A 72,089-nucleotide genomic window follows, 5' to 3' on the forward strand; every position below is an offset into this window, starting at 1 on the left:
GTGATGTTATGCCAAGGACCACCTCCTGGCCTTGCCGGCAAAAAAATCATTAGTGATTATTTGTTTAGGTTACAGTATTTGCAGGGAACAGGCATATAAGCATATAAACACAAATTTTGAACCACAACTATAAGGAGGAGTAGCAGAATGTAGCAGAAGTGCTGATAACCTGTGTTACACTAAATATTTGCATATACATAAATCAGTGTGATAATCTATCAAAAATTCTTTTTCAGGATGAATTTGTTCCCTTTCATAAAATAATCTCATCACAAAAGTAAAAAATTATGAAGATTTGGTTTGTTTCCCAAAATGATGTTCTAGTCAGAGTGAATACTAAAATGATTTCACCTCAATTAAAATCATAGATTATAGGAAAAACCTTTTAGTAAATGTGGCGAAGGATTATTTTATAACAGAAAAACATATTTGCTGATGAGTTAATGAAGTAAACAACAATTCAAACAAAGAAAGATAAAAGCCACATATTAATAGTAAATACTGCTACAAATTAGACTAAAGAGTGAATGCTTATTTATTCATTAAACATTTTTAAATTAGTCTTTATTCATATTCTGCTATCTATAGTTAATCTGAGAAGGGAAAGCTTGAGGGAAAAGAAAAGAGGAAAAGTAAACTATTTTCAGAATGAATTCTAATCTGCCAGCTTTCATCACCAGAACCAGACGGGATAAACCTAAAAAGAAGCCAGTCAGACATGGCTGTTTACTTTTTTGGAACCAACAAGCCTTTTTGCTCTAGTGTTTCACCAGCTTCCTCTCTCTTTCTGCTGGAGCTCCAACACTATTCAGTCTGCTGCAGGTCACTTGGAAAAGGCAATGGGTACTACTTTCTTTTGGCGCTGGCTTTTTAATGGCGGCAGGGACTGGGTGACAATGCTTAACAAAAGTTACTGAGAGAAACTGAACCAAGGCATGGAACAGATACCAGAAAACTATAAAATTACACAAAGTTTGATAGATGTGGGAAAATTGGTGATGTGAAAATATTTATCAAAGGATAAACAGGAATAAGTTTTATTCTCTAAACATTTTTCAACACACTACAAGGAGACCAAAAATGTCTACAAGCCATTACCGTAGTAAGAATTTGATTTCATGGTTATTTTCACACCTAAGGCTTATTTTTTTCTTTTGAAATAAAACAACAAACAAATAAATAAATAAACTAGCAATTAATAATTTGTATTAGTTTGATAAATAGGTTGAACTTAGCATTTTAGTCAAACTGACCACTTAGCACAGATTACACATTCAGCCATCCACTCTGAAATGCAAAAAGATTCATATACAGATAAATAGACCAGTATGTGAATTTCTAAGCTCGCAAAATAAATGTGCTGGTAGATACTCAGAGAAGACCCTTTTAGGCATGAGACATTAGCATAAATCAAATATATTCCTTTTCTTGAGAACTAACATTTAAAGATTTTTTTTTTATCCCTTTTTCATACAGGTTAGGGAACAGCAAGCTGTAATACAGCACAAATGTACTAACCAATGCTTTTCTTTATATGCCATTTTTTCTGAATGTACAACTCTTTGTGAAGCCTAGTTTATTTTAAAGTGCTTTATAAATAATGGGGCATGACTCTCATTTCACTTTGTTCACACACAGCGTTAGGATCAGCAAGCGGTAAGACACCACAAATGTGCTAACAATGCCCGAAACAAATACTGCAACCTAAAATATGTGACGTGAACTGAAACAATGTGTCTTTTGGAGATTTTATATCCACAATATGGATTTCTGCCATCAAAAATGTTAGCTTATATTTATAGTGATGGAGTGGAAACAATTTTTATACCAGTGAAGCAATCTTTGCCCAAGTATATAACGGCTCTTTACTGGCAAGTTTCTAGACAAAACAACTCCCAAAGAATAAGTTGGGGTTAATATATTGTATTGATGCTACATTAATATCAAAATATGTGATTTTGTTTCATTGTATTGAAACAAACAAAATGTCAAATTTTTGTGCAGGTTGTAAATGTACTTAAAAAAATAAATAGACTAAAGATCTCAATAAAGCAACACTAATCTAAAGAAATTCTTAAACAATCACTAGCATCTATCAGTCTGAAAGGACTTATAATGCCTGAGGTCTTTAGTGAAGCAGACAATTGTAAGGTATTATTGAGAAGCTACTTTTCACTTTGGGGGAGGTTGGTTTTCATAATCTTTTTCCAATAATAAATTAAATTGTGATTAGAAAACTGTAATTTGTATTTTGTTAGCTTATCTTTGCCTGTTGGTACAATAATGATGATCTAAAATGTTTGCCTATGAAAAAAATCCCTCAAGATATGTGTTAGGGCACAAGTTCTTTTTGCAGCACTGTTAATTTGCTTATAGTTTACATGGAGCATAACAATGTCTCCCTCTGTTTCTTCCCCATCTTTCATCTGTTTCATCCATGTAACTAAAAACACTTTTCACCAGTCAAGATACCCACACTTTTAAACTCCTATGGTCTCTCCATTTATTTCAACCACTCACAACTTCCAACTCTAAATCTGCATGCTGCTGACACAGACGGGTGATCTGCTAGTTTATTCATGTTAACTCGCCGCCGCACTGGAAGTTTCTGTTTGCAAACACTTGGAATAGTATTAGAATTGCTATGAAGGAACAGGAGATCTGGCAGGTGAACAAGCATATTACACAGCTGACCTTAAAGTGGGACACTTCAAATCACAGACGTGGACTGACTGAGATGTGTTCTAATGCAAAGCAAAGTTTAGTGGTGTTACTTTGGATTATTATTCTGAATAAAAGTAATGTCGTGATCATGACTTTGAATGGTAATTTCAAATTAAATTAAACAGTGCTTATTTAGCAAATTTATCCAAGACACAAAATGATACTGCTGCCAATTTAGTCACAGAGCTATAATAATTATTAAAATATATAATTAATTTTAGTGCATAGTAATTAAGATAAAATTAATGAAGGTAAAACTAATTAAGAGATGATGAATTGACATGTCTGTTGCACCAATTAACATATAATCTACTGCCTTATCTGCTTTTACAGAATGTTGACTGATAATAAGGTATTTAAGAATCATCAGAGCATTTTATTTCAGACTGACTAAACAGTTCGGTGAATTTGATGCTTTCTTTCACAGTCCCCTGTGTACTGCTGCATACAAGCTTTACTGCTCATATGGATTGCTTATGTTCATCAGTATTTGCAATAGATTCTATAAAAGGACACTTACAAACATTTATAAATGTTTTTAAAAAAAAGTTATCTTTGATACCCACAATCCATCTATCCATCCATCTATCCTTTCACTAAAATTAAACATTGGGATAAAATGGTCATTTTTCAAGTTTATATTTCAGTAACTACAGGAGATTTCTTCCAAAACAGATCACTCAACTCTCACTGGACTGCAGCCCTGTGCCCTGTCTCATTTAAATTGAATGTACCTAAACATTTTATGCTGGAGCTCAGTGAAACAAGACAGTTGAACCAGTCGGGTTCCTTTGGGAAAAAAAAAAAAAAAAAAAAATTGAAACAAACCCCAATTAACAATAATTTAATCATGCTGCAGAAAAAAATCCCTGATTGACTCAGTCTGCGAAAATGCAATACCCTAAACAGTGTATCTCAGTTGGATGAATACATAAAAGAAACACTTTGTTTTGTTTGTTTGATGGCAAGTTGCATGCTCTTTATTCTAATTACTGACAGTATGGGTCAGTTGACATGGAGACCAACTGGGCAAAAGCTAAACAAAAGTCCTCTGGATAGGAAGATTGGTTTTATATCTGTGAGCTTGTATGAAGTCAATATTTTTACAAAATATGTGTTTGTGTTTTTTAGGAGTCACTTAAGGTTCTACATATCTGTGAACTATTAGGATTCACCCAACCAGAATAGCAGAAGCCTTGGATGAGAAACAGGGATAGGGGGTAGAAAGGGAAGGGTGAATAGACTAGAATTTAGACTTGGAAAGCAGTTGATGTGTTGTTGTCTTTGATGCCTTGGCAGGGCCTGGTGCCCGACTAATGTGGCGTGATACATTGGCTACTGAAAGCAGGGCCAAGGGTTCCTTCCTTGGCATGTGTATTTGGGTTGGGGCTTAATTGGACAGCTGGACCCATTTCCTCACATATTTTCACTAAAAGGGATGCTCTAAGCTTCTCTTTTCTCCTGCTTTTTCTCTTTTAGTAGTACTGAATGCTTTTTTGATTCTCTCACAGCATTGACTTGGCATCCGTGCAAAGAGAGTACTTACTATCACTGCTGTAATCAGAGATTGAAAGATGGATATGTGTTGCTTCTCTGTTCTCCTCAGGAAATAGCCTTTCTCACTGAACTGTGACAAGCTCAGTAGTATTGATATCTTACCAAGGGGGTTCACACAACAATATCCCCCTTTTCTTTCTGCAAGACATATATGTAAGAGGATGTCTTTACACAAAGGGTAGCAGAGCCTGCGGTCAGTGAGTACTCTATATAAACTTACATGCAGGCTTTTTCCTTAAAAGTGAAACCAAGCACATTATTCTTTAATGACATGCGAGTATGCCTGCAGGTTTATCATTTTTATATATTACACTGTGTCATAAGAACTATGATCATATAAAAACTTTTTGTGTAATCCAATTTGGCAGACGTAAGTATAACAGGGGTAATTGTGGTGAGAGGGCATCCAAAAATAAGATCAAATTACTCAATTATCTCAGAATTTAAAAGTTACCATTAAAACTCTTATTAGCAAGATATTAAAAAGTTACATTGTTACATTGTTTTGTCATGTAAAGCTCAGTTGGGAAGTTGTTTTCAACAACATTCACGTAAGGTAGAGTAATGGCTGAAGAACAAATTAAAACATTTCGTTTTATATTTTAGTTATGAACAGTTTGTGAATTGGTAACAGCAGACAGAGGCCATACAAAAACAGAAGTTTCAGAAACAAAGTGAAATACACTTCAATAAAGCTAATTAATAGTCACACTGGAACCTGTGACATTTATGATCTTCACCATTGTTTTGTCATGGAGCCTAGGCGAAAATTCAAGCTGGGAGACAATACACAGCTTATCCACATCATCCACTCACCACGCCCCCGCCACAGCCAATCAGGACCGGTGCGCCGTGCCGCTCCAGCCAATCGTCGTTCACGGCTCCCTTCAAAAGGACAAGCTACCTTAGGTCTACCTGCTCATCAGCCGCGCTTCGACCCGCCTCCTCTCCATCTCCACCTCCATCCCGACGGACACCTTCCTGGCTCCCTCTGCGCTCCTTAATCTCCAGGGTCCAGTATTCGGACCCGGGGGAAGACTACCCTGAGCTTCGCCCGATCCGATCACCTGCCCTTGATGATCCTCAGCTCACTGGTCTTCTGCCGGGTTCGAGCACCAAAGAACTTTGTACTAACAAATCTTCTAACTGCTATTTTTTCTCTGTGTGAATCTATCCAGATTGAAATGTTGTTTCTGTAGTTCCTCTGTATCTGGTGTTCATGGTCTTTCCTCTGAAATTGATTTTTTCCAATGTGTTTTGACTTACACAGTGAATTACCATTTCTGCCATTGTTAAATATTTATTTAAAAAGCTAACATATTTTCTGACCCATGAGCATTTTAACTTGCAGATTTCGGCAGGGGGAAAGAGTTTGGACAGTTACTTCACATTTCTATAAGCAAACCTGACAAATCACGTTTGCAAGGTAATTTTTATTTATTTAGCACATTTTCAGCAACAAGGCAATTCAAAGTGTAAGCAACAAAATATATCTAATATGAGAACTGAACAATCCCACCATTCAATGTAAAGTCTAGAAATGATTTAAAAAATACAGTTTGATTAATTTGGTTCCCTATGAAGTTTATAAACCTTTCAATCTACTCACTTTGGTTTTGTCAGATATTTCCACACTCCAAACCAGAAAGTTAGAGCTCCACGTTGACCTCCTTTATTTGAGATCAAAGCGTTCTCAGAAGTTTAATCCTTGGCTTTCACTATTAGTTTTAATGAATTCTGACCTCTCACCCCCCCGTAAGCTTTAGCACATTCTGACAATGGTAGATAAAAAATGCAACTACTTTTTAGTAAAATCATATAGGATATAGATCTAAAAGTTAAGGGCCATTTTCATAAAGGAGAAAAACCAGAAGAAAAGTGATGAATGAATCAATGGTTTTAGTGTGAGTTAGAAGAGCAGAGTAAGTGGGTCAAGAGATTCTGAATGACGGAAACAGTATCAGGAAGATGAAATTGGGAAAAATGCCCTTGTTTGTTTCATAAACTACCCTGCTGTTGGCTTAACCAGTAATGTTTTGAAAAAGTGCTTTTAAAATGTCACAAGAATGTGATGCCTTGACAGGATTATTCTAATGTCTCCGTAATTCTCTGTTTAATTATTTCTCCCCACCTATTTCATAAGGTAAGCTACCCAGAAGACTTTAATTTATAAAGAAGGACTGAAACTTTACAATAAAATCTGATATAACAGTTCATAGTTTAAAAGAAAAGAACTTTGTGATTTATTAAAAGTTCTTATTTATACCATCAACATCACTTCCTTTAGCACAATTGTTCCCATAATCTGCATATTTATTTTTTGTCCACTTCACCTAGATCTTTTTTTCTTGATAGTTTGGCAAAATAGCAAATGAAACTTTCTTTAAAAGTATACTTTTCATCCAATTTTGTATTAGTTTGGCCTTTACCTTCCTATGCAATTCTAGATCCTCATCTCCCTTCAGAGCGCTATATGGGATTTCTCCCATTGTGCTTGATTTCTGCAGTCGAATTTCAACCAGGCCAATCAGCGAACAGAAGGAGTTGTGAACCAATTATCTCTGCTGTTTTGGAATTGTAGTCATCCTATCCAAGATTGTTTCCCAATAGCAGTGAAGAGGTGAACAAAGTCATTCAGTTCATGTTGGTCACACCTAAGTATTGAACAATTAAAGTTGGATCAAGAGGAATGTTGTCAAAGATGTTGTTTAAAGAAAAAAAAATACAACTAGGTAATAATTCAGTGAACATGGGAACCAGAGAGAAACTATGTTTATCTTTTCTTTGTGCAGATGAGATGCAGGTAGCCCGGAAGGCTTACCGGGTTACTTTAAATATTGATGGATGATGATAAATTCATGTTGCTGGAGAATTGCTGAAGCAGATCCAAACAGACACTTATCCACCGGCGCAAATTCCCACCTGTCCAATAAGTAAATAACTGTGTTTCAGATAATGGTAGAAACAAAAGAAGTTTGTGTAATCTGTATGATTTTTTTTGTTTTACATTAAACTGATTTCTGAGTGTGGAGGAGTGCAGCTGTTTAAGCGTTAGTGCCACACTGCTCCCACTAATTTATTCATAGTTTTAAGTTTTCTGCTCTATTTTTCATAAAATGTTCAACAAGCAAGAGTAATTTACCAACGATTGTGCTTTCCTGAGTCATAAATAATTCATTACATGCGTTTTTTATTTGTGCCCTTCAATCAATGGTTTTCTTTCAAACCCTTCTTCTTCCAATATAAAAATATGTTTAGTTACTGTATGTGGTCAAAGATATTCCCAAATATGAATGTACTGTTAGTTGAAGATTATTGTAAAATTGCTTAACATTGTTTAGATTAATCGATTAATCAAGTTTATTTGCTTGAGCTTCAAAAACTACCATTGACTGTGTCTGTCATATTTTTTTTCCCCATACATAAGTTTTGTTTCTAGCAGCTGTGGCTTCAGTGTGAATCATTCATTTTACTGTTATCAATTGGAAAATTAAAGGGCCATTTCTAAATGGGGAGATCCAGAGGTAACGGTGATTTTGTAAAGGGCAGGTGGGTGGAAAACAAACTGAATTTCCTTGTCTTTAGCTTGTGGTTCATTTTGCTGAGGCAAATTGTCTCATTTGGGAGACTGTATTCACAGGTTTGAAGAGAGTAGGTGGAGGTCAGAGAGGATGAAACAGAGAAAAGGAATGGTGGGTGCAGGGTCGGACTGAGGAGCAAAACAAAGTGATGAAATAGTTATTATACTGGAGAGGATATGGATAAAGAGAAGTACAAATGGGCTTTTATGTTACCACTACCTTGTAAACAACGTGAGGTTCAAAAAAAGGAGAAAAGAAAAACAGATTGTGCGTGAAAGGATGGGAGGGCTTTGGTGGTTTACTTCGCAGGCAGGGATTGAAGTGAGGTGGTTAGGGGGGATTATGTGGTGAGCTGAGTGAACTCTGAAGGTGGGGGTGCAGCTTTCAAAGGGGTATCGATAGATCTGGTGTTGTCTCCACTTCACAGCCCTCATCAACCCCACTTGCAAACATACCACACCTCTTCACAAGCTGAAGAAGTCCCCTCTTTCATGGTGTACTCGCACAAATAAGCTGATGAACTCTGAGATGGTCAGAGTACTCTAGGCTCTCTGCCTACTGAATAGAAGAGTTTAGACACTACTGAATTGGCCCTTCAGAAAGGGGCATTCTCCTTTAAGTACACAACTTCTTTGGGCTCTGTAAAAACCCATACATAGCCAAGGATTTGGGCCTCTTTTCTATGGATTGGTGGTGTATTTGTATGAACTGAAGTTTGGCAAAGTTGAAGTCACATTTACAGAAACATATGCAACCGCAAAAACAATACTCTCTATTGTTCAAAAAAGATGTCTGAGGAGCAACGTTAGATCAACAGCCAACACAAAATGTCACTGGGAATTATAAAACTTAACTTGTTAAAGTAAACATTTAATTTGAAATGCTTTGAAGGAAAGAAAAAAGTGATACCAACTTTTCATTGACACTGGACTATTAAATGAACAAAAAGTACATTACTATACTTATCGATATTCACAAAGAATGATCAGAAGAAATGTAGGATGAAATTCCCAGTTCACTTTTACTGACAAATGCATTTGTCTGACAATTAGTTATTGTGCATTAATTAACAATTTTGTCCTCAGAGAAACTGCTCACCAACAAACTAATTGACTGACTGACTAACAAGATTTTTTGTATGACATGTCAACTCTTTGCTTTTACTGAAGCCTCTAAGCTCCACATAGCATACATTAGCATAACCACGAGGCCCATCCCATTTCTACAGGATTAGTTCAGCTCTCCTCCCACTGTCTGATGGCTCTTTATCTAGATCGACACAGCCTGTTAGAGGTCCTCACTATACCATTACTACTAGAGTCATTATCATTCACCACGAGAAGGAATCAGCTCATAGAGACTTGCCTGTTTAGCATGAGACTGACATCTCATTTGTAACGGTTTAAAAAGGGTCTCCCCTTCAGATAACAACAGACTAACTGGTAAATTCCCAGCTGATCCATCTTTGTGGCAAAGATTAATTGGTGATCCAATATTAAGATATTTTTAGGACACTATTGTTTACATGCTTTCATACATTTATTATCATTTCAAAACTTCCTTTATCTCTTTTATAAAGATTACTGTTGCTGACTGAGCATGGTGTTTTTAAGCATTCCTACATTTACTTTATATGACCCCCTTGATAATTGATTAGTACTTGTCTTAACTTATTTCCAAGGATGGTTTTATGTATTTTTGAGGCATATAGTGTAATTTATGGCACAATCAGATAACTATGCAACATTCAGTTATTATAAAAATCCTTTTAAGTTGTCAAGCAACTTAAAAGAAAGTTGACTTAACAATTTGATGCATTGAAATCGCCCTCTGTCTCTTTAAGGAGCTCCTGCTCTTTATGACAATCTGCCTGCTGTTATCACAACAATCCTCCATTAAACCATTTACAAGCCATTCTTAGGAGCGCTGGTCTGAGAAGTAGTTGATCATATGAGCTCAGCAGATGCACCATTCCAACTTGCTTATTGCTGCTGCCATTAATCTGGTGGAGCTGAGTGAGGCTGGAGTCTGCATCTCCAAGGAGGAGCTATGTGGAAATAGGCAGTGCTTTGTGAGAGCAAGACTTTAGGCAGCCCTGAATGGATGCACGCGAAGATTCAAGGTGTCAAACACACATGAAAGAATCTTAGCAACACTCCAGGTATGTTTTGATGAGAAAATAACATCGTAACTCCCATTCCTTAAACTGATTGTTGAAAGTGAACTGGGTCATCACCACATCAAAATGAATCTGACATATTTTGCCTATTATTTAGATAGTCCCATTTAAATCGCTGACAAAGTCGTTATATTTCTATTAATGACATTTCAAGTAAAATTAATTTTTAACTGAATCATTGAAATAGCAATGATAGTAGGACTTTGTCCTGTAACTAGACGGTTGCCGGTTAAAACCCCACTCCAACTGCAAGACATTTCATTCGCCTTGCTTCCTGTTGGGGGTCAGAAAGACTCACTTATGTCAGACTGCCCCAAGGCAGCTGTGGCTACAATGTAGCTTGTAACCACCAGCATGTAAATGACTGAATAAGTGTGAAGCCCTTTAAGGATCAGTCGACACATGATTTAGATAAAAATCCTTAAGGAAAGGGACTTTGCAGTCTAGTTTTAAATCAGGTCATTAAATTTCACAGATGAAAATTTAGGATTAAACAAAAGAAGGGAGAGAAATAAAAAAAATTAAACATACTTTGGGTCTCCCAATGTAGAAATGCAATGTTGAAATCAACCTTGCTGTTCAGTCACATTGCAAATTTAGATCAGTGCACAATTGGAAAGTCATGTCAATAAACATTAAAAATGAAAGAAAAGAAAGAAAAAAAACTTTAAACTCAGAGAAAATCCAGGAATGTAAACAAAATATTCTTGTAAATAAAGCCATTGTATGTAAAAAAAAAAAAAAAACAGTAATTTGTTTGCAATTTAACATATCTTAAAATATTAACAAAAACTGTTATGTCCACAGAGTGTTGATGACGAAGTATCTTGTGACAGATGTAGGATGTCAAGCAGCAGGTGGATTTCTCTTCAATAATAATGTTTGTCCACCAGCCTGGTTGTAGTCTTGAGATAACATCCTTTTAATTAGCCAATGAGTGGACTGAAGGATGTTAGCTGCCAGGCCTTGCTGGTATGACTAGTTGATTTTAGAGATACTGAGCATATGGAGCCAGTCAAAACTAACAACACAGCTATCTCTTAGGAGTTTCATGCCCCACAGCCTCTATCTGTCATAGAACATAGAGCTAAAATAAACATATCTCATGGAGCTAGAATGATGGTTTTAGACTTGTGCAGTGCTGATTTTACATGTTTAATAGCATAATAATTACACAATAACAAATTATAAATAAAACTGTACAAAGCAAGGTAAAAAATATATCCTTGTAAAATCACTGCACAAACTAAATAATCTTCGAATTTTCAAAACTGGTTTAATTTTTTTTTCCACTCTTTTTGACCTTTTTTCTTGCACTCACCCTTTGTTTCCAACACAACTAACAGTTTTCCTTTCACTCGCGCTATCTTTGCTTGCTCTTACTCCTCTGCCGCCTACACTACACTTGCTGTACTTCTCAGTCCCCCGCCACCACCCGTCTCTCTCTCTCTCTTCCTCTCTCTCTCTCCCTCTCCTTTTCTCCCACACTCTCTCTACACTCTGACTGGGGTGTTTGCCTCAGCTGTTCTCAGTTGCACTGGGTGCCTTGTGGTGTTGTGACAGAGCTGTGCTGCATTGAGTGAGACTAAACTATCTCAAAGGAGCGCTAAGTAGAGTGAGAGACAAAAAAGAAGCCAAACCATTGAGGACTCACCAGGCAGATGGGATGAACAGCTGAAACAATTTGGACCAGTTTTACTTCTTGTGGTTAAAGGTGCGGCCAAGTAAAATCATGGATAGGTTATACACCTACATTCTGCTCAGATGCCAAAAGTGAAAGGTAGTTAAAGCATAATTAGATTCTCTTAGTGTTCAATGTGTGACCAGCTCTAATTTATTCTCCTTTTCTGATACATCACAGTTTGTTCTGTTAAGTTTGCAGCAAGGAGTCAAGAAATCACAGTTCCAGAGGCAGCAGTCCATAAACTTAACTCCCCTGTGCTGGATTCTATTCTTCTTTAGTTGGACTCTAATTTTGGCTTTGACCTGTGGAACAGGAAAAGTTTTTTTTGTTCTTTTTTGCTCTGGCAGGACTTGTTATGAGGCAACCTGGACTGACTCACCAGCATTTCATTGTACTTACTGGACAACAGGACTGTTTCTTGCACTGCCACCGTTTCCTGCCAAACCTGGTCTGAGATTGCCTGGTCAGGGGTTGTTTATTTAAAGGACTTATCTGGAGTTTTTTGCCTCAGGACCATGGGGATTCTCTGGGGTGCCATAACACTTCTGTGTGGGGTAGCTGTGCTTAGAACGGAGGGCAGCGGACCCACACAAACCAAAAATAACGTGCCCCGGCTAAAACTCTCCTATAAAGGTATGTCTGAGATTTCTATTATCATTTCCCTGTTTCTGTTGTTTTCTGCTTTGTAAAACTTATGAACATATCTCTTTAGCTTTACCAAGTTCACGTTTCAATGTGCTTCAAATACTGTGTAAAAGGGAGTGAGATTGTTAAACTCTTCTGAAAAATAAAATTACAAATTATAAATTCTTTATTGAGTAAGTGAATAATTTCTTTATGATCAAGACATTTACTAATATGGGCAATAAATGTGCATCAGTTCTATTGTAAAAAACATAAGGCAGGTTGTTTTGAATTTGTATAAGTGAATATTGTTTAAACCTTTTCTGTAATCTAGAAATAATCTAGTTTCTAGATTATAACTAGAAATAATCTAGTTATTTCGCTTGAAATAACTAGATTCATCTCACCTTATTCCAATGACGAGCTTCTTGCCATGTTAAAAATGTTTACATTATGACACAGCAATTATCAGAAGCTAATTAATTTCACATGTTGATAATTAATTATTTAGACCTGTCACTCCAATAATTGATCAACTGCTGTTGTCTATTTTGCAATGGAGAAAAGGCAGATTCCCAGGCTGCATCATTTGTCTTCTCACATTTTTTTTATTTTTTATTTTCCTGAATGTCATTTTTTCTGCTCCATTCTCTCCTGCATGGTAATTGTACTCAGATGAATGGTGAACGGTCTGTTTCAGCAGATGGCTGTACCAAAGTGAAATGTTTTTCGCTTAGCGCTGGGGGATCCATAATTATAGACACGAGTGTGCCCGTACGCAGACACACTTGCATGCATAAATACGTTGCCATCTGCAGAAAGCAAATGATACCTGCAAGGGTATCAGTCATTTGAAACCACATGCTGTCAGTTTGGTGAAACACGCCCATACACTGAAATCTCTATTGAAAGCCCCCCAGGTAGCAATTTGGCCAGCTTGCTTATTTGGGCTGCAGTCTCTATTTTTAATATTTGATTCTGCCTTAATTTGAATTTTGGCTGCAGGGGGCAACACTTTGCTTCCCTGTGCTGACTGGGAAGTTTTAATCTAAGTGTAGTCAGCAGGTACTTACTGTGCTGTGAAAAAGTATTTGCCCCTTATAGATCTCTCATATTATTGCTTTTTCTCTCATTTAAATGCTGCAGGACATAAAACAAATGTTAATATCAGATAGTATATAAATAAATGATTACATTCAGCTACAGAGTGTATGGTTTTTGAGTTTGAGTCTATTTAAGTACATTCTAGAACATCTTAGAGTCCAAAATTTAACTTGTTTTTTTTTATGTTTCAAAGAGGTGGGCTTCATGGTAATTTCAGGTAATTGTCCTACTGAATTACTCAAGTTTGCTTCAGCTTAAGGTCAGAAACTAGTGGCTTGACAAAGACAATAAGGATTTTTGGGTAGAGAAGAGAAATTGTGGTTCCAACAATTACATATCATTCAGTACCTGAAGCAACAAAGCTTCTGAGACCATTTCCCTTTGCTGTGGCACATTCCAGCTACTGTAATGTCTGAAAGTTCAATTAATGACAAAAACTGGACTGCCTGGTTAAATAACAGTCATCAAATAGAATATAATATATCAAAGTATATTGAATAAAAATATGTCTCCTGGTAATTACCAGTTGAACTGAAGGGCTTGGTGTATCTGAAAAAAACTGCAGGCATCCGATCAAAGATGTGGCGTCCCTTTATTATCATTCAACTTACAATTCTTGATGCAGCAAAACAAACCAGTAATCAGAAAATATCGAACTTAGAACTCCTTTCTGATAATACAGTTGCTACAACTACTGAACTACTGCAAAAACTATATGAAAAACGTGTTCTGCCCCCTTCTAGAACATTCCCACCCATTAAGGCTCTGATAGGTTGTTGTCGACCATGATTGACAGGCAGACCAGCCAATCACGGTTCAGACAAGCCTACAAGGCGAAGTCCAGCGAAGCTGTGGTATTTTCCACAGCCGCCCCCAAATTGTCTGTGATAATTTGCAGCTTGGGAAATATTAACTGAAGATCAGCCCTTCATTCTGGAATTTCTGGAAGTTTTACTAGACGTACTACAGGGCGAATATAGTTGCGCTCTTTGACCTGCACTTCAGCTGTGCGGATTCTCCCGTCTGCTCCAGGGAAAACCGTTTTTATCAAACCAACAGGCCAAAGAGCTCGTGGTAACTGTGGGTCTGCTATCATCACAACGGTTCCAACTTGCAGGTCTTCAGAGTGCTCTTGCCACTTATTCCGAGCCTGGAGTCCTGGCAGATAGAACTTTAGGAAATGTTTCCAAAAGTGGTCAGCTAACACTTGACTATATCTCCATCTCCTCCGACCAGCAATCTCTACTTCTGGGTATTTAACTTGAGGAAGAGATGGGTCTAGCCGCCCCATCAACAAGATGTTAGGAGTGATAGGATCTGGGTCAGCTACATCTGCTGAAACATAACCAAGTGGTTTGGAATTAAGTATTCCTTCAACTTCCACCAAAAGTGTGCGCAGCACCTCCTCTGTCACAATTTGGGCACCCAAGGTTGTCGTGAGGGCCGATTTCAGGGATTTAATTTCCCTTTCCCAACACCCACCGAAGTGCGGTGCTCCTGGAGGGTTGAATCTGAAGTCTATTTGTTGACCAGCCAGTTGCTCCTGGATTTGTGGCTGAAGGCTCCTGAATGCCTCGGTCAGTTCCCGTTCTCCAGCTTTAAAATTGGTGCCTTGATCACAAAGTACTTCATAGGGCTTTCCTCTCCGTGCTATCATACGTCTCAGTGCCAACAAGAACGAGTCGGCATCAAGGCTGGACAGCAGATCTACATGCACAGCCCTTGTGGTCATACATTTGAATATGATGCCCCACCGCTTCTCATGTCTTCTGCCAACTTTGATAATGTAAGGTCCAAAGCAGTCTACTCCAGTAGAGTAGAAAGGTGGTTTGAATAGTCTGAGTCTGGATGGTGGCAAATCAGCCATTTGGGGAGCAACAGGTCTTCCTCTCCATCGTTTGCAGCCAACACAATGTCGCTGATAGCGCCGAACAGCCTCCCTGCCCCGTAGAATCCAGAATCTTCTCCTTATTTCAGCAAATACCCTCTCGGGTCCTGGGTGGTGAAGCTCTGCATCAATATCCTTAATGATTAATTCTGTCACAGGATGACGAGAATCGAGTACGAATGGGTGGATAGAATCCTCTTCAAGTTCAGAGGCACGTCTCAAACGGCCTCCCACACGAATGAGTTCCATGGATTGGTCAAACTGTGGATCCAAAGGATACAACCGACTACTAGGTCCAACCGTTTGGCCTGATTTGAGCTTAGGAAACTCAGTAGGAAAGCTGTCCATTTGGGTTTGTCGCAATATTTCGATTTCAGCTTTTCGATAATCATCTGCTGTGGAGCTGCCAGAGGTGTGAGCCGCCCCATGAGCACGTTTCACTGTCGCTTCTACAAGATCCCTGAAAGTTTGGTACTGTGTGACCTCAGGGATGGTGGAGTTTGGAATGTTAGAAATGGTTCCACAAAATGATGAATGTTTGAGCTCCTCTTCGCCATCCATGATGGAAATTGAGGGCATGAGCGGCCATTGATCGATAGGATCTTGAAGAAAGAGAGGCCCATGTGTCCATCTGGAGACAACGGCTAGTTCGGTCAGAGTTTTTCCCCTGGTTATGTCATCAGCAGGATTCTCCTTTGATGGCACAAAGTGCCAATCCTGGGCTGAAGTCAGCTCCTGAATCTCTGCCACCCGGGTCCCAACAAACACCTTAAAGTGGCATGACTCAGACTTTAGCCAAGTTAAAACAGTGGTGGAGTCTGACCACAGATAAACCTTCTGTATAGGTATGCTGAGTTCAGTCTTTAGCACATGAGCTAACTGTGCACCTGTGAGAGCTGCACACAATTCCAATCTTGGAATGGACAGCTGCTTTCGTGGGGCTACTCGTGACCTGGCTGCTAGAAAAGCAATTTCCTGGATTCCATCTGGAGATTCTGTGACCATATAGGCAACTGAGCCGTATGCCCGCTCTGACGCGTCACAAAATATATGGATGTCTCTTTTGCTGTCCGGTAGATCTAACTTTTCCGTGGTGTAACATCGAGGTAAAGAGATCTTCTCTAGGTCGGGCAGCTCTGCCTGCCAGGTTTTCCATGTCTGTAGCAGGTCCTCGGGAAGTCTTGGATCATCCCACTCTCTTTTTTTATCCCAGAGACGTTGAATGACAATCTTAGCTCTGGTGGTAAAGGGGATAATATAACCAAGGGGGTCATACAGGCTAGCCAGAGTTCTGTAAATGCTTCGCATCGTCACTGAGAGGTCACCAGTAGGAAGATGTTTGTAATGCAGCAGATCTGTAGGACAATGCCAGTGGAGTCCGAGTGTGGATTCAAATGTATCAAGCTGATTCTGATTTATCCACAAATTGCTGCTAGTTGATCTGGCATCTTCTGGGAGATGACTGATTACGGATGGCACGTTGCTCGCCCATTGTCTTAGATCGAATCCTCCCTCAGCCAGGACATCTCGAAGTTTATCAACTAACATCTTTGCCTCCATTTCTGAACTGAAACTGTGGAGACAATTGTCCACATAGAAACCCCTTTCAACTGCCTCTCGGATGTCCTCTTCAGGCAGACTGTGATCTTGAACATGCTTTTGCAGTGCATAAGTGGCACAGCATGGACTGCAGGTGGTCCCAAAGGGGAGCACCTGCCACTCATATACACTTGGCGGTTCCTCCCTTTTTAAGTCCCTCCAAAGGAACCGCAACAGTGGTTTGTCCTCAGGGAGAAGTCTCACCTGGTGAAACATTGCTTTAATATCACTAGAAATGGCCACTGTATGTTCGCGAAAGCGAAGAAGCACTGCCAGCAAAGATGGGCCTAAAGTAGGACCTGGTAGGAGTAGTTTGTTTAAGTTTCTGCCTTGATATTGGAATGAACAGTTAAAAACTACTCTGCTTTTATTGTTGTGCTGTACCAAGTGATGTGGGATGTACCAGGCTTCATCAGATTTCTCCACTTCTTCAAGCTGTAACTTCAGTATGTAACCAGCATCCTCCAGTTTCTTCATTTCAGCCTTATATATTTCTGCCTGATCAGGATTTTTAGTAAGTCTCCTTTCTATGCTTCTGAGGAGTGGAAGAGTTGCTTCAGGAGTAGCATGCAGAGGTTCTGTGCCTTTAATGCGGAGCATTGGGGTAGCATATCTGAGTACTCCACCAACTTGAGTTCTGACAGTCTTTTCTTGAAGGGTGCACAAAGCCTCACTATCTTGTCGGGACCTGGTCACTTCCTTTGTGCTCCGATATGGAAGAACATCAAGTTGCCAGAGCTTCTCAACTTGTTGATGCAACTCAATGGTGGGAGACTGAAATGAGATGAAATTACATTGTTGTGTGTCTGATCCCGGTTTCACTCCTTCCGCAGGGCCCTGTAATGTCCAACCTAAGCGAGTTCTGACTGCTGCTGGGCCACCTTTACTCCCCAAGAGGACCGGTTCCATGGGAGTGATTAAATATGGGAAGTCAGATCCAATCAGGAGAAGTGGCTGAACCGTGTTTATCGGTTGAAGTGGTAAATCTTGCAGATGTTTGTATTTTCTCTGAAGAGCAACAGTGGGTTGACTGTGTTCTGCAAGGTTTAAAGATTTAGCTGTGAAAGCCCGGTTAATCCAAAATGTCTTTGCTGGTTGAGCTACAGGGGAGACAGAGAATGAAACTGCATGGCCATGGATGACCCTTGAGTCCTTTTTCACTGTGTGGAGAACAAGAGCTTCAGCTTCCCCTTCCAAACCAAGCTCACGTGCTGCACTGTGGAGCAAAATGGATCTCTCCGAACCATCATCCAGAACAGCGAAGGCTTCCATACTTTTGCTCCCGTTACTCAATCGGACCTTGACTATTTTTAGAAGAACTTTACGCTTGGTTAGAGAACGTCCAACATAAAGTTTGTCATCCACACTGCTTGTTAGACATGCACCCACAATGGTTCCCTGGTCTGGGGGTTTCCCCCTCTCTGCCGTCTCCTCTTTTTCCTGCCACTTCTCGTTTACATCATGTAGTATCAGCAAGTGCCTACGTCCACAGGTTTTACACGTTGCCTTGAGAGTACATTTGGCAGACAGATGTCCTCTCCCACAACGCCAGCAGCGGTTATTTGTTTTGATCCACAGCACTTTCTGTTCCTTTGTAAGCTGCTGAAAGTTCTGACAACCGTTCAAAAAATGACTGGAATGGTCACAGTAGGGACAATATGGTTTATTCTTGACCTTCTCAGTAGTAATGGCATTTTGTGTCAGCTCAGAAACCTTGGTCTCTCCTGATTTCCCAGAACTGAGCAGTAATGCTGTAGTTCTTGACACCACCCTTTTGTCCTTTTCTGTGCCTCTTTTCCTTTGGCTATCTCTGACAGGAGTACAGAATCTGGTACTATCTTCATAAACCTGCATTTCAAAATCCAGCCATTCTCCTAGATCATACAGAGTTGGAATTGGAACCTTACTTGGATGCACTCTTCTTCTAAAACTGCTTCTAAGCTCGTGTGGAAGCTTGCTTAGCAATCTGGAAACATGAGACCCACAATGGAGTTCAATACTACCTTCTCTTCCTAGTTGCTCTAACATGCCCAACAGAGAACGTATCCGTAGTGCAAACATGCGAAATGCTTCCCCATCCCCGCTGCGTATGTCTGGTCCATCCATCAGTTCTGCTATTCGTGCTAAGGCAAGTATTAAGGAGGAAAGTTATTAGGTTAGCTTAAGTTTTGGAAACAGCATGGCTCTCCTTTTCCTCCTGGATGCCCGGGTCCCGAGTGGATGTCGTCACGGCCGGCAAGGAAACGGCAAGGCACGATGACGTCACAGAAATACAAAGTTTAATTCAATAGAAAACACCGTATGAATTTAACAAGAAACTTCAGAGTACACAGAAGTACATTTCTTTACCTGAGACAAAAGAATTAAAAGAATAAGAACAAAAGGCGCCTTTTGGAGACAGCTGATGCATAAAAGCAAAACAGGGCAGTTGTCTGAATTCTTATTATTGAGCATTCCCTTTTCTAGTGAAGGCGTTTCTCTTTGCTAATATATGCAAATAGGGCGTACCTCTGTTTTTGACCAACCAAGAGCTACCTTGGAAAATACTTAGACCTTCCCCTGAGTTTTAATGACAAATATCAAGAGTCATTCTAGTTATTAAAGTTATAAGTTATTTTCACAAAACCTATCTTGCTCCTCTGCAGTCAGCTTCTCCAAAGATTTGAATCTTTACCTTATCACAAACAATAATGAGATAGAAGTCTTTTTCAACCTGTAAAACATAACATTCAAACCATTCCCTTTTGGGTTCCAATATTGTCATAGTTAGTACATTTTCAAATACATTTCCATTTACTAGATTAGTATTTGTATCTTGGGTAATATACTTTTATCTAACACACTATTGCTATTAATATTAAAAGGTGTATCAGAAATTAAACCTCAGTGTTTCCAAGATTCCTAAGTTGATCCACTCCAGATGCAACTCTGAACTCCTGAGACACCCCCGACCTCTGACCTGCGAGCCGGGGAAGATATTCTTTATGGCCTCCTAATTTAAAACCTTTCAAGAGCTTTGTGTTTTATGGCTGGTCTAAATTACAGCCTTGCCAAAAGAATGTTTATCTGTGAACTCCTGCTTGCATCTGCTTTTGTCCAAAGGAATGTTGGTCTACTTAAACACACATGGCATTAGCTTAACTTATATTAAACCATCAAAAATAGCCATGATTCCTTAACAATTCCCCCTGTTGAGGTCTGAGTATTATATACATCAGACCTCACAAACAAATCGATTATGCATTCTAATAGAGGAACTAAAACTACGTACTATACTAAATGAAATAACAATTCAAATAACAATTCCCCCTGTTCAAATAGAACCGCCCAGCTCCACAACCCCCCCATCAGCAGCTCCCCGAAACAGCATCTGATAGGGCGGTGGAGGCGGTGGGCCGCTGCTTCCCTTCTCAATTGAAACTGCAATAAGCCTAATGATAAGCGAGCGTATACACGGAACACAGCAGCATCCGCATGTGACTATTATGGCCACAAACGTAGCCACCGAAACTAACAATGACATAACAATCCCTTTCCATTTACCAAACATAGTAGAGAACCACCTGTCCAAGCCGCCATCAATACCTGAATGTTCATGCATAGTGTTACTCAAAATTCTCAAACCTTCCAACGCTCGAGTGACAGATCCATCAGGGGCCGTATTGTTCGGAATGAAAGTACAGCAGCTCTCCTGGAACATAAAACAGACTCCACCCTTTTCGGCCAACAGCATGTCCAACGCCATCCGATTTTGAATTGTCATTAAAGAAGTAGGAGCTAACTGCTCCTTCAAACCCCCAACAGCATCCCTGGTCAGATTCGCTAGCCTCAAAAGATTATAATGGACATAATTTATCCTATCAACATTTTTATTCGGCGTGATAGGAAAAAGAGCTGACAACACCGGTATATTTTCAAAACCTGCTGCAATTTGATCCGCCAATTTATATTGATCCGGGACCCCTCTCGGCACGCCGATGGCATCTACATAAGTGGGAGAATTAGTAGTCAAATCAAATGCAGTATCAAAACGTGTATTACGCACCTGTCTCTTGTGCCCCTGAGCCTGTAAGGTGAGCACCTGCTCCGGTCCTACAGGATCAAGTCTTTCTCCTACAACCATAAGCGGCACAGCCAGACGAGTCATGGCACATACTCCAACAGTCTTAGGAGGAATACGCACATATAATCTATCACCCCCACAAAAATAATACAGACCAGCTCTTGCCCAACTCCCGATTCCGGCCGCTGTTAAAGTAACATTACACCAATCACTAGAAATCTGTCCTAGATCGAAATCGGGCTTAAGATGAGTAAAATTAAAACACACATACAACCCTTCACCCTTATACGGAAGAAAAGTTCCCGTCTGAGTATAGTTATTAATAGGTGGATATATTTTGGCAAGCGCATCACAATTTACGGGATCTGCCTCAGTTGTTAGTCTCAGCATGCAATTAAAACCCCAACTATCTCCCAAGTGTAATGGGGCAGGTTCAGTATACAAATGGGGTCTAGCTGTAGCACATGCAATGCAGTTCCCAATATTAGTTTCTTTAGCCGTTTGAACCATCCAATTCAGCCATAAATTTTTCTCCCTATACCCAGTCGCTGTTTGAATGATGTCCAATGGTGAAACGGCTGTGTAATCAATCTTAGCCGCATGCTGATCCGGAATTTCCATATCCCTGTCTTCCTCCCCCTCAGGTCTGACCATATTAATTTTAATAATCCCAAGTGGATCTTTATCGTCAATTGAAGCACCTAGAGTCAAATAAACAGCTGAATCTGCCGGATACTGTTTAAAGAAAACATCATGCATCGAGGAAATGGTTAGCACTAAAGGATTTTTACCCGTCGCTGGAGAATGTCTTAAAGTCCCTCGTCTTATGGTAACCTTGTCATATTCAGTGACAGATTTATGAGCATACGGTGGACTCCAACTTGATCCCACCCATCTGAAAGCCGATTTCCAAGTGGGACACAAGTGTCGAACCCCATTTTCCTGAGTAATACAATGTCGCTGGAAGGTCAGATCACCACACAAATACACAGAAGTCTTCTGCCAGGAGTGAGGGGTCGACCAGCAGCGACGAATTACCTCACACAGATCAATTTGGTAATTAGTTACAGTACCCAGAGTATAATTCAACTCAATTCCACGATATTTAGTGAGGCACTTATCAACAGGAGGACTCAAAGAACGCTCCACACGAACAGTCGCATTTCCGCAAGACACTCCGCACTCGACAAGACTCGGTCGGAGATTAGGTGTCTGTGAGGAAATGTGTCCACTCGTGGCTCCTCCGAAAACCCACATTCCCAGCAAATTGAGTTCAAGAAACACACCTAGCAAAAACTTCCACTCCCAGTTCCTGTATCTTAAGCTGAACCCCATCGTGCGAACCTGTCAATTATAATCCTGCGTTATTCAACAATTTTTAAACACTCACCTTTTAACCGCAAAGTCACACCGGTAAAATTTAAGCGTGAAAGGCACTTATCATTCTACAAATATGAGAGAAAAAATCAGAAACTCAATTATCATAATACAACCCAGAAAACACAGTACACAGAACAGCCCCAAATATAATAAAAAAAATGCAAAAATAAGACTAAGACATGTATATAACAATAGCTAAAAATTATTCTGGAAACTTAAAAAATACACTCCACCAATCAAAAACATGCAGACATAAAGAATTACACAATAGTTTTCTCTTTTTTTTTTTTTTTTTTTTTCAAATGTTCTTTAAAAGTCTGTAAAAAACAAAATATGAAATCTTCTTCAAAAAATGATAAAAAATTACGCGCAAAGACGAAAGTTCTTTTATAGTTCGCAAAAACGAAACTCGCAATAAAAATGAGTTTATGTGGATCTTCTCGTAGCCTGATCCTCCTCGGTCGGAAACCTCAAGTTTCCACCTTCGCAGCCGTTGCTCACTGAAAATTGGATTATTATGCCAATATAACAGTGGTTTTTTTTTTAAAGGAGAGTATGAAATCTCCTTCTTCCTCAATGGAAGGACAGCGGAACAGGATTATTATGCCTGTCCGAGCCTTTTAAACTTTGAATTTCAGGAACCTGAAGTGGTTGTGGCAGGAATTCCTGCTACACTCCCTCCTGGAAGCGCCTGACGTTGCTCCTCGTCCGAAGATTGAAGTCGAAGCTCTTCCTGTACATCACGGAGCGCACGCTGTGGCTCCTCAGCTGCTGTGCACTGACTCCAATGAAACCAGGTGTCTCCTTTCCCTTGTAGACGAACAGCATGAGACGTCCTCTCCACTACTCGGTGTGGTCCGGTGAAACGAGGTTCAGACCACTTCCGTTTGATGACCTTCAGGCGCACCCAGTCGATTCCTGGAACTGGTCCTGAAGCTGGACGCTCCTGTGCCGTCTGGTATTTTGCAAATTCCGCAGCCAGACTCTGTAACTCAGTAAAGAAATCTTTATGAGATAAATGTGCAAGTTCACCTTTCCATCCAGGCACACGACTTCCAGGTCCTGGAAAAATCCGTCCGGTCTGGAGCTCGAATGGAGAAAACCCTGTTGTTTGATTAATAGACATTCGAACAGACATCAAAGCAATAGGCAAAGCATCTACCCAATTTAATTTGGTATGTGCACATACTTTGGCCAATTTTTGTTTGATAGTTTGGTTTAACCTCTCAACCTTGCCTTGTGACTGAGGATGGTATACTGTACCGAAAAAATGTTTCAATCCAAGCAGCTGCTCCACTTTCTGCAGATCTTGATTCTTAAAATGAGTGCCGTTATCTGATCTCACCTTCTCTGGAAATCCATGGGTGGGAATGTAATGATTGATCAGACACTTTATGACAGTTTTGCTGTCCTCCTTTTTTGCTGGCCACGCCTCTGGCCAGCCCGAGTATGCATCCACACACATTAATACATACCTGTATCCTCTAACGGGTGTTATCATGTCTGTGAAATCAATAATTATTTCCTTACCCGGTTGTGTAGTACAAGGGAAATGTCCCACTGGTGGCCTAATAGTTGGTTTTGCGTTATGTTGTCCACAAATTTCACATGTTTTCACATATTCCTTGACCATGTCTCTCAAAAATGGATGCCACCAGTGCTCTAGATTTTTTAGCATCTGTGCAATACCCACATGTCCGAGTCCGTGAGCTTCCTGGAAAACCTGGAATCTCATATTTGGAGGAAGAATTACTTTACCATTTGGTCCCCGCCAGAGTCCTTCATTGCAGACGGCCCCTCTTGCTCTCCAGACTGATCGTTCCTCAGGTGACACGGTTTTCTGATGAGAAATAATTTTTTCAAGGTGATTTTGTTCGACCTGTTCAAGTTCAGTACTCACCATCACCAAAGATGTCAGGTATCCCGCTGCCCTTTTAGCGGCTTCATCTGCGGCTGCATTTCCTGCTGCAACTCTGGTCTTGCTCTGATCATGTCCCTTGCATTTAATCACAGCCACAGACTGAGGCAACAGTAATGCCTCCGCCAATTCCTTCATTTCAGTTTCATGTTTTATAGGCTTTTGTGTTGCAGTTATAAATCCTGCTCTGAGCCACTGAGGTAGTTCCACATGTACAGCGCTAGCCACATAAGCTGAATCACTGTAAAGATTCACCCTCATTCCCTCAGCTAGTTTCAGTGCTTCGACCATTGCTTTTACTTCTGCCCTCTGTGCTGATTGGGCACCCTGCAGCTTTTCTGCCTTTAAAACATGAAACTCACTGCCCAGGTCTTCCACTATCGCATATGCTGCTCTCAAACCGTCTGTGTCATGTTTAAAACAGCAACCGTCTGTATAAAAGTTTTTCACATCTTCACCTTCTAGAGGAGAAGCTTGTAGGTCCGGTCTTATCTTTTCTTCCTTCAGTACTAATTCGTCACAGTTGTGTGGCTGTCCATCTTGCATCCTGTCAGCCATATTCGCTCCGTCATGTACAAAAGTTATATTAGGTGATTCCAGAATTTTGCTCAGTTTTTGTTGTCTCAATGTAGTTAATGTGAAATGTTGTGAATTCACATATGCCACCACACTGTGTGATGTCATAACCTGTAATGGATGACCCATCACAATGTGTGCTGTCTTTTGAATCATTTTTCCCACACCTGCTGCATGTCTTGTACATGTCGGATGTCTTTTCTCCATCGGATCCAACATTGCGCTGACATATTGGAGGATTCTCCTGTCTCCCCCTTTTTTCTGAAACAGAACTGCATTAATCGTCAGTTCTGTAACAGAAACATCCAAATAAAAGGGCGAAGCATAATCTGGGACAGCCAACTGGGCAGCAGCAGCCAATTGCTGTTTCAGAGAGATAAAAGCATCTTCCGCCTCCACATTCCAAGTCAAAGCCTGGTTGAGCTTACGAGTCCCATGCTCCCTGACTAATGCCCGTAAAGGGTCTGTCAAACCAGTATAGTTAGGAACATAGTTCCTACTATATCCAGTCAAACCAAGAAAGGACAGCATGTCTTTCACCGTGTGTGGTTTAGGGTGATCGAGGATAGCAGATTTGTGACTGGCAGACATCTGAGTGCCAGTCGCAGTGATAGTCCGCCCCAAGAAAGAAACCTGCTTTCTCGCAATTTGCAATTTAGACCTGCTCACTTTAAAACCTCTGTCAGCAAGGTGTGACAGCAAACGTCGCGTGGCCTCAGTGCAGGACTCCAACGACTGTGCTGCCAGCATGAGATCATCCACATACTGAATCAGAGTCACACCGTCCGGTAACGAGCAGTCTGCTAACTGCTGTTTCAAAACCTGATTAAAGAGCCCTGGGGAGAGAGCAAAACCCTGAGGCAAACGCGTATATCTCAGCTGCTGACCCCCGTAGGTGAAAGAAAACACATCTCTACATTCCTCAGCCAATGGGAGACAAAAGAAAGCGTTAGCAAGGTCCACACAAGAAAACCAAGTCTGAGAGGGATCAAGGTTCGTTAATGCAACATGAGGATTAGGGACTGGCACCGTAGGGGTCAATAAAACGGAATTAATTGTCCGGAGATCATGTGCCATGCGGTATTTACCCGTCCCTTTCTTCTCGACTGGTAAAATAGGAGTGTTCCAGGAAGAGGTGGAAGATTCTAACACACCAGCCTCCAGAAGACCCCCAATAGTTTCCGCTAGTCCCTCTTCTGCCGCCTGCTTATGAGGATACTGAGACCTCCAAATAGGAGGGCCCGGTCGCAAATCAAAAGTGACAGGTGTGACATCAACGAGCCCCACATCCGTAGGACCCGTTGCCCACAGACATTCAGGCAGAGAAGCCAACATTGCAGCTGCAGTTGGATGATCAGTCAACTCCCTGCCATGATGCCTAGGAAGTTGAAGATGTTCCAAAACTACAGAGTCTACAGCAGAACACTTTATTCTGTAGGTGTTTGTAGAAGGAGAGAAAAAGAGGTCTGTATTAACAGTTGCCTGCCAGTCTAAGACTGCCAGGGAGCGCTTTACGACGCCCCCTAATTCCATGGCCTGATGGCCAGGATGGAGAGCCAAAGAAATATGTGGAACAGCTTCATCTTGCATTTTATACCAAAACGACTGATCTTGTGTCAGATCAACAGCCGCAGCCACCCCCTCCGGTGCCACATAAATGTCCTGTGAAAATACAGTCCAGTCACCACCGGCTAAATGTGTCTCAAACTGCTCCTGGAACCATTCAGTCTGGTCTCGGTCATAAAATAAAGTAACATGGGGCAGATCAGGGGTAGGACCATACGGAGCCAGCGCTTGAATCCAGGGCTTCCAAAGCAGAAAACAAGACAGAATTCCAGCATGATCAGTCTTTTCCGGCTGTAAACGCCCCCAGTATATGTCAGCCAGTTGCTCCTCAGCTTGTTGCAGCAAAAACTGTCCATGGGTATAAACCGGAGAACAGGCGTGAGACGATCCATCAGGAAAAGTGACAAGTAATCCATCAGGTCCACACAAAATAGTTGCCCCCAAAGCAATCAACAAATCCCTCCCTAGTAAATTAACGGGAGATGAGGGGGAGCACACAAAAGGATGCGTCACTTTCTGTCTGCCCACAACCGTGTGCAGAGGCGTGGAGATTGGCAGAGTCTGTTTCACCCCAGAAAAACCAACCACTGATATTGTCTGATCAGAAAGTTTATGTGAAGGCATGACAGCATTCATGGTGGAATATGTTGCCCCTGTATCCACCAAAAATGATAATGATTGTCCATCAACTGTCACATCAATCAGGGGATCTGCCAAAGCCCCCTGACTTGGGTTCTTCACCGGGGTGTGTCAATACTGCCCAGCCTGTGAAAACTGTCCTGGACGTTGCGGAAGCAATGCAGCATTCGGAGTTTGTTGTGATGTCAAGTCTGGCAACGCACCATCTGATATATAGTGAGGGCACTGTTGAACCCAGTGACCCTCCTCCCCACAATAAAAACACCTGTCTCTGCCGCGTCCACCCCTTCCTCGCGCGACCGACACTGCAGGCCTTCCCCGTCTGCCCCCACGCCACCCCGGAGGACCAGACCGAAAACGAGGAGCTGACACGCCAGGACCAGAATGAAACACCGGAAGAGGAGCGCGTGCAACAGCCGCCAACATAGCTCTAACCTCCTGTCTTTCCTGTCTTGCAAGATTAAATTTCTGTTTAGCTTCTCCTATTTGAAGTTTCAATAATTGATTCTTAAGATCTTCTTGTTCTCTCTCCTTCTCTTTCTCCTTATCCTGAAAAACCTGCATATTATGCAACAAATGCAATTCCCACTTCGCATGGTCACAAGATCTCAACTCCGGGTTTGTCCCCATTGAAGCAGCGACAGAAGTAGGGACACCATTTAAAACAGCTTGACGAAAATGTTCCCTCATTAATGTAGCAACAGCTGGATGAACCCCAGACTGTCGCCTCCAAATATCTATGGCTTTGTCTAAAAATACCTTTGGGTGTTCTTTGGAATCCCAGAAAAACTTTGGAATAAGTGACAGCGACACAGGAGGAAATATATCCCTCAAGGCCGCACCCACAGGAGTCAGAACAGCTGTAAGAGGCGTCTCATCAGGGAAGTTCACAGTTCCCGCAGACAGCTCGACATCACGGCAATTTGTTGTCGTTGTTGAACGATTCAAAATTGCCCTGAAATCCCCCAATGCTAAGGTCAACCCCCCTGTCAGTGAATCTAATGCATGTAACCAAGGAATAGCACCGTCCACCAAAGATGGTAATTTTTCAATAAGGGTCTGTAAATCTCCAAAAGAAAACGGCTTGTATCTGTGTCCTTGGCGTGAAACTATTAAAGGCATAGCATATGGAGAAGAACTGTCAGAACGTACTGACAGGTCCTCAGAATGAATTGATCCATTTGAAAGGTCTGAGTCCCAATCATCCATACCCCCCTGTGATTTCCTGCCTAAACTTGAAAGTCGTTCCCGAAAAGTGACAGCATTAGAGGTGGCACCGCCCCTCCGTGGTGTGCTCACCCCACGAGGGGAGGGACTAACATCCCTTCTCTGCATGTCATACAGTGTACGTCCACTCCGAAGCTGCATCGGAGCGGAGGTAAACTTCACATGGTCTTTCAAAATATGAGGAGAAGACACTGAATTTCCCCGAATGGGTGGGGGCTCCTCAACCAGACGGCCAACCAGTGACACATCTACATTCAACTGAACCTCCCCCTGCTCCCCCTCTTGTGAGGAAGAGTCTAAGGAAGGTGCAGGGCTGCTCAACTGACGTGAAACCTGAGCCACACCTGAAGAAGTCGCCAATGGATATCTAGAAAAACAAAGTTTTTCACGTAGAACCCGATCCGCCATAGGAAGACTATCAGAAACAGAGCGAACAGCAAGAGGTGACGCCGGGCATGGCGTCATTAAATCGGGATCCTCCCGCGCCGGTGGAGCAGAAGAACTCTGAGGAGGAACCCTCAGGAGATCCCATTCAGCGGTGCCCCTGCGAACATCCAACACTGGATACAACCCCGTGCAAGAGGGATTAGTGTCATTATATGGGGGTGGGGGTGAAGCAACAGATGGATTAAACTTCTGTTTCGGCCGGTCAGAGGAAACCCCCGAAAGATCAACCGGGGCGTGTAATGAGTCCGAAGCCTTCGTAACCAAACCCTTTCCATAAAGGTGATCCGTCCCTTGCCAAGCCACCAGAAGTTTAGCCCAGAATTGCCTATCCTGTTCCGCATTCTCCAGCTTTTTAATTAGTTTCTTTCTGCGAAACAGAGTAGCCCCATCCTTTTCACCACGCACCGCATCCCTATCAGCTGAAGCCTGACTTAGACAAGCATTCAGAATCAGTCCTAACGGCTTTTCAGCACTTAGGAGTTCATTGTTTTTGCTGACCGCATTTTCCAACCTGACTTTCAATTCCTCCGCCGTCACATCAAGCGAATTCAGACCAAGTTGTTTCTCATAAATACAAATGAAGTCCGCAATCTGGTCCCGCAGAGTTTTCCACGGAGCCAGACTATATGAATGGCCTATAACATCATTTGTCAACCCAGTATCCATAATAACTGTACAATAAATGTAGCAAAAACCACGCAAATTCACACACGCAGCGCTTTTTAAAACACAGCGTTCCGCTCAAGGCAATTAGCATACACACACACACACACACACGCAGATACGCACACAGATTCAAACAGCCTCGTGTCTCAGCAACAAGCACAGATCTCCACACAGAGAAACACAAAGAAACACAGAGAAACACAGAGACACAAAACACAGTTTCGGACAAACGTACAAGACAGAGGGGAGAAAGAGAAAAAAAAAAAAATAAAAATAAAAATAAAAAATCAAAATAAAATGCCGGCAAAAAACTGCAGTTATTTCCAAACTTATAAACTTAGTCCTCCGAGTGATACAACTCAAATCTCAGTCCTTAATCGGTGATTCAACCTGCTTTCAGTCCTTAATCGGTGATTCAACCTGCTTTCAGTCCTCCGAGTGATACAACTCAAATCTCAGTCCTTAATCCTGCCACAGAAAGGTGATTCAACCTAGACACAAACTTTCCCAATTTTTTCGAAGGGACAGAATTAAGCCTTCAGGAAAAATTCACTTAAAACCTAGCCTTATAACAGCGGTAACGTTAAGCCGACTGCTTGGACCTGCCACGATCCTCTGTACCCGTGTCTATTCAAAGCTATTAACAACAAAATCTTTTAGAAGCATCTACATACATCTGCAGCTTCCAGCCCTGTAGTCACACACCAAAACAGCCAGCACCGATCGCCCACGTGTCGCAGACACGGAAACAAATCAAAGAGTCTTACCCGACTGTAGCGTCCGAGCCGAACCGGGCCAGCGCGTGACAGAGCCACCCGCTCAGAATCCGTAACCGGCGAGCCCCCAAATATTAAGGAGGAAAGTTATTAGGTTAGCTTAAGTTTTGGAAACAGCATGGCTCTCCTTTTCCTCCTGGATGCCCGGGTCCCGAGTGGATGTCGTCACGGCCGGCAAGGAAACGGCAAGGCACGATGACGTCACAGAAATACAAAGTTTAATTCAATAGAAAACACCGTATGAATTTAACAAGAAACTTCAGAGTACACAGAAGTACATTTCTTTACCTGAGACAAAAGAATTAAAAGAATAAGAACAAAAGGCGCCTTTTGGAGACAGCTGATGCATAAAAGCAAAACAGGGCAGTTGTCTGAATTCTTATTATTGAGCATTCCCTTTTCTAGTGAAGGCGTTTCTCTTTGCTAATATATGCAAATAGGGCGTACCTCTGTTTTTGACCAACCAAGAGCTACCTTGGAAAATACTTAGACCTTCCCCTGAGTTTTAATGACAAATATCAAGAGTCATTCTAGTTATTAAAGTTATAAGTTATTTTCACAAAACCTATCTTGCTCCTCTGCAGTCAGCTTCTCCAAAGATTTGAATCTTTACCTTATCACAAACAATAATGAGATAGAAGTCTTTTTCAACCTGTAAAACATAACATTCAAACCATTCCCTTTTGGGTTCCAATATTGTCATAGTTAGTACATTTTCAAATACATTTCCATTTACTAGATTAGTATTTGTATCTTGGGTAATATACTTTTATCTAACACACTATTGCTATTAATATTAAAAGGTGTATCAGAAATTAAACCTCAGTGTTTCCAAGATTCCTAAGTTGATCCACTCCAGATGCAACTCTGAACTCCTGAGACACCCCCGACCTCTGACCTGCGAGCCGGGGAAGATATTCTTTATGGCCTCCTAATTTAAAACCTTTCAAGAGCTTTGTGTTTTATGGCTGGTCTAAATTACAGCCTTGCCAAAAGAATGTTTATCTGTGAACTCCTGCTTGCATCTGCTTTTGTCCAAAGGAATGTTGGTCTACTTAAACACACATGGCATTAGCTTAACTTATATTAAACCATCAAAAATAGCCATGATTCCTTAACACAAGCTGATGTGGCTGGCCAAACTGCATGAACAGGGCATCCATTGTGTCGGTGAAAGGATGTGGAGAGTTGCAAAATGAATCTGCTATCAGGAGAGCTTCTTCTAACTTGAGATGATCTGTTAGGACCTGATATTTAAAATGTTCAGAAGCACCTGCTGGCAGAATGTTATCAAGAGCAATCCTAAGCCTGGAGAACTCACGTGGGTCTGGATGCACAAAATAGGGTATAGTTGGAGCAGGACCATTATATGTACTTCCGTGTTTAGGTGCTGAATGTGAGCTTTGGATCCTTCTAGAATCATAATGATCTTCTCTTTCAAACAGAGCAGAAGCAGAAGAATCTGGGTGCTCTAATCTGGAGATTCGGGATGTGACTGACCTTCTCGGAGCTGGCACTGGAGGTGTAAAGGTTCTCATTTTCGCTGAACTTCGTGGCGAAGGAACTGGAGCTGCTGATAGGCTTTCCGACACACTCTCTTCGCATATTTTATTTCCATACCTGTAGCCTCGATCTGAATGATGCACACGCTTCTCTTCGTGAGGGCCAGTCTCTTCGTGAGGGCCAGTAGACTCGTCTCTTATACTTGCTGAAAGTGAATAATGCTCTACGTCTTCCCTCTCTTTCTGTAGTGTGCGAATCCTTGGCTTTGGGACAGGAAATGCTGTGGTGTATACATTATGGGCTGCGGGTGCAAAAGAGTTATCTTCAGCCTCGCTTGCTGTGAGTTTCTCCATTTTGTGTTCCATCACCTTCAACGTCTCCAGGACTGTGGACAGCTGTGCTGCTGTTTGTCGCAACTCCTGCAATTCCCTCCTCATCTCATTGTTACTGTGATATAGATCGTCTCTATCTCTTGTGAGCTCCAAAATAGCTTCACGTTGGCACTGATTTTCTTTCTGTAAACACTCCTTTTCTCTCTCAGCTTCATCAGCATCCTCCCACTGATCCATCATTCTCCAATGGTTAGGACTAGGTTGCTGGCTAATGGGTGCACTGCAATGATCTTCCGCATCTGAATCGCTGATATCAGATAAGAGCATCTGTGCTCCAGAAGCAGGCTGATGCACAGGCTGATCCAGTGTATAATCTGCCGTATAGCTTCGTGGACGTGCAGTTCGTCTGGGTCTTACCACGGGCTGCATTTTGGGTTCTTCTTCTCTAACTGGAGTGCTTGTCGCCATGTCCTGCAGCATTTCCCAAATCCGGCTCGAAGGACCACAATTGAACTGAAGGGCTTGGTGTATCTGAAAAAAACTGCAGGCATCCGATCAAAGATGTGGCGTCCCTTTATTATCATTCAACTTACAATTCTTGATGCAGCAAAACAAACCAGTAATCAGAAAATATCGAACTTAGAACTCCTTTCTGATAATACAGTTGCTACAACTACTGAACTACTGCAAAAACTATATGAAAAACGTGTTCTGCCCCCTTCTAGAACATTCCCACCCATTAAGGCTCTGATAGGTTGTTGTCGACCATGATTGACAGGCAGACCAGCCAATCACGGTTCAGACAAGCCTACAAGGCGAAGTCCAGCGAAGCTGTGGTATTTTCCACACCAGTATGTAAAATTAAATTAATTGTCCAACACAAAAATGAATTTCTCTTAGTCTTCTCTTGCATCTTGACAAAACTGACAGACACCAAACTGTTTATTGATTTATATCAAGGGAGATTACACATTTTACGTATCAAAGTATTGGCAATTTTTTCCAGTTTAATTTAAGCCATATTTTATAGAAGTTGGACAAGAAATAAAGGCTCTACAATGTTTGTGACAATTTGATGCTCATTCTGAAGCAGACCAGTTATTACTAAATACATCTGCTGGTGTGCGTAGCAAGAAATAGCAGGTAACAAGTGATTTTCTATCCAGTACTATTCATCAGTGGTGCTCACCATGCATAGCTTGACTCGTTGTGGTTGTTAAATTCATGAGAAGTGTAGACTGCCTAGAACAGTTGGTGCTCATGAAATTTTGTAGCCAGTTACGCTTCTCCTTAGTTCTTTTTTTTGTTTGTTTTTTACTCTGGGCATGTCTTACTTATGAAATCCTGTAATCAGCTTCATGTGATCAGGTTTGATTCAACACTTAATGTGAGGTAATCACATTTTTATTTAAATTAAGGCTGGTTTGGGCAGCTTTTTTTCCCAAAATAAATGAAATAATCAGTGAAGACCAGCATATAGTATTTACTTAGATTATCTTTGTTAGATATTCAAATATGCTTGATCAGAAAATTTTCATTGTAACAATAAAACAAAACCAGAAGAAATATGGATGGACAAATACTACTTCATGCTTTTTCCTTCCTTTCTATAATGTTCATGTGTCCAATCTGGTGCAAATCTGGTTTGAATGGTAGTCTAGTATTTCGATTAATCTGGTAATCACATTAAAAATCACATGAAGTCAGTTGATCACAAGTTGTTCATATCATGCTTATAATTTTTGTTCCATCAGTGAGAAGCAAATCAACATTACTCATACAAAAGTCAGAGTATTCACCTGGGTGAGAGGATGTCAAGTTCTTAGGGAGCAGCATTTGATCAGTCACACATGGGATGGAAAGGTGAAGGAGCTCTGACCTCTACAGGTCATGGAGAATACCGGGAACATATTTGAAGTTGAGACTATGTGTGTGCTTGAGTGCTGTGTGTGAGAGAGAGTAAAAATCTGCAAATTTCTCACTTCCAGAGTCTTCGCTCCTCTGAACACAACATAGAAGTGAACCCTACCAACAGCAATCTACATACAATTGTACCATCCCCTGCTGCGAGACATGTAATTGTTGAGTTCATGGATTACAACTGATCTTTAGAAATAAGGGGTCTAATATGCAGGATGAGAAATAATGGTACTACATGAATACAACATAAAGTCCAACTGTATCAACAACTGGTGATAATGAGGATGTGTAAGTAGGGAGCTGGGGACTAAAAGTGAACTGCAGAATCAAACAGGTTTAATGTATTGTATGTTATGCTTGGGCATATATTACTTCTGAGGTGTACTCACACCCTGCAGATGAATTGGTCCTTTGAGGGGAGCAAAGAGGGATTTATAGTTTTGAGGTTTGTGGGTCACAAGAACGAAAGCACATGTTGTTAGCTGTCAAGAGCGACACTTGAGTTTGTAGGTTGTGGTTGTTCTGCCAAAAGAGCACTTTTCTTCTTTCCCCTCCATCACTTAAACATCTTTAGTCAAGCAGAGCTCAGAACTTGCATCAAAAAGCACACAGTCTTGCTCTTAAATACCAGAGGGCAAAAAGAGCAATGAACTGAGAATGAAAACCACATTCCTCTGCAACAGTAAGGCATTTTTTGTTCTTTGTTTTCACTGAAGTATAAAATAACCCTTGACCAGAACTGGGGAATGTAGAAGTTTTCCAAAAATACCCTAAATGCGCATTGGAAATACCATAGCAGAGTTGGGTTTCTCTAGGTGTGTACAGTAGTCTGAGAGATAAAACAATACTCTTCTTGAGATTTGTGAGGTGTACTCACTCTCTTGTGTTCCCCAGATGTTGCCCTAATAATCTGAAAACATGGTGAGCATTTGCTTCACAGTATCCTGGTTTTTGCTTTAGAGTTACGGCCGGAGACTTTCAGATCAGTCTTTATGCCAGTTCTGATTAAAATCATGAATACTGTACAGTGAGAAGATAGTTTCAGCCTGTTTAAGAATGCTTACACAATCATGACTGCCAAAGGATATTGGCTCAGAAGTGAATGTATAATGTGAGACATGTAAAAAAGGACGAAGAAAAAATAGCAACACTTAACTAAAAAAATCATTTTATGGTTTATGATGTAAAAGTAAGCTATTATACATTATTAATAATTCAGTTAATAGTATTACACAGCTTAAAAGATGGTTTCAAAACATGTAGAAATCTTTACAAGAATTTAATTGAAAGCATTATGATACTAAATTACTGTTGAATATTGCTGTTGGGATGTTGGATAACATTTGAAAAATGTGCAATAAAGCAAGAGCGGTTTGCATTGTTTCAGAAAAGAAGTTTGTTTGCTTTCTTAGCTGACAAGGATTAAATGACCTCACTGACGCTTTGTGGTGTTTTCCCTGAGGTATTAGGGAATCTGTGGCTGCAGAGTCTGTAAAATAACTCAATGAAATGTTTTTTATTTTTGCTCTTTATCATGTTGTAGTGCGCTTGGACACCTTTGATTTGAGCTGAAACTGGCAATAACTGCTTATATCCAAGATCCTCCAAAATGTCTAAAGGTTTAATCAAAATCATTTCTTACTCCATGTGTTGCCCCAAGGCCATGGCTTTGTAGATGGCTTAGTCAGTTATTATGTTGAATAATTTTGTCTGAAGGCCTGCTAATGCATATTAATGTACTTATGGATAACTTTATACGTATAAATAACCTTCCTGTCAAAAAAAAGTCTTAGAAAAATAATGAAATTTATTTCTTATTACTTCATCCTTTACAAATCTTAATGTACTAAATTTACAATGTATGCAAATAGTGTTAAAAAGAGTGCTTATTTTACATTATAGCTCAGGAATTATATTCAAAACTACATTGTCTGTGTCTTACAAAGCACTTAGATAACATTCCCTGTGCCCTCCAGAGAAAGCAGAATAGAGAAAGACAGGAAGAATGTAGGGTAAAAGATTTTATTTATACCAGTCTCTCAAGGGAATGTTGGTTCTTTGCATCCATTCCATCTGCCCCCTTATTGTGCTTTCTCTTTGTCTCTTGCTTTCTATTTCTGACTCCTCTTTGTCTCACTCTGAATAAAAGAGGAATGTTGATTAAATATTGGTTTTACTATTTACTAATAACTTTATGTTTCTTCCTTGAGAAAAAAGTATTAAGAGACACAATATGTGCAGTTGCATGAATAGTTGCACATGTTTTTTATTTCAATTATGGGGTGTAACAGAACAGTTTGCAGGAGTGCACTGGACACATTTTAGAAGCCACTCATTTACACATCCACCTGCTTGAAATGTCATTTCTTCCTATTTGGTATTGTGAAACTGTTGAAACAAAAACTCAACCAAAACAAGTTTTGTGTAGGATCATAAATTCAGGCTCTTGGTTTTGAAGTTGCAGCTTAAACAGCAGCTAAATAAATGCTTCTTTATGCATGAATACCCATCTGATACATTTATCCAGAGGGGACACTGGTTGAGACATGTATAGGCCACTACCTGTAGAGCGACATGGGAACATCCTATTTTTTTTTTCCTGTAACACACAACCAGTCAACTTGATAAACATACATTACACACTTCCACACACAATTCCCAAAGTGTATCTGTCTCTGGCTGATTGGGTTCTAATAACTTAGCTGTAGTCTCTGTTGAATGGTTTGTTGCCATGGACACTTCTCCCTTGGATAATTTTGCAAAAAACCAGTGAGGTGTGTAAAGAGAGTGGAAATGATGATGTGGTCCTCTGCTCTTTTATACAAGAACTTGATAAGCACAACCATTGTGTGAAAATTTTTTCCTTACATCAATCAATGTGTTGTTTAATTTGAATATGTGTTTTCAGGTGTTCTCTGTCTTTTCTTAGTCAAAGTTGCAGAAAGGCTACTGTAAAATCAACATTACTCCTTCAGAGTACCATAAAATGGGAGCAGTTATATAAAAAGAAGAGATTTGTTTATGTAAACCAAAATAACTAATGAAACTGTTTCCCTCCCCACCCGTAGAGCTATTTAAAAAGGATTTACATGCAAGTAGAAAAGAAATATGTCTTGAAGAAATCAGCAATTAGACTACAACAAACTGTATACTGGTCACAAAAGAATGGAAAACTAAGTTAATCTACACATACACAGTGATTAGGATACACCACATTTCTTGGACTTTCTATCTAAAGCCCAAATCTAGCCACTACTTGCTGCTTTGAAATGAGATTTTTAAATATGAGATACAGTATTAGCTTTTCGCAATGATTATTCTGTGACACCCATTTCTACACTGATGATGAATAGATGGATGTATGGATTGTTTTTGGTTAGATATTTAGGTTTTCTTCTATGTTTCCTTTTTGGAAACAGTTGCCCTGCTGCTGATTTTTTCCAGTTTTTTAGCTTGTCTGATTGTTGATTAATAATTTAATTGTGTATCCATTTTTTTTATTGTTTGCCACTTTTAATTGGTAGGTCTATTTTAATTTATCTGCTGTTTTACTGTTTGTTTTATTTTTATGTATATGGTTGTATTTTTTTCTGTTTTTTTAGATGTTTGCTGTGTTTTTAGATTGTTAGTAATTTGGATGGGTAGTTGATTAACCTGGTATAAACCAGACCGTATGATTTGCTTCGTTTGTGGTGAACATATGTGTGAACCCTCAGCTATTGAGAAACGATTGCATGCTGGAGAGATAGACTCTTAATCACTAACATTTGATTAATAATGAATAGACTGATGTATTCATGATGTATGCAATGCTGCAAAGTTTAACTGAAGATGCCTGCACTGCAAAGAAACAAGACGGCTGTTAATGTTAGTTCAGTATTTGGGAGTGTGGCCAACATGGACAGAATGACTTCATCCATTTCCACTATAGTTTGCCATTGCCAAACTATAACCATGGCAAACTACAATTATAACATGAATGTCTTCATTCACAACTTAATTTTCTGTTCACTGATTGGCCTGTTTCAAATTCAACCAGAGAAATCCCTCTCAATTGTAGAAAGCGAAGACGGAACACTGAAGAAGATGAGAATCAGGTGGAATTGCGTAGGAAGGCAATGGGCAGGGTGGTAGTTGATTTTTAATGTTATTTTTATTTTTATGTTTTGTTACTCTGTTGGTTAGTTGTATATTTTTAGGTTTAGTAATTTATTTTTGTTTGACATTGGTATGTTTGTTTGTTGGTGTATTCATTAAATACACTTTTTTATTGGTTAGTTAGTTGTTTAATTTGCTGGATAGTTCATTCACAATTCTGTTGATTGTTCTATTTTATAAGTTCTATTTAATAAAAAAGTGAAATGAAATTATTTTTTGTAAAATTAACTATACATTTTTGTATCAGGTTATTCCCAATTGCAACCTTTTTTTTTTTTACTGACAGTGGTACCTTTTTATTTTACTGAACTTAGATGCTTATAAAACTGGGTGTGTCTGTATAAATCAGACAATGAAATTGAAAGATAACAAGCAGATCTTTTAGTTGACAGAATCCAAACAGTGAATGTATTAGTTGGAATAGGAAGGTAAAAGTCCTGAATTCTGTCCAACATAAATGTTTTCGTAGGAAACTGAAGTATTCCGTTCAGGTGAGGCATCTCACTGGTATGAAGAAAAATGCCACACTGGAGAGCAGGTACAAAAGCAACTGGCTGCTGCTACCACAGACAATGAAAACACAATATTAGGGTTTTTCTTTTAAGTAATTATTCTCGAATATTCTTAAAGCTTCTGTAAAAATCAAAATTTTAAATAAGTTTAAAACGCATTAATATTGTTATTGTAAATTCTCAATATTATTCTATCCTTTTTTCAGTTTCCCAAGAATTGGAAAATAAATAAAACACATAAGCTAAATAATTTTTGTTTTATTTCAAGTCTATAAACTGACACTGCTGACTTTTTATCTGAAAAATGCTTATCAGAATGGACAAACTGTTAAATAAGTAAAGTAGTCAGTGTGACGCTCTCTCTTCTGTGATGGTTTTTATCTCTTACGTCAATTTTTCTTCATCTTGTCCGTCTGTCTCTCGGGCTCTGACATACTTCAGAGTAGAGGGCATTCTCTTCTAAAACATTTATGAGTGATTCTGTTTGTTCCTTCTTTTCTTACTAAGAAATAAAGAGATAAATGTAGAGGATGCTGGAGGAAGGATTTTTTTTTTACAGTGCTTCCAGAACTTTCTGCAGTTTTGGGGTGGTGGCCAGTTGAAGGGAAGAGTTCTACTCTGGGATTACTTTATTGGCGAGAACGAATTGTCAAGAAAAAAACGTATATTGTGTGTGTCTTTGTGTGCCTTTAAATGTTACATTAAACAGTATCACAATCCCTGTCTCAGATGTGACGTCTGGGTCAGTAATTGAATTAAAGATGTTAGGCAAGTCTTGATGTCTTTTGGGGAGACACTAAAGAATAAAATTAAGTACCAAAAAGTTAGCTGAAGAGTATTATAAAGTGTCCTAATAACTGATGTACTTAAGGAAAATATTGCCATTTGATCTGAAGATTAGAAGAGTTACACAATATCCCCCTGTTAGTCTGTGTACTTCTGCCTGGCAGCTCCTATTACAGTTACATCTCCATGTAGACAGTCTGCTTTTTGGCTTCTAGTCCTGGCTGTACCTGTTGAATCCACATTTACTTGGCAGACTCTCCCTATCTTTCAACTTGGCTTGTGTGCGCATTTTCTAGTATTATTTTTTGTTAAAATAAACTTATGAGAAGAGCAGCAGCATGCCTGCAAAATTCATTTTCTCAAGACAGAAGGTTTAGCGTATATGTATTGTGTCACATTTGCATCTGGTATGTTTTATGTGTAAACAAAACCCCACTGTGTTCAAGATGTTCTTAGGATTCCTTTAAATTCAGTGAGTTTTGACTTTCCTCATCTTATTGTGATGTTTTGTTTAGTTTGTTATCATTGTAGCATACTGATCTTATTTTTCCCTCCACAGAGATGTTGGAGACCAACAATCTTGTGACATTTGAAGGCCTAGCTAACAGTTCGGGTTACCACACTCTCTTGTTGGATGAGGAGAAAGGAAGGCTCCTGGTGGGAGCCAAGGATCACATCTTTTCTTTTAACCTCCTCAACATAAGCAAAGACAAAGCACAGGTAAAGCATGTGATTTGGAGCCCATGCACTTGCCAGTTCATTTTATTTCTGACTTTAAATCCGTTTCTGACCAGACCATTTGTCTCGAACCAGAGTGCTGGCTTCAGGTATCTTAGGATTCTTATCTCTGAATCTAAAGAAAAAGTGCTTCATGTATATTTCAGATGAGGGCTGTCTCACGCAGTCAGGCACTGTTCCAGACATGTTAGCTGCACTCTGCACACCTGGGTGAATCATGTCGTAAATTGAAACAAAGTGGAGAACAGACTGCTTTGTGACCCCTTCAAGTCTCATAAACACACTTCCATGCACACAAGCTGTAAATCACTAACACAAAATAATGATTCCAAGTGCAGGGAAATGCTTTTCTGTCTTCAGCAGAAACTATGTTTGTGTTCCAGATCCCCTGGACTGCTTCTCCCACTAGAAGAGATGAATGCAAGTGGGCAGGGAAAGATCTCCTGGTAAGAACTAAAGGCATCCAGCTATCACGTGGATTCTTTTCACGGAAACCTATGAATATCTATTTTATGACTTTCACCAAAACCCAGACTTTCAATTTTTTCTGTTTTCGATCATTTCTCCTTGTCTGTTGAAAATCTGTCTTACACATAGCTAAATTACGATAAGCCTACTTAAGATGTAGAGTCATCACTGAGATCCTTAATTAAACTATAAGAATCTGGAAGTCAAACCTTTATATTTCTTTGTTTCTTTGGTTTCCTTTTTTGTTTGTTTTTGTAGTTTCTACTAGAATATGGCGGCCTTGAAATCCAAACCACATCAACACTTCAATAAACACAACCACAAATTAAAGGAAGGCACAACATATTCAAATACACAAAAATATTAATTAATTAAGCACAACTACAAATAAAAAAAAAACACAACAAAAGGAAGAGGTAGGTACCAGCAGGAAACCTAAGAGAGTGCTGATTGGACAACACTACATTTGGCTTTAGAACCAGAAATTATTCTGGCTTAGGCACTATTTGTTGATAATATGAATTTTGCAGGTGATACAAATGTAGCTACCGCTATCCATGACTATTTTGAGTCGGGACATACAACGAAGCTTTGGGCAGTACATAGCGCTGTCACTGTCTTCCTGCCTATCTGAACAAAGACAGAGCAAATACCAGAAAATATTCCATCACCCAAACATCAATGTCTCATGTTTCATACTGAGCCCTACCTCCTCTGTTTTGTTAATGTTGCTGTGTTTTCTTAAGTTGAAATTCTACATAGTTAATATTGTCGTGTTTTTCAATTCATAGTTGTGTTTAGAGATTTGAAGTGGTTTGCATTTAAGAGCGACTGTAGATTATTCTCTGTTACTGGAATTTCTGTCAATTTATTTCATAATGTTAATAATTTTCAACACATTGCAAACCTCACAATAAGGTTGTAATTTTCAGATTAAATAAAATAAAAAGAGAAATGAAAAACCATGGAATTTAAAAACCACATAATACGTCACAGTCCCATGGCTCTTGGTAAAAAGGTCTCACAGTTTTCAGAAACCCAATGTAAATACACTTACTGTTTTGAATCTGCTTTCCTTGAAGTAGTATTTTTTCCCCCATCTTTCAAAGGCCCTCCGGCAAAAAGCTTGGATGTAAGATCATATTGATGCTGTTTGTGGCTTAGATTTTTTCACTAGAATAGGGCAAGTGCCTTCGGCGGTCAGTTCGCCTGCCTGTGCTGGGGAGCAGAAGGGCAGGGAAGTCTTCTGTGTGTTTTCTGTAAACAATTTGAAATGTATAAGGAGGCACCCTGAGGGATGGTTGTCTTTTATAGAGCTAGATGAGAGTGAGGGGGAGAGAAAAGGAAAGGGTATCCATAAATATCCCATTATAGTCTAAAACAAACATTTCTACAATGTAGTGAGGAACAAAAGAAGATTGATGGATGTTTGACATTCAGAAACATAGTTGAAATGCAAGCATAACTGAAATATTAAAATTATTTAATGAAAAAATACCAATGAATATAAGGTGGTACACATTACTGTACTACTGTATGTATGATTAAGTTATGAACAAGATTGTCATGCAAATATATGTACAACAGCAGCAGCTGGTTTTAAAGATAAAGTTCAACACATAATAAAACTTCAGATTTCAGGAGGCATTCCTCTGAAATCCCAGCAGTAATTCACTTTATATTTACAGCTGCAAGACTATTGTAAAACAAACGGAAGACAAAACAGAAAAAAACTATGAGAAAAGTAGACAAAAGTGTAAATGTCCTGTTGCTTGAATCACTTAAGAGAAGTTAAAGAGAAAAATTGACTTTGTCTGAATAAATTTAAACTTACTGTAATTTATGTTCAATTTGAAACCCAACACATTAAACTGTTCAGAAACTGCAACACAATAATTACTGTGAAACATTTTTGTTTGCTCTATGTCTTTCTCTAATCAGAGAGAGTGTGCACATTTCATCAAAGTGCTGCAACCTTTCAACCAGAGCCATTTCTATGTTTGTGGGACAGGAGCCTTCCACCCTGTATGCTCCTACCTGGAGGTGGGCAAGAAACCAGAGGTACAGCTTAGATTTCTGTTCTTGTCCATATCTGCTGCCACACACAACAATACACACAGGAAAAGACTAGACAGGCTTTATGTTTTAACTAGTTGTCAGTATTTCAGATTCTTTTTGGTCATGTTTACATGGAGATGTTGTAACAAATAAATATAAACAGGTTTGGTTCAATAAAATATGAAAAAAGCTTAGAAGAACATTAAACACCACATATCAGTTCATTTCTCTGGTGAACTACTGCGATGTTGGACAGTGTATGTTTACATGAAAGTCTGTGCATACTGCTCATTTAAATTTGAGAAATGAGAATTACTCTCCTCTCCTCCAAATGCCAGACCTATAAATGTGAGTTTTCCTCTAATTGGGTGGCGATTTACAGACCATTAGGGGAAGGAAATGTCCCTGAGAAAAGCCATCAACTCTGCGTGGATCATAAAGTAGAAACGCAATTCATTAGTGTTGAGGTCACTGAGCAACAGTGGTTAGAAATGTTGTCTTCGATTCTGTTCAATGGCATTATGCTGCTGGTAGTTTCCCTTCAAACTGTGTGTAGAGTTGAACACATAATCACTGACCCTTTTCATCATATGTAATGCTGTGCAAAGGTGAACCTCTGGATTGCAACCAACTCTGTTCAGTTGAAACCATAACTGAAAATGTCAGCCATCTTCATATGAAACATGGTGGTGGAAACATCACTCTGTGGGGTTACTTTTCCTCAGCAAGGGGAGATAATCTGATTGGTTTATGGGTGGAACTAAATACAGGACAATACTGTAAGTAAACCTGCTATAGGTTGAAACAGACTAGATGCTGAGGAGGAGGTCCACCTTTCAACTTATGAAGGAAAAGTTTAAAGTAAATTCAGTGTGTTGAAATTCTCTAGTCAAATGTCAGATTTTCTAATTGAAAATCTAAAGCTTAAGACGCTTTCCATCCAGTCTGAGCTTGAAGTATTTTTTTAACTACATTGTACAAAAGTGGTAGCTATATCTTCATAAAATATTGCTGCTGTAATTGCAGTGAAAGGTGGTTCTACAAAATATTGACTAAAGGAGCTGAATACAAATGCACGTTATACTATTCAGTTTTTTTTTTAATTAAGATGTTGTTGTTTTCCTTTTTTCATAGCTATGTACTGTTTTATGATGGTCTGTCACATAAACATCAATTGAAGCTTGTGTTTGTAACATGTTTGTAACAAGTTCAAGAGGTCTGAAGACAGCACACTATAGACAACACATTTAGCTGCCTTCAGTGCATATGCAAGGAAATGTTTCATAAAAGCAAATATCAAACATTATATTACTCAATATTTGAGCTCAAATCTGTAAAGAAAAAGAAAAATTCATGTTAAAACCCTCTACAAAGATTTCACAAAAAAATTTAAAAAACTGCTACTTTATGTGTCATGAAGTGTTGACAGCAACTGGAGAAAACTCTGTTTCTACTGGAGCTCTTGTTTTGTGTGTGGAATCTATATGGGCAAGAAGCCATGTTCACTGTCTGTGTTTGATAGTATGCTATAATACCTCACTGATTTCCTGTCTTCATGTGTATACAGGATGGTGTTTTCAGACTGGCGCCCCATGTTGAAAATGGCAGAGGGAAGAGTCCCTATGACCCTAAGCTCCTCACCGCTTCAATGCTAATTGGTGAGTTTATGGAAAGATATGGAGTGCATGTGTGCAATAAATCCCCGTGAAGCCCTGTGCCTTGCTCTTTCATTTCAGTGGGTACACAGCGTGTGACGTCAATGTAAATAGCAGAACAGGAACATCCTTTGCTGCTTTGTATTTACACACATAGAACCTCTCATTGGCAGGACTGTAAACTTTATTTCAGTCTGAATCTACAACATTTAAATGGTGCACATGTGTGGTGAATGGTACTGGGTCTATTTTGCTCTAATTCTCCCTCCTCCCATTTTCTGGCAAATAAAGCAGGGGTGTATGAGCATGGTATTTCTCTTTACCCCCAATTATGTGTGATCATATTGTGTTATACCACCTCATTTACCCAAGCAGATGGCTATTTTCCAGCCCATCACCCCTTATCTCCTCTTCCTTTTTTCTCTCCAGCATTATTATGTACTCCCCTTGTCTCACACTTCTGTTCTCTCCCCCAGCATCTGACCCACCATCCATTCATCCTGTCCTCACCTCCTTTCTCTGCCCTGCCTTCTGTTTTAATGTCGATTTCACACTCCTGATGTTTGTTATGTCTTTGTTTTCCATGGACGTGAAATCTACCTTTGCTGCTAAGCCCCCGCTCAATTCCTCAGATTTCTGAACAGAACCCACGGGGAAAAGCAGGCGGCCTCAGTCTCACGTTACTGTGTTAACACTAATCAATCCTCTCTCTCTCAGATGGGGAGCTGTATGCTGGAACATCAGCCGACTTCATGGGGCGGGACTTTGCCATCTTTCGCACTCTTGGCAAACATCATCCTATCAGAACAGAGCAACACGACTCCAGGTGGCTAAATGGTAGGTTTGGAGGACCGTCTGCCTTGATTTGTCTCTTAGCTTCAGTGTGAACAAACTACCTTGAAGAATAGCTAGCATTTTGAGGGTTAACTTGCCTGTTCACCAATTCATACTTCCATATCATGCTACACATCATCATATCGTCTGTGTTAAGCATGAGGAAACCACTTCTTGCTCATTGTCTTTAAATCTTTGTTAAAATTTTCTTTGTAGGTGAACTTTTGTCTGAATTCATGGAGATACATAGTTGTAATATAAACAGGAAATAAAACTACTCAAGTTTTAAATTTGTATTTCTATGTTACTATCTAAATTTCTATTAAAAAAACAAAGTTGGAATAAATCTACATTATCCTAAATCCTCACATTTTGTGCCTTTGCTTCCAACATTCACTGCGAGCTTAGGAATCTTGGGCTGTAATGTGTGTTAAGTGTGTGCATCTAATGGACTGAGACTCCAGTCCAACAGGCTCAATTTATTTTTGATATGGAAAAAGTTAATTTTATGATACTGTGAATGAATTAACAATTACACAATTCCAAGCAATAGTTTTGAATTAATATGACATATGCCAATGTTTTGGTTAGCTATATTGTGCGGCCATACTCCTGAACAGACAAAGAAACTAAACAATATCCTGTTGGCAGATTCTGTTTATGGAAGATGCTCCCTAACCTTATAGATTGAGTTGTTTTACAGTTAAAGTGTACATGATATATGAAAGAATATGAAAAGAAATTTCTAAATGGACTTATGGTAATTTTTTTACTTCACAAAAGTCTGGAATTTCAACAGGTAAGCATAGAGTATTGAAAGTCGGTGAGTATTTCATTAGTTTACCTGACTCGTTCTAGCTGAGGAGCACCAGCCTGTCTCCATGTGACTCAAAATACTGCCTTTCGTACACAAAGAATGAAGAATAATATTTATTGTTTCAGCCTCTCCACGTTTCAGTTTTAATACAATTTCTTTTTATTATTCCAGACACCATGCAGCCCAGAGGCACATGTCTGAGTTCTGTAGTTGTCATTATAAATTTAAGTCTCAAGGGGTAATCTGAGCAGTGGAGGATATATGCTCTAGTTTTTTCTTTGCCTGGCTTTTTATGATATTTGCTTTCTGCTTCATCTGTTCCACCCTTCCTGTCTGATACATCATAAGTATGTGCATGAGTACATGATTATGTTGTTAAATGAGGAAGTAAGCTTTGAAAAATACAGAACATCAGTCCTGGCAAATGTGAGCTGGATGCAAGTAGTGACACGGCACTTTAACTACATTACCATCCACCTAAACAGTTTTTAATAAGTGATTAATAAACTATTTAAACATTTTACAGATGGAATTAGATCAAAAATAGTCTCTGATATGTTTCTACAAGTGATGAAGTTTGCATGCCACTGGTAGGCAGCACTCTTGCAAATTCCCCCCTTTTGCGCCATCTGCAGACCTAACCTTCATTGCCGAAAATGGTTCTACTTTGCTTGATTAGAGAAAAAGACTAACCCTCAACCCCTGTTATAAAATTTTAATAGATCACTAATATTCTAATTATTTAACTTTTTCTGTCCATGACTATTACCTGTCCTACACAAAGACTATGTTCAGTTGAAGTGACTTAATCTGAATAGTTAGCTGAAGTGAACTCTCAGGTGAAGAAGGGTGGGGCTAAATCATATATAAATATAAATCCTATTTCAAATATCTATTTTGTGCTAATTTGAAAAGTAGAATGAGAACTGAGAGCAACTATATACATTTATAAGACTTTAGAGAGTGATTAGACTGAGCAGAAAGAAACACAAGTGTGCATCCCCACTTTCAAAACTGAGAGAACGTCTGTTCCTTTAGCTTCCTGTGGCCATAGGCCTATGTATGGACTTTTTATAAAATATTAAGTGAATACATCTTTGACACTAATTTGTCTCTTCTAGATCCTAGATTTGTAGGTGTCCATCTGATCCCAGAAAATGACAATCCAGAGGACGACAAAATCTACCTGTTCTTTAGAGAGAATGCTATGGATGGAGAACATGCTGGAAAAGCCACATATGCTCGCATTGGACAGCTCTGCAAAGTAAGTATGGACATAAGCATGTATACATTAAGGCAGGTCATCAAACAGGAAAAGTAAAAAGAAAATACCACTTTTAACAAAGACAGAACCACAATCTCCACATCAGCTTGAGAAACAGCTTTGGGGTCTAAAAAAAACCCTTGACTGTTAAATGACTTGCTTTCCATATTGGTAACTTTCAGGATCTGTAATTATTTTCAGCATAAAAAGATTAGGTTGTGTTGTATGTTGTGCAATCACCTCTAAAGAGAGAAACTGAAACCCGAGAGAGAGTTGAAATGTCACCGGAATGTGATAGGCTGTGATGGCAGCAATGCCGCCCCAGTTCTGACTCTGCTCCCTCTGAGCTCAAGTGTCAGATTTCATGGTCCACATCCTTCAAAATCAGTTTATTTCAGATCTGATGTCCAGCCTTAAACCCCTGCTTATTGCAGATCAGCCTTTCTTTATAACAGCCTGATCACCAAGAATGTTTGGAATCTGCTGTCCTCAGCAGAAGACAATCCTTTCATTATGCGAGTTGTGGTAATAATTTGAACCCATGCACATTTGCACACATTTTAATTTGCTGCTATAAATCAGCTTACATGGAATGTGTTTGTATGAGAGAGCGCAATGTAAATTTATGTTTGCGTGCTGCTTTAAGGAAACAAACACTGCTCACTGAAGTGTGAGAGTATGCTAGTCTTCTAACTCTAAAACACCTAAAAAGCTTTTTGTCACTAAAACAGAATTTAAGAATGAAGCTTCAAATCCTCCAAGATGAATCGATTTACCATATGCTTTATGGACCATATTTACTTCTACTGGAGTTTGACACTAAGTTTAATTTTTATTGGAGATTTATTATTCATCGATCACAATTTTGTGGACATTTAACGATAATAAGATTTTATAAAAACAGTTTTACTAATTTGGATTTTTCTTCAGGATTTATAATGTAATTATATTGTATTTAAGAAAAAACATTTCAAATTTTGAGTAGCCTTCTTGCATTGAGTGGTCACAATTTTCTGCAAGAGAGCTTGTAGGACAGGGTTTTCCTAATTTGAAACAATAACAAAGCTTTTAAACAGTCTCTTGCATCTTGTGTTACCAATTAATGCAATATTTTATAACTTGACAAAGGCTACAATACCAGACATTTAAAGTAAATTTCTAAACAGTTTTTTTTTTAAAGCGAAGTTACAATGGCAAGACTTAACTTTTCCAACTCTTTCCATCTAAGTCTGTATAGAATTTACCTTCAAAAGTAAGCATGTATAAAACAGCACAATGATATTAACTGTACATGCCAGTCAATAGGCTTAATTGAAGATAACACATTCTTCATTATGTTCTTGTTTTGGTGTTCTGTGGAGAATTTAAATAACACAAGCTTTACATTTTGTCAGCTCCATTTACATTTTATGTTTTATGCAGATGAAGAAAGTTAGTTTGTTCAAAACATTTCTTTTTTAAAAAAGATGTTAAATATAAACCACTTATCTGAAATATAACATGTAATCTATCTTTTAGAATGACCTTGGGGGCCACAGGAGCCTAGTAAATAAGTGGACAACTTTCTTGAAAGCCCGACTGATTTGCTCTGTGCCAGGCAGTAATGGGATAGACACACATTTTGATGAACTACGTGAGTGATTTCTTCTTATTGTATGAATAAGAAGAACCAATATTTGTTTTGGTGCAGAAAATCTGTAATCTGTTTTCGCCTTTGTTTTCATTTTAGAGGACGTCTTTCTCATAAGCACTAAGGATCCCAAGAGCCCAGTAATTTATGGAGTATTTACAACTTCCAGGTAGATCACAAAGTCTTTTACAGGAGATTTTATATATATATATAAACATAAATTCAGCATATAAATTCATATATAATTATATTTATTATGGTTTATGAACACGTGTTTTATTTGTTACTTATAGTTGCCTCATTTATTATTTTCTGTACAGCAATGTCTTTAAAGGTTCAGCGGTGTGTATGTACAGCATGGCAGACATAAGAAGAGCTTTCTTGGGTCCATATGCTCATAGGGACGGACCCAGCTATCAGTGGGTCCCCTTTCAGGGACGTGTACCCTACCCCCGGCCTGGCACAGTGAGTCCGTAGCTCTGTTTACCGAGCTTAGAGCCCAACAGGACTCCCTTTGATTTGTGTTCCTTTAACAGTTAATATTATGGTTTGTTTTTTTTTTTCAATTCAGTGCCCTAGCAAAACATTTGGTGGATTTGACACAACCAAGGACCTTCCTGACGAAGTGGTCACTTTTGCCAGAAGTCACCCAGCCATGTTTAATCCTGTCTATCCAATTAATAATAAACCAATAATAGTCAAAACAGATGTAGACTACCAGTTCACTAAAATGGTAGTGGATAAGGTGGAAGCTGAAGATGGCTTGTATGATGTTATGTTCATCGGCACAGGTAAAAAAAAATATATATATATTTTTAAGACAACTCTGCAAAGCTAAATAAATCACTGTCACGATAGCAGGGTCAAAAATGTGAACTTTTTCTGTGCCTTCTCAGACATGGGAACAGTTCTGAAGGTTGTAGCCATCCCAAGAAATTCATGGCATGACCTGGAAGAAGTGTTATTGGAAGAAATGACTGTATTCAGAGTAAGTTGTTCTCCATGTCACCCGGTAACACTTCTTTGGAAACAATAGAATCAACACTCTCTGTATAATTATTGCTTCTCCTTCTTTAATTTTTTAGGAACCAGTTGCAATTACAGACATGGAACTTTCAACAAAACAGGTACAGATTTTTATTCATCATATTTATATATGTGATCTAAGTGTGGGCAGTTTTGTTTTCACAAAGAATAACGTGAAAGGCCTGTGCAATAATGGCCTTTGACGACTGTTTATGCATGACGTTTGTTTTAAAAAACCTGCCCGTAAAGTTTTTTCTCAGAGGTAATACGCCTCAGGGCAAAGAGACAGAACAAAGAGAACTTTGTTTCCACTATTTAAAGACTTTGAGATAAGCTCCCATGTCATCACATAAACAAACCTAAATTGCTGGCTTTCCAGTGACAGTTAGCTTGTAAGCTGAAATGACAGGGAGATGAAAACAAGTCAACTAATTGACAGGTAGAACAATTCTCCCTAAATAGTCGACCGACATTTTTAAGACCTGAGTCAAGGATTTTGTTACTTGAAAAACTATACTGCTCACATGAACTTGGCTTTATTTGCACAATATTATATACTGTATATAATAATTACAATATGTATGAAATATTTTACAATTAAAAATGTACAACATTCCCCCTGCCCTAAAAAACCCCCACTGAACTTAGTTTTCCAAATCATGAGTAATGTAACATTGACCATCTGGTTCCTTTCTCTTTATAGCAACAACTCTATCTTGGATCAGACATCGGTGTGTCTCAGATGCCTCTACACCGTTGTGAGGTTTATGGAAAGGCCTGTGCTGAATGTTGCTTGGCGAGGGACCCGTACTGTGCATGGGATGGCACAGAATGCTCCAGATACTTCCCAATGGCAAAGAGGTAGCACAAACAAACTTTTATTTATATTTTACCATCTCATGAACATCTTCTGCAGTGAGGCTAGTCAAAATTTCAAAGATGGTTGTTAAATTAAGATACATTTTTTTATGACTATATGATACTTAAAAGCTGATAGTACTTATTAGTTGATCTATCTCCAGAAAAAAAGTTAATGGGATTTTGCACAATTCTGATGTAATGCTATCATTGACGCAAATGTAATTATTTCTTTACATTTGCAAGAAACTCTTCCTTCTCAGGAGAGTGTCTATGTTATGTTTGGCAAAGAAAATTGTGGACTTTTATGGCTGTCATTCTGAAATCAACAAGAACAGTACAAACATAAACAAAGTGAAAGTAAACCTTTTGATTGTTTTCTTTTTTGATTTTCCCACAGTTAGACTCCAACATTTGAAATTTTATGGCATTGTGGTCAACATGGGAGCTAAAACATCCTCACACAATCTCAGGTTTAGAACAATATAAAGTAGATGGGCGGATCTCACCAGTTCACGCGTTTCCATAGCTGCTTCACATATTTGTGTATAGAAAATATCCTGGAGGTACTGTCTGATACTAATCAAGATCTTCCTTAGCATCTGTACTCCAGAAAGATGACAGCATGGAGTGATTGATTTATGTTAAATTCCATCATTCACACCCCGTAATTAAAGTATTTCAGCTAAGCCATGGGTTGCCTGCTGTTTATCTGTTTATGTTGGCCTGCAGTTTCGCTGCACACCCAAAACTCATTCAAACACACGCCTACACCCCCACACACGCACACCCCTCTCTCTCTCACTTTCAAAGTGGGTGTTTCTGCTGACTCATGAAGTTGTTTATGCTTGTGTTTTTGCAGGAGAACAAGACGGCAAGATATCAGGAATGGAGACCCACTCACCCAGTGCTCAGATCTGCAGCAACAAGGTCCTTAAGAAGAAAACATTTAACTGTGATATTCATTGGCAATTCTAATGAGCAGAGGTTTTATTTCCTGACAAAACCAAAACTGGAATCTCAGATTGGTGTTTTATCTGTATTTTTCATTTTCTGGTGGTGTGAAAATCAACACTGGTTCATGTGAGACTAGTAATTAGCATAGTCAAGATTCCCTCAGGCCTCCACAGTTTTACAGAGGTCTTTAGTAGGCCGACATGTTGTGATTCAAAGTCAAGATTCATTTTCTGCTTTAATACTGTATATTCATTGCCTCAACTATATATATATATTTTCTTCTCTTACTTAGGAAGAAAATCATTAAATCCTAAGAGTACATAGGCAATTAACTGTTATCTGCAACACTGTTGACTGCAAATTTTGGCCAAAATATAAAACTAAACACATTAGAGAGGAAATAACTGTAAATTTATCTTTTAATATAAAATTACCACAAAATTAACTCGTGAAAATATATCAAATGTTTTGCGCTGACAGACACACATTTTCTGAAGAAAATCATTTATATGCTGAAATAAAATAATTCCAGTTCAATTCATTCCAAAGCCAATAGATGTTTTGCAGCAACTTAACTTGCTGTATATTAGGGGGGGTTTTCTTTGTACTTTCAGTAATTATCTTGATAAACAGTCATAAAAATGTCATCAGATTTAAATTATTTGCATTATTAATTTATATTGTCATTAAAATGGTAACACTATTCCTGTCAGAAAACTCAAAGTGTGTTGTTTTTATTGTTGTGTCACTTTCTCCAAGTAACATATTCAGAGATATCTACAAGAAAATTCCCAAAACAAATACATTTGTAAAACTAGTGATAATCTTTTTTTTTTATTTTTACCAGATGAACTCAGCGGACAGGCAACCGTCCTTGATAGAACTGTCTATGGTGTGGAAAATAGCAGCACTTTCCTTGAATGTGTGCCCAAGTCCCAAAGAGCCACTACATACTGGCAGTATCAGGGCTCCGCTGATGACCGCAAACAAGAAGTAAGGATCCTTTGCTTATCTTATTCTTAAACATTCTGTCTTGTTTTAATTTTCTCAGAGACACTGAGATTTCAGAGCAGATAAATAGTGGTAAATAATTCCATAATATGAAGACGTTTGAATAAATTACTAAGAAACACATCTTATCATTGCTTAATACCACTGCTGACTCAAATCAAATTCAGTTTATGAAATTAAAAAAGAACAATGAGCAGCATGGCCGATTAGATTCTTGTGCTACAATAAGTGTTAATAGCTCATTTTAATGTTCCGAAGTTTCTCATTCGCTCTGTCTCTTATCACTTCCAATTTTCTCACTGTTCAGATCAAGTCAGAGGAGCGTTTCGTTCGAACAGAACAAGGTCTTCTGATCCGCACTCTTGACAAGAAGGATTCAGGCATCTATCTGTGCCAGGCAGTGGAACATGGCTTCATGCAGATGGTTTTAAAAGTTCACCTTGAAGTGATTGACGCAGAGCGGCTGGAGGATCTTTTGCATCGTGATGAAGATACAGCTACCACTGTCCCAGCTCAGGACTTTTCTTTGTCTAGAGAAACTCCCAGTCAGAAGCTTTGGTACAGGGACTTTCTGTCTTTAGTCAATCACCCAACTCTGAATAGTGTTGATGACTTCTGTGATCAAGTTTGGAAAAGAGAGAGAAAGCACAAGCGACAGAAAGCTCACCATGTCCAAAAAGTGCAAACACACCATCATCATCAGCAGCAGCAGCAGCAGCAGCAGCAGCAGAAGGCTGCACCGGGCCCTCACAGCAACATGCATGCTCAAGGCCTGGCATCCAAGTGGAAGCACCTTCAAGAAAGACAGAAGGGTCGCAACCGCAGGACCCACGAACTGGAGCGGGCCCCTCGCAGTGTCTGACCCATACAGTTTGACTTTGACCACGATGCTTCAGATCACTCCCAGATCATATTCTGTATACCTTAAACTGTTTGTTCTTTGAAACATACATATCCTACACACACTGAACAGAAAAGAAAAAATAAATAAATAAATGCTGCTCTTATCTGCAAACTAGTGTGATCTAAGCGTGGGCAGTTTTGTTTACAGCCCACAGGAGGGGAAAAAAGGATCCTGTTGTATCATCGAAGACCATTGGAGCATATCATCTCTGCTGGCCTCTGTGACATGAACAATGCAGAGCGGTAGGGCCACTCTGCACAAAACAATGGACAAATGTGCCCATCCTGTAGACATGACTGACAACGAGATGTGGTCATTGTAATGTAGTTAGGTGATGTTTCTAAGTTTGCAAAATGCCTAAAATAACTAAAACTATATACTGTATTTTACCTCACACAACAATGAGACCGGGTGACGTTGTTTATGAGAATAAATGAACTTGCAAGTTAATTACATCAACAAGTTACACAGTTCAAAAAATGCAATGAGAATTAAAGTGCATTACAAAAGTATTTATACTCCTTAAAGTTTTTCACATTTAGTCATCTCATAATCAGAAACATCAATTTATTTTAGTAGGCATTCTTCTAATGAATAAATGGTACTGCATAATTTGAAGTGTAAGGAAAAAGATACAAGTTCTAATATAACAGATTTTGTTCCAGGAAAGATATCTCTACATCATTTTGCTCCCATGTTTCAGTGTAGGGAAGAAATATTGAAGTTCTTTTACAACTTTCTTACAAGATCTTTTCCCTATTAATCCTTAAATGCCAGATTTTGTGTGTTATGTGCCTAAAAATGTCCAGTTGTCTTGTTGACATATTTTCCCATGTGCTGCTTATCTGTGCAGCTCCTTAAGACATATCATTGGCCTCTTTGCTGCTTTACTAATTCACCCTCTTCTTCCTTGACCTATTACTTTGTGCAGACGGCCATGTCTTTTTAGCTATGCAGTTGGTGCCATACTCTCTAAATTTTTGAATGACATATTAAATGTTGCATACTCTAACTTTGCCTTAATCATCTTCATGATGCTGTCTGTGCGCTAATGTTCTCTACCTCTGAGTAAACCTCTGAGGCATTGACAGAACCATTGTATTTAAATTGAGTCCATACATGCAGTACAATGATTGTTAAGACTGGGGACCTTGAATAAATCATTTTAATCTCCAGTAAAAAAAGATAAATAAATAAAAAATGGCTGATACATGGAGCTTTCACTACGCATGAGATAAAATCATACTATCAAATGTATTGCAGGATAAATCTTTTAGGTTTACATTATTAAACAAAATTAAAATCATGTATCTTCTTCCTTCTACTTTTTCATTCTGCTCTACTTACAAAAAGTGCAAAGGTGATGAATGTTGACACTTGTAACGTCGCATAGCAATGTGGAAAGGTTCAGTGAGTATAAATACTTTTCCATGGTGATTTCGGAAGCAATTCAATGAACAATTAGTTTTGAATGAGTCAGTGTTAAATGCCTGACAACTGCAACTGAAAATCCAGTTATCATTGGTTCTCCAATGCAACTCCTGTCAGCATGTGTAAATACTGTATTCTATAATAATCTCATCACAAGAAAGGGAATGAATTTCAATTATCTAGTTTGTGTTACTCGCCCAAAGTAGAAATCTACTTATGAAAAATAGTTTGCAGAACATTTGTAAACAGGAAAGTTTTGTACTTGTATGTGTATTTGTGTGTCCGTGCCCTAGATAAGCTTCCTAGACAAAGACATTTTATTATTTTTCATCTGAATCGTTCCAATTTTAGCATTTTGAAAGCCGCATTGTCTCACTTTCCAAATGCTGAGCAGAGTTCTTCCATGTTTATTTAATTATTCTGTCAGTCAGCTTTGTTTCTACACCCATGCGTATTTATTGTTATACATTTCTGTACATTGTGATATATTATAAGCAGGCATTTTTTTCTAACTTGTTTCTGTTACTGGACCACTTAGGTAAAAATAAAAATAAATTTCATCACATGTAGAAGATTTTAAGTATTTTATTAGTTATCACATGCATTAAATATCAAATGCATTGGGCAATATGCCAGTAGACAGTAATGTACTTTTAACACATCCATATTTTATGCAGACATTGCAGTGTAACACAGTAAATTCACTGCATGTAGCATAAGAATAAAATTGACTAAAACCATCACTGAACAGTGCACAAACACAAAACCTGAATGTAACTGTGAAAAATAAATACTATGGTCTATGTGAATCAACTATACCACTGTGTAGTAGTGCATGTGAATACTGGTGTAGTGTTCTTGTTCTACCATAGCGATGATAAACTAGTCTAATGTTGTCACCTTTAAGCTGTTTCTTGCTTATGCTGTAGTACACAATAGGAACGATTTGAAAAATGCCTTCCTGCTTCTGTTAGTACTCCAAACAGTGTACATGTTATAAACAGGAACTCAACAAGATTTCCCCATGGACCCCAGTCTCCACATGCCAGTTTATCTAATAATGGACAATGATAATTTTCGCTTTGCACAAACACTGCCCTGTCAGATGACTGCAACTGTGTGCAAGTTTCATCCACTTTTGGAAAGAAGATGAGAAGCAGCTGGAAGCGACCTTGGGAGATCTTTAGTCTCAAAATGAATGAGACAAGCTGAACAGCAGAGTGGTGGATGCACGTGTGATAAGATTATCATTATGAGGAGGAAATATATGGGGCCTGTCGGATGAACAGTGGGAGTGAGGAAATTAAGTGCTGCTGTTGCTGATTTTTGGCATGATGTATTCTACTGATGTAATAAATGTCTCTTCATGAAATGCTGCATTCATTAAATCTGGTTTTGATAGTTATAGGACGTTTATACCATTCTTGTCCTTTCTGTGTCAATGAAACCAAACTGAACAAACTCAGAAAATGTTACATCCATTGAAATAGTTCATTCCTGCAAAAGCATGCATTTAATTCTTTCCATATATTTAACGTTATGAACAAAAATGTGCCTCTCTCCCATTGACAGCTAGAGATGGGCACCAGCACCCCTCCCAGCCCCAATGGGGTAAGGGTGTAAGAAAGTGGATGGATGGGTGGACAAAAATGTAAATTTTATGTGATAGCCCCAGAAGTACCATACACCTGGGAAGTGAAATTAATTTGGTTTCATGGTTTTCAAAAATGTTGCTAATAAAAATGAAAATCTTGAAAGACAGATAGGTGTTCATGTTCAGCCCTCTATAATTTGATGACCCAAATAAAAACTAGTGCAAAATATTGTATTTCAGAAACCTGATTTGTTAAATAGGGTTCATTATATTAATGAAAATGTCTGTATTGTAAAGGATGAATGTTTACTACAGAACATTAGAAACAGCATCACGGGATTCATGAAGACACCAGCAAGTCAGAATTTACAGTGTGGAGATATTTAAAGCAGATTTAGATTATAAAGTGACATACCATGCTGGAAGTTTCTATTAGAACATGGTTTTATCAATGTTTTGAAAATGTGAAGCTCAACTGCAAACCTACTGAGACATGACTGATCATACAAACCGACAAGTCAGACAAAGCACTGATCAAAATAGCAACCGATAGTCGCTGCAGAGCTCAGGCAGGTGAATTTGTTGACAGACCAACATATATTTGTGCATTGCACAATCTAGCCTTTACAGAAGAGTGACAAGAGGAAAGTCATTGTTGAGAGAAAGCCATAAGACCTCCTGTTTGCAGTTTGTTATCTAGGACCAAAATAGAAGACCAAAACAGAGCTTTCTGATCCTGCAGGCAAAATAACATGTGTAGAAAATTAACCTGTACTTTATATCATCTTTAAATCATCATCTACATTGTATAACATGGTTGTGGCAGCATAATGCTGCAAGTATTCTTTAGGAGGGAAAAGAAAGTTCAGAGAGACTTGAGATGGAGCTTAATAGTGCAATTAATCTATAAATTATGTTAGAGGCCACAAACGACTTGAGCCTAGGGTGAAGGTTTACCATCTCTCGGGACAACAACCCTAAATACACAACAAGTTGTGCAATGCAATTGTTTAGATTAATGCATATTCATCTACTAGACAAAGTCCATCCCTATGTACAACTCAAAATAAGCAAGATGTGATTTTCCTGCTCTGATATTTTCTCAGTCTGAGATGGAGCTATTTTGTTGAGAAATATATATATAAAAATATGCACACTCTATATGTGCAAAGACAACAGAGACATACACCCAGACTTGCAGCTGTAATTACAGTGACAGTTGGTCCTGCACAATATTGACTGAATGCAAATGCATGCCACACTTTCCAGATTTTTGTCTGTATAAAACAATAGAAATCATTTGGAAATTTTTGTACTATTCCAAATAATTCACCATGTTGTGTTGGTCTGTCAAATGTAATTCTTAAAAAAAATAAGCAGTTTTTTTTTTTCTTTCTACATAGTAAAATATGAAAAACTTTGTAAGGTATCAATATTTCTGAAAAGCATCAACAAGAAAAAAAACAAAAAAAAACAAAAATATGTCTCAAATATTAATCAGTTTGTGTGTACCTCGAACAGAAAAGGGATTACTGTGAGATGGTAATAAAACCTTCATGGGTAATGTGATGTGAATATTACATGAGATCTCTGCAGTCCCTGAGCTGAAGCAGAGCTGTTTTGCTTTTAAACTGCAGAAGTTGAAATTGAAAAATTATGTTGAATTAAAACCTTCTCCTTCTCTCTTTCTCTTTCAAGTATGACAAAAATTTTTTAAAAAGATTTGACAGAACAAATTTGAGAATTACAGAACCTAATCTCAGTGTTTTAAAATACTGTGCTATACTGCACCCTGTTGGTTATATTGCAAACCAGACATTGCTCTATGAATGTGCAAATAATTATCCATTCATCAACTATTTCTAATTCATGTTTCACACAGAATATATGTGCCTGTACGATTACAAAAGCTCTTGGATTTAGTTTTAGGTCACTGGACCCCCGATCGGCAACTCAGGACTCAGGTCAAAGTTCAGTCAGTGAATGAGTCCTGAGGGATTTGATCGTGACCTCTTTTGGCTGTCCATGTGCTGCTGTAGGATCCCATAGGTAACAAAGCAGATGCAAATTACTTTTCAAAGGGAACTAAGATGTTCTGGTGCTGCACATATAATATACCATCTACTACACACACAGAAAATGTGCCCAGAAACCATGCACAATGTAAAATGAAAGTCTATTTTCAGCATAAAGAAAATAAATGCACAGTGGCAAAGCACTTCCATACATTTTACTTCCATAGAATGGAAGTGAAATGTAGAAATTGATTGGATTACTAAATCAGTAAAATGCTCAATAAGACAAACAGGTCTCCACTTAAACAGAAATTGAAATAATTCTGTTTTTATGAAATAACATTCTACAGTCTGACATTGTTATTAGAATGTTCTTGTAAACTTATGATTTTTTTAACAGAGACATGAATAAATTTAAGTCAATAGCCACATAGTTCTAGCAGGGATAATGTGACCATAGAGCATCACTGAATAGCCACATAGTTCTAGCAGGGATAATGTGACCATAGAGCATCACTGCCCTCCTGTGGTTGAGTGGGACTCTGTCAACGATGGCTGAGCTCCGACATAATGACGAGTCTGACAAAAAATGGAAACTGCCTTCAGGCCTGAACTTTGGGCGTAGACTGTGGCGTAGACACTCAGACATAATGTCAGAACAATTGTCATAACTGTCAGTTACTACACCGCATTTAGTCATTTGTGCTCATCATCATTCCTTCTAATAAATTGTAAATCATTTAGCACCTGGTGCCATACAATTATCTGCTGTTTTATAACTTTAATACTGCTCAAAATTAAATACTTTTGAAGCAGAACAGATGTAACAAGTTGAGCATGAAAACTTCCAGTGTCTTTGTTGCATTTTCATTGATTATTTTTCATTATTTTCCTTTTGTTCAAAGCAGATTTGTTCTGCTTTATTTTTTTTTTATTATGCTTCACTGCAAACATTAAAGTAACTCCAAAGCTTCTTCCTGTTTTTATCTATGCCTTGTGACAAAGGGCCTATGGCATTATTTCTCCCACCAATTGGAATGTGCACTGACCAATCTGTGCATGCTTTGACACTGATGTAAGAGCATATATCCATATGAATTTGTGGCATGTGAATCTCACACATGCTCTCTTAGTAGCTTTCAGGCACATGTTCATCTCTGAGAGCACTTACACCACAAGTCATCTTTCAAACTTGAGATGCCAACAATGTAAAACAAAATCTTTAATTTACAGTAAAATACCGGCAGCTGTGGCTGCTAGAATTTTACTTTATATTAGAAACGTTTTTTACAATATACGCAGCTCTGCAGGCTATTTTGAGAGCGCAGAAGCAACGCTCCCATTCTGAGCTTTCTAAGAGAGCGCTCAGAGCAGGAAGCTACTGTAGGTTATGGCTAAACTTGAGATTGAGATATAATTGAACAAACCACTACAAGGGGGAGCAAAAACAAGGGAATGCATACAGGAGATTCATCTTTCCTCAAGTAAAAATTTTACTTTTGTATTGTGTCTATTAATATACTGTGCATAATTTTACTTTAATATGTTGTTATCATGATTACTAATTATGATGATTTTTCACAAGCCAGATTATTTGGTCTTCCTAAGCAGTCACTGTATAGCCTATTCACAGTGCATCAAACGTGTGGGTGGAGCTAAGACAGGGAATATTAATGTATTTAAAAACAATCACTAAGAGAAAAACTAAGAATGGCAAAATTACAGAATTTGAACAATAAAGAGACAGCACTGTTGCTCATTGTCTGTTATGCCACCTCAAAAACTAATCCGTTTCACAGAAAGGTGGAGAAGTCATCTGGTATTTTGCTGACTAAGTATATAAAGCGCATGTTAATACACAGGCAGGTACTGTTGTCTTTTTAAAAGTAATCTTTTACTAGAACTCTGTTCACTGGAACTGTGGGAGAAAAGGATGAGTGTGTGTTCCCCCATCAGGGGGCTGTGGAAACAGGGCAGAGATGTATTTATTTTACTTTAGTGACAATACACAAGTAGGTCGATGTTTCTGTGACCCCAAAAACACTTACAAACATGCCTGGATCACAGGTGCAGTCCAGCTGTGCTGTTCTGCATCACTTTAGTTCCTTGAAAATATTTAGTATATTTTAAAAAGCAGATTTACTCAGTAAGTTGAATATTTATACCATATGGTGTAAAGGTGTATATAAGATTTTTCGGGGGGCTGGGGGGGGATGTACACCAAAGCAAACTTCTTAATACAATTTTCAGAGTGTTTGGACAGACCTGGGCATTTATTGCAACAGGGAAATTTGAAGTGAAAATAAAGAAACACACGCAAAGACTACCAGACACTTAAACAACCATCCATAAAGGCACACTACTGCTTAGGCGCATATATTGTATAATAATTTGCTCTCTGGTTAAGACTTTCATATTAAATTTTCCTGGAACAAAGTTGCTCATTAAAACTAATATATTTTTGATTTTGGCTTTGTTTCAATTTTGGCCACTGCTGAATTATCATATGTGTAAAAGTAAATGGGAAGAGCAAATGTTGAAGAAATTCACTCAAAAGCCTTAGAATGAAAGCATGTGTGTGTGTGCAAGGAGGGAGTTTGCTTCAAGGATTTCTTTCTTGTGCTTCGTGAGAAAGACATGTTTTGACTAAAATGTTGTCTTCCATACTGTCATGAAAAAAAATATATATACATATGTAGCCATTTTGCAAAAATGCAATAAACTGCAACTAAAATGTACATTGCTCAAGAGTTAAACCATCAGCTATGATTCATTGAAGTCTAAATTCTGCAGCTTCAGGATATGTGATGTTGTCATTATCCTGCCTAATCTGACTTTCTAAAGCCTTTCATTCACTGCACCCCAAGGGCAAATCTATTTAAATGTTTGTAAAGATTGCCTTGCATTTCAGCCTTACCTCCAATCCAGCGTGTTTGAATAAAACTCTTCTGTTAAAAAAGAGAAAAATTAAAACCTTCTGGGAGACAATTAACCAACAATACTTTGGTTAAAAACAAAGCAAGACTAAATTAAAATAAAATAAAGGCTAATCCGATATTTGTCTTTCCCTCCAAACAGTGGTTTACAAAGTAAAAAAAAATACTTTCATCTTGAATAATTCTTACTTAATTGCCATAGAATAACATTTAAAAAACTATACGTTACTCAAAAATACAAAAAAGAACATTTGCTTCCTAAATTATCCATTCATTGACAGTATTAACCTCACTAAAGAGATAGTTGTTCTTTTATCAGAAAAGTCCCTTTTACAGACAATATAACTGACTGAAGCTATGAAAATGTGGTGTGAGGTACTGTGTATTGGTTCTGTGCACAAACAAGTTTTAGTTTTTCATTAAGACAGCTATATTCTTGTCAATTAACAACAAAGGGTTCAGAGGAAAAAACTGTGATAGATTATCTGAAAAGTCATCAACATTAAATGCTTCTGGCAAAAACCAGAGTGAAAAGCAAGTGAAGAGTGAAAACACAGACACTGAAGTTGCTGAAAGGAACTGATGAGATAGGGATCAGACAATGGCTGAATGAGTCCTCTGGCTTGACCTCTGCTGATCCAGAGATGGGTCAGAGGTGCACCAAAGAGCAGAGGTCAATTTATCAAGAGAAATATGTTTGGGTGTCCTGACATTTGCCTGACTTCTGACCGGCTGGTTCCTTCCACACTTCTAATCTGTAACTGATTGAAATCTGCCAAAGCAAGGTTTAGCTGCAACCCCTGGAAGTCATCATGAAGTCAAAGGCTTAGCTCTCTTTCAGCCTAATACCAGGAATTAATTACAGTTCATAAACCAATTTGCAAAAATAACTTCTTTTTGTTTTACAAAACACCACGAGTCCCCAGAAAATAACAGTAAATACGTATCACATTTTATTCATGGTTAAATCTATTTTCTCACCAATCATGCCACATCTTTTCTCCTGTGTCAGAAATATATTTGCTGCTGTACACTCATGTAAGAGTGGTTTTGTTACATATTTAAATGCAGATTTTAAGAAAGTTTCACTGAGGTTTTGTCTGCACTAATTTAGCTGATAATAAAAATACAAGAAATAACTTAATGTAAATAAATAATCTAAATTTAATTTTCCAATTTGATATAGCCCCACTTAGTGGCAATGCTATAATGTAAAAAAAGCAAGACAATTTCTGAAATCTTTATCTGTGTGATGACTAAGTACACTGCAACCAGTCATGAAATGAGCACCTATCCTAACAGGCAGAATATTACCATTTCATCTAGAACTGTGAGCAAGCCTTAAAATATCCAAATAAATTACATACATTTCATATTATCATATCATAAGTAGACTGAATTAACACAACTAACAAATATTTATCAAAAAAATAAAAAACACCAGGCATGCTATTTTGCATACACACACTCTTTCTGTATCCTCATTCGTCACAGTTGATTGTCTTTGTGACATGTTAAACTAAATCATAATTTCTCATTAAAAATCATTCAAGTAATAAAGTACTAGTTTTTAAAGTATTTCTGGTCCTTTAAAGACTAGCTTCAATGTTTTTCTTTATCTTCTTAACATATTTGAAAAGTCTTTTTTGTTTCTTTTTTTAAATGTGTTAGAAAAATAAATAACTGAAAAAAAGGAAAACTCTATGCATCTATCTATGCATGTATATGAGCAAGCATCTTTTTCGACATCCCATAATCACGTTAAAGAGAGAATTAAGTCAGTTAGATCTCACAAGGGTTCAGGTTACACCACTAAATAGCCCATCCACCTGCAAACCAATAAAAATTCAGGAAAAGAGTCCAGAGATGGGATGAAGGAAAATGCTGTGCAAACAATCTACACGTCCTCCTACGCCTTTCATCTGCATTCATGGTGTGCCTGCTCAACACAGGGGGGCATCAACTTCTCACCGACTGTGCACGTGAAAAATGAAGAATAATACTCATTCAGGCTTCAACTGTAACATATATAAAAATATTGTCATTTTGATGCCACCCTGGACAGCTGCCTCAGAGCCAGTGTAAGACCTGAATGGAGGGAAGCTCAGCTCTGATGATCCTCTCTGCAGATGTAACTGTTTGTTTCAGTTTGAACCCTGTACAGTTTGGTGCCAACCACACAGTGATGGACAAACACAGGGCTGTCTGAATATTGGCAGCGTAGAAGATGGCCAGTAGCTCCAGTGTAGAGTTTGTTGAGTTAGCACACATAAAAAACCACCAATGTGTTATTCTACATTTTTTCTATATTTTGCTCCATCTATCTTCCCATCAGTTTTGAAAAGCTTCCCAGTCCCTGCTGAAGAAAAGCGGCCCCACAGCATGATGCTGCCACAGGTAACAGTGGGATTCTTTGTTCACAGTGGTGAGGCGTGCACCTTTTTTCCACATAGTGTTTTGCATGAAGGCATGCAACTTATGGTTTGGTCTCATCAACCAGAGCACCTTCTATTATATGCCGTTGTTGTTCCTTATATGATTTTTGGAAACAGCAGACAGGATGGACTCCTAGTGACTTTACCAATATTAAGGGGAGCTGAACACAAAAGTTCTGTCACACAAAATCTGAATAAAATATATTGTAGTTTTCAGTTGTGACTTAAAAAACACTTGTCAAAAAACTTTCTAACTTCTGCACAGTGCAGAACAACATGTTGCCAATCTAAAACAAGTTCAAAATGAATATGTTTTAGAAAAAATATGCTTTCTGTGTTCACTAGCAAGTGTCAGACTGACACTAGTGTGACAGGAAGGTCACGTGTCTATGTTGGCCTCTGTTCCATACATCTGACTGCAACCGCTGGCAGCTTTTATAGTTAGTCATTCAAGCCTCCATAATTACTAGCCTTACAGTTCCACAGAAACCAGCAGAGATCCGCTCTGACTGTGTGAGGAGAACAGAAGGTAAACAATGGGGTTTTTACTGTCAATAAAAATCAACACTCAGTGTCAACTGACAAACACTTTTCCTGGAACAAAACATAGTGGTTTTGAGACACATACTTTCATTCGTAAGTAAACACTCATCAGGACAGTCTCACAAAACCTGATTGTGCAGAGAAAACAAAATTGTGTGTGGTAAGCTGAACATTTTCATATCCTCTTGACCGCTAATTGGATAATGTGGCAACAGGACAAAACAGATGTTCTATTTTCACTTGTCCTCTTTCGGGATTAAGGTTCCATTTTAGCTGGACTTTCAGTAAATTTCTCCTCACATCCAGACAGCAATCAATAAGTCAAAAATACTGCAGTCAATGATACAGCTGTAATGTAACAAAGCTTGAATAGCTTAAGAGGTAAAAGTACTACTATAAGGCATTGTGTGCCATGTTTAAAGCAAACACTGCTTTGGAAATTACCTAGTTAGTTTTAAATATTGTTTAATGTCTCTCAAGGAGTGTGTTATTGCATCTTTGTGACAGGCTGCCAAGTCAAAGACCCAGTTTAACACAAGAGTTTTCCTTAAGTGTCCTTTATCTGTAGACACAACACTGGTTTATCCACTGATCTTGTCGGTGCCTGAATTATTCGTTTGTCAGATTTAAATGTTTACCAAACAGAAGAAGATTCTCTTGAAAATGTTAAGCTACTTTTCAGAAAATGAATGGAGTACAACTGAGATGAAAAACAGCCAATATCTAAAAGAAACAACAAACCAAAAATAATAGATTAAGACCATGCTGCCTGAGCTTTCTTGTCTTTTAAAAGCATCTGTGAAGTATTTCATTCCTATCTAAATAACCACTAGAAGTTGTAAATCTGAGTTGGCGAGAAATGTAAACTTAGCGACATCTACAAATAGATGAACAGAGGCTCTGACACAAGCAACTGATAATGTCTGTTAAAGCAGTAAGAGTGATATAGTGTCGGTTCACAGGTTAACTGATTAGCTTGAGCTCCACCAACAGGACAATCCGCTTTGGGATAAGTAGTAGTAGGCCAATATCTGCCAACAAATTCTTGACTTCCCTCCCTCATTCTTTGTGAATTTTGTTAATGATAGGCACATTCTACCTGTCAGACTGAGTTAAACTAAAGTAGCAAAACATGTCCTGACTCAGGGGTCAACTTAAAGCTGCTGCTACTTTGATAACAACGAGGTTTTGATGGGTGCATATATTTGTACAGAGGGAAGAATTGACAGGTACTCACTCAAATGTCATCAATTAAGAAAATCATGCAGGCTCAAGGATGAGCTCAGAAACAACAGTCATGGTGTGAAACATTGTCCTAATTTACAGAAAAGAAAAAAACTTTTTCAGGCAATTGGTTTTAACTAAACAACAAAAAAATGTGACTTTAATGAGGAATATGACCCAAATATTGATGACAATTTCTGTTTTCCTGAAGAAAATTCATTAGTCGGAGCTTAATATAGTTGTTCTAAATTGCCTTGACGCAATTCTCTGAGCAAATTCAAATTCTCAAAATTGTTAGTTTGACCTCCACAACATTTAGTCATTTGTGCAGCAGTCTGTCATTCTCCACAATTGCAAATCCTTCCCCTTGTGTTAACACATGATACACGTGCTAGCTCTCTTTCTCTCACACACACGCACCCCTGCGTGCACACACCGAGAGGTAATGAATACCTTCATGCTTCAATTTAATTGCAACATGATAACTTGCTGAGTTTTACAAATGAAAAACTTTTATTAAAGTTTTCATTTTGGGTAATCCAACATTTTGTCTGAATCATTTCCCAATAAGGATTCCTCCTCCTCTCCTTTCCTATATCTCCATCACTCTGTTTTACTTTTACTGTTAAAGGCAATGTTTATGTATGTGACATTTCAGTGGGATTATAAATTGTTTGGAAACAAACTGCAGTGAAGTACAAGATGGAGGATGATGTTTAGTCTACTTTATACCTCTTTTCCATGATTGTAGAATCTATGTCTATTTTCTGTGCCAGCAGTAATCACAGTGTGCTCAAGACAAATGGTTAAAGGCAGAGACAAGACGGTGGAGCAAAAACGATTAGCAGGCCTGTTTTTTTCCACCTTAAACTTTTGAACTTAAACAGTAATGTTGATGTGCAATAGATGGGCGATGATAATGTAAAGTAAGATAAATGAGTACATTAACGGGCCTGGAATAATATCTAAAACACAACTGTCTGGAAGTGCAATACACATGCACAGTCAAGTACACAAACTCATCCACTTACCTGTAGGTTATTTGATGGTTGCCATGATGATGAATGTGACCAGATGGCCACGTCCACGACTGACTCCAGAGGTGTAACTCATTCCTCCTCTTTACCATCTGTGACAGCACTGAATTGATCTGGGCTAGGTTTCCCATTACTAACCACAAGACCAAAAATATGACCTGAAGGCTGAATGACTAGAAGAAAAGAAAGCCAAATTAGTGGTTGTTAACTTCTTTGTATAGCATTAAACTAACCTTGTGTATCACTGGGGTTTCTGGGTTTATCAGTGGCAAAGGAGAATATATTTAGATGAACTAAAGGGCATGGTGATTTGTATTAGAAAAAACTGCAGGCATCCCTTAAAGATGTGGCGTCCTTTTTATTATCGCTCAACTTACAAATCTTGATGCAACGAAACTAAATGATCAGCAGACATCACACTTTTAACTCCTATTTTATAATACAGTTGCTAAACTATTGAACTACTGCAAGCTACTACAAAAACACCTGTTCTGCCACACTCTAGAAAGTTCCAACACATTAAGGCTCTGATAGGTTGTCATCGGCCATGATTGACAGGCAGACCAGCCAATCACAGTCCAGACAAGCCTACAAGGCGAAGTCCAGCAAACCTGTGGTATTTTCCACATAGAAGACTGCTGCAGAAACTCAATTGAGAAGCACACACATTTGTTGCCACATGGTGAAATTGCTGGAAATACTGGATTGCAACAAAATTTTTGAAGACAATGTCCTACCTTTCTACAGACATGTGACATCTGCTTATGTTTTTAAACTTATGGGTTTAAAAACATAATGGGTATAGGTAAAAGTATGCACTTTATTTTTCATAAAGTTCACTTTCAGCAAATTCAACAGTCAACAATGGCCCACCTGGATTTCATGTCAAACTTGCCCTCTGCATGTCATTCTCTCTGTTCACTCATCTGTGGCTCATCAGCAGCTACTCCCTCTCTCGGCATGGTATCACACAGAGCTCCATCAGCGCTCTGACTGTAAAGCTGCAGTTTGTGCAAACAGGGAACATTTATACGCCTTGAGGTTTTCTTATCTACATCTTCTGATGCAGTCTATGATCACAAGGAAACAGCTATACCTGCATTTTTTTATGCTAGCTGTTGCCTGAGAAGCGTGTATATGAGTTCATGTGTCCTAACTACCCATATGACAGCCACCTGTGTAAACGCTTGGAGTATATCATGGCTCTGAAACACTGGATCCTCATAGTGCTGCTCTTGTTGCCGTGGGAGACCTGAGACGTGACCTCGCTTTAGCAGGGGAGAGCACAGCAGGTGGTCAGCAACAGACATAAAATACGCCAACACACACTTGCTTCTAAGCATGAATATATTTTTGTATGCTCAGTCATTTTGCAATATCCTGCTTTGAATTTTCATATTTCCTTGTTTCTCCCATGCATACTGCAGTTCAGTGGATTTAGCAAACCAGTATTTGTTTAAATATGAAAGAGTATTTTGAGGGTGGAGGGATGTGGGGGGAAGGGGTGTAGCTTAGAGTTTGCGTTTCTTCCTCTGTGGGTCAAACAGGAGGTGAGAAAGGCCTCTGTTGAACAGGCTGGATATTGACACAGCGCTACCATGAAAAAAAATATTTTCTGTGTTCATCAAGCATTAAAGGAAGGCTGCTAGACCTTTAGACATGGCTTGTTCAAACAAACGCTAGTCTCCAGCACTCAATCAAACTCAAATTCACAAACCAAGGGTTCAAAAAATACTAAAAGGAAAGAGCTTTAAAACTGTGGCCATGAATGTTTTGACTGAGAAATTTTATGTACTCAGAGCACAGGATATTTCGAATTCAGTATATCTCCAGCACATTGCACCCACAATATGAATTCAAGGTGTTAGTTTGAATCTCAGGGACACGTGTAAAAGAACTGAATTTTAACAGTTGTATATAAAGAAAAAAGTGCATGTGTGTCTGCTGCTGTTTGCATGCGAGTGAATGTGCTCCACTGCAGAGTCCTTGGTGCAAGCTGGAAGGAGAATAGATAAGAAAGAAATAACAGGGGGCATCAACAGTAATAAACTGCTGTTTGTTATGTGAGGCATTGTTTTGACTGATTACTGCAAGTAAAATGGAGTGAAGGAATTAGAGAAAGGAAATGCTGAACCCGCTGGTCGATGTGCATTAACCGCTTTAAATGGCTATTAATCTGGGGTTGGAGCTTAAGCTTTGGAAATGAGAATCTGCCGGCAGAGCTTTTTGTCATGATGCAAGACTGAAATGCGCCCTGCATTAGTGGCTTGGTTAAGAATGATGACATGGGTGTCACAATCACTCTGATTGTAGCAACTCAGAGGAAGCTGACGTCGAACAGTTGTCTCACCCGCGGTGACAGATGAGTGTATAATTACAAGAGGCAATAGAATAACACATATCGTGTATGCTACAAGACCTTACACAAAAAGTCCTTCTGTTCTGGGGGGAACAGGTGCAGTGTGGGAGTTGCAGTCAGTCATCAGATCTCAGGGTCTTTGTGGAGGGTAGGGGGTGGTTGAGTGCAGCTGCCACAGCCCAACACAATCACTTGCAATTCCATATACCTCATGTGTCTTAATTTATGTTTGCCTGTAAGAACTGGTTCCCATTATGTTCATAAATGTTTGTCTTTTAGCTGTCTGGCTTCTATATTGATGATCGTGCTTTAATTGCTGTTTTACTTGTTTATTTCCTCTTAATAATAAAATTTAAAAAATTTAAAATAAAGATAATCACTAGGAAATATAACTGATAAAATAAAACTAGAAGTTGTTTTTTTTAATTATTTTTCTCTCAAATACATTGATTACATTGATACATTGCTCTCTGTGAATCTGACTGCACAGATTTTGTTGTCAAAATACATGGTGTGGTCATATTTGTCCTTAATCTGCACTGAATGACCATCACAAAACCAACAGTTGTTTGGGAGCAAAAATAGTTGTTTTGCTCCCTGACAGAATTGTGCCTTCAGAAGACACCCATATCACCCACATTTAAAACTTTGGCTGTGTCTTCAGCTCTTTTTTTTTTCATTTTTCTTTTTCTTTTTTTTTATAAAAGCAGGACCTTGTAAATTTGTAGTGTACCTTGTGTGAAATTGTAAACCAAAGTTTAAAACTATCACATGCACCCTGTAAACATTCACTAAAAATGGAGAGAAAGAAAACTCAATTAGACAGATTGTGGTGGCAGGCAGATCTGAAAGGGAAAACAGTGTGATGAATCAAAGCAGAGCACGTGGGACACAAGGACACACCAATAATCAGGTTTTAAAGAACTGACAAGTGTGAATGATGGGTAGGAAAATAAACAGAGAGGAGAGAATAAATGAGTAGGGTGATGAAAACTTTAATCAAAGAAACCTTCCGCTTCAAAATCTGTGGAAACAGTGGTAGTAATCATCCACATGGAAACAAGCACAAAGAGGAATGATTGAAAGTGAACGAAGTGCCAGTTTGGTTTGGCTGAGGTCCATGTTGGTGTGGCAGGAGCCTGAAGAAAAGAGAAGGTAGTAACGGAGGAGAGCAGTGGAGGAAAAGCAGGGGGTGGTCTGTGGACTGAAATGGGAGGCAGTATTTCTCAGAGGAGGGAAAAGTCCCTCAGAATGGGAGAGGAACTCTTAGTACACAGCTGCCCTGGAGGGAGAAAGAGATCTTAAGACAGTCTCGAGGAAGATGAAGGAATATTTTAGCCCTTCTGACTGATTTAAACTACCCACATTTGCATCTACTTTACTCCCATAGGCTTTCCCCCACCTACACCACACAGTGGCAGGTGGCCTCAGATCAGCAGATGTGGTAGAAACCATCTTACCTGACTGACAGAGGTTTGGATCCTCCCCTATTACTTGAGCAGGCAACAGAGTTAAGAGCTGAAGCTTCACTTTGCAGAGAGACTGCACGCCAGGCACGAGGCTCCCTACTCCTCCCCTATACCACTCTGTCTTTTACTGGGCTCTTGTCCAGAGAATGACTGGCCCCAGCGGACCTGAGAGGAGGATCACACGCTGAAGACACAGAACAGCAGCTCTTACTCTGCAGACTGGGATTTTACAAATCAGCAGCTCAAACACCTATATGGGATTCAGAGACTGGCTTGTAATTTTTCCACTTTTTCTTTTCTTCATCAGATCATAAACAGTGGAGCAAACGCTGCACTTGCTGACAGCTAAAAAAAACAAAAAAACAAAACAACAAAAAAAAACAGACGGACTGACATATGGACAGAGAGCAGTGAGCACTGCGGCGTGAATGTAGCAACTGGACTTCTCTTCTCTCTGGTTGCTAAGACCAAACAAGGATAATAGCCAAAGCACTATCCTTTCCACCAAAGGTAGTGGGTGGATGCAGCTTTCAGCAGGCTGCTATAGGGGAGAGCAGTCACTGCATAGAGGCTGCCTGTAAAGCTGATCGACACAGAGGTGATTCTGAGAAAATGCTCTGCTACCTTCAACTACATTCTTCTTGAATACTGAGGACTATCTGCTGTGTTTAGTAGAAATATATACAAATACTTGTGGAGTTTCAACATTTTTTGGACTTTGCTGCTCATGCTGAGTGGACACATAGCTTTTTAACCTAATGCCTATAAAATGCTTATCTTAGACATCATGGCAGGATGGATAAGGTCTGTAAATCTGTCACTGATGCTGCTGTGTCTTATTCTGCTGGGAATGGCTCACACTAAGCACAGCATATACCCAAGGATACGACTCTCCCACAAAGGTAAAAATGCACATACTCTGTGTGTTTATGTTTTATGTTCACCTTGAGCATTACATATATGTGTGGTCTAAATTTAATACATGTACTGCTAAAAAATTATAGATTAACAGAGTCTTAAGTGAAAGTCATTAGAATTTATATTGCAGTCCCCTCAGAATGCAAACTGAGAGTGAGGTGGGTGTAATAGCATTAGTTTAAATATACCAGTTACTGATTAATTCTGAATTCACATTTTAAATGACACAGGTTGATAAAAAGAAATTTTATTTTTTTAGGTTAGAAATAGTAACTTTAAGGCTGTCCCTCAGACAGGGGTAGCATTGAAATTTAAGGTGGAAAAAATATTAAATTTTTCAGTTGCACCTCAAGTATTGCTGCACATTCGCTGCTGATGATAGACTTTAAAGTTGGTATTTGATTAGATTCTAATGTACAAAACTAAAAGATTCTTTCATATCTTCTTTTAAGGAACTATTATTCTTTCACCATTTCTCATTAAAATGTGATATATGCAC

General features: G+C 38.8%; 2 protein-coding genes across 2 annotated transcripts in view; both read left to right on the forward strand.

The window, feature by feature from the left end:
- The first annotated feature begins 11,541 nt into the window (after window positions 1-11,541).
- On the forward strand, window positions 11,542-56,467 carry sema3ab (sema domain, immunoglobulin domain (Ig), short basic domain, secreted, (semaphorin) 3Ab). Its single transcript, XM_032583983.1, has 17 exons — window positions 11,542-12,358; window positions 39,969-40,129; window positions 40,531-40,593; window positions 42,557-42,676; window positions 44,241-44,331; window positions 45,046-45,165; window positions 47,101-47,243; window positions 48,762-48,876; window positions 48,973-49,042; window positions 49,194-49,338; window positions 49,445-49,664; window positions 49,770-49,861; window positions 49,959-50,000; window positions 50,603-50,760; window positions 51,620-51,687; window positions 52,562-52,707; window positions 53,033-56,467. The coding sequence occupies exons 1-17, from the start codon at window positions 12,241-12,243 to the stop codon at window positions 53,585-53,587; spliced, it is 2,427 nt and encodes an 808-aa protein (XP_032439874.1). The 5' UTR covers window positions 11,542-12,240; the 3' UTR covers window positions 53,588-56,467.
- A 14,003-nt stretch (window positions 56,468-70,470) lies between these two features.
- sema3e (sema domain, immunoglobulin domain (Ig), short basic domain, secreted, (semaphorin) 3E) overlaps window positions 70,471-72,089 on the forward strand; it is a 27,769-nt gene continuing 26,150 nt past the window's right edge. The window contains 1 exon segment of the mRNA XM_032583994.1: window positions 70,471-71,574. Coding sequence (XP_032439885.1) covers window positions 71,442-71,574 — 133 coding nt within the window. The 5' untranslated portion in view covers window positions 70,471-71,441.

Source organism: Xiphophorus hellerii, chromosome 2 (assembly GCF_003331165.1).
Source record: "Xiphophorus hellerii strain 12219 chromosome 2, Xiphophorus_hellerii-4.1, whole genome shotgun sequence".
In the NCBI taxonomy this organism is placed as follows: Eukaryota; Metazoa; Chordata; class Actinopteri; order Cyprinodontiformes; family Poeciliidae; genus Xiphophorus; species Xiphophorus hellerii.

Bases quoted from the DNA above. Each gene is read 5' to 3' on its own strand.
- sema3ab (XM_032583983.1), top strand. From the start codon at position 12,241: ATGGGGATTCTCTGGGGTGCCATAACACTTCTGTGTGGGGTAGCTGTG. The intron at 47,244-48,761 runs GTAAGTATGGAC...TCTATCTTTTAG, and splicing joins GCATTGGACAGCTCTGCAAA to AATGACCTTGGGGGCCACAG. The intron at 50,001-50,602 runs GTACAGATTTTT...TTCTCTTTATAG, and splicing joins TGGAACTTTCAACAAAACAG to CAACAACTCTATCTTGGATC.